At 42.2% G+C, this 72,089-nt stretch overlaps 1 protein-coding gene across 2 annotated transcripts; it reads left to right on the top strand.

The window, feature by feature from the left end:
• Positions 1-24,782: 24,782 nt before the first annotated feature.
• TNIP2 (TNFAIP3 interacting protein 2) lies at positions 24,783-32,945 on the top strand. 2 transcript variants are annotated; one of them, XM_051798291.1, is made up of 6 exons: positions 24,783-25,274; positions 27,394-27,699; positions 29,526-29,609; positions 30,131-30,412; positions 30,786-30,905; positions 31,402-32,945. In XM_051798291.1, exons 1-6 carry the CDS (start codon positions 24,828-24,830, stop codon positions 31,681-31,683), a joined length of 1,521 nt encoding a protein of 506 aa, XP_051654251.1. In that variant the 5' UTR covers positions 24,783-24,827; the 3' UTR covers positions 31,684-32,945. The 2 variants fall into 2 exon arrangements, with proteins under 2 accessions (XP_051654251.1, XP_051654252.1); XM_051798292.1 differs by having other exon boundaries at positions 24,784-24,896.
• The last annotated feature ends 39,144 nt before the right edge of the window (positions 32,946-72,089 follow it).

Consider the following 72,089-nt stretch of genomic DNA (forward strand, 5'->3'; position numbering starts at 1 on the left):
TCAGGACACCAATACAGATGAGAGAAGATTTATAAAACATTCTGTCCTAGGGAGTCAGTGCCATGTGAACATCAAAGAAACTCTTCTATGCTACTTCTCCATCCTGCTTTTAAACTAAATGCTAGAGAACATTGCTGCACATTACTTATGTTTCTCATATGAGTAATAAAGGAGTAATCACACAAATTTACAACATTACTAAAGCAATTATAGCTAAATTATAAGCAAAGTCTGTTTTATTAATGACTACGACTCAGAACAACTCCATCATCTCTTCTGCTGCGAGAGGAGCTTACAAAATCCAACAACTGAGTGCCCTGTAATCTGTCCATGAACTGATAAATCTTCAGACCTCAAAGGGGTCTCTGCTGCCATGCCCACACGATGGGGAAACCAAGTGCCCAACTCATCACTGAGACCTCTGGCTTGGGAAGGATGATCCCGAGTAACTGAATGGACAATACCGAGCAGAGCATCTCCCACCACATTGCAGATCTCACTGCCAAGCATATCCTGGGCTGCATCAAAAGAGGTGTGACCAGCAGGTCGAGGAAGGTGATTCTCTCCCTATGCTCTGTTCTCATGAGATCCCACCTGGAGGAATGTGTTCAGCTCTGGGGCCGCCAATATGAGAAGGACATGGACCTGCTGGAGCACATCCAGAGGAGGGATATGAAGATGCTCAAGAGGCTGAAGCACCCCTCCTAGGAAGACAGGCTGAGAGAGTTGGAGTTGTTCACCCTGGAGAAGAGAAGGCTCCAGGGAGACCTTGCAGCACCTTCCAGTACCTAAAGGGCAGTTTATGAGAAAGCTGTAGAGGGACTTTTGTCAAGGGTATATAGTGACAGGACAAGGGAGAATGGCTTTACACTAAAGTAGGGTAGTTTTAGATTAAATGTAAATAGAGGGAAGAAATTCTCCCCTATAAAGGTGGTGAGGCATAGGAACAGGTTGCCCAGAGAAGTTGTGGCTGACCCCTGCATGGAAGTGTTCAAGGCCAGGTTGGACAGGGCTTTGAGCAACCTGGTTTAGTGAATGGTGTCACATGGCAGGGATTTGGAACTATATGATCCTTAAGATCCCTACTAACCCATGACCTCATTACATAAAACAGATTATTGCTGCCCCACAGGTTCCCTGTCATGTGACTCAGAACTTTGCATTACAAGAACAAGCAACTCTTGGTGCTGGAAGAATTGTTTCACTTTGTTGAACTTCACATGGTATTTTCCTATCATGTTTTAGATTTATAAAACATGCATTTTTCATTTCAGTAAACACTTGCACTTCTTTGCTGGCTCAGATTCTAATCTTTTTACAAGCACCGAGGAGCACATTTTCACAACAAGCAATGCTTATAGGAAAAGATTGGTACAATGGGGCATAAAGAATTAAAAAGATTGTGAACTGTGCTCCGTGAACTTGTTGCTCTTCTGTCTCAGGAATTTCCTTGGCTTGCACCTGGCATGACATTTACTTGAATTACCTTATAATGAGAGAGGAGATGAGGCATTGAATAGCTGATTGACTCACAGCCAGTGAATCAGTAAAAGGTCAGCCTTATACCATACATAGGCAACATAAAATCTTCATCCTAACGTTAATGAAGTCAACATCAAAAGTCCCATGGACTTCAAAGTGTCAGGGAGGAGGCTTTTACTCATGAGATATCCAGCTCACCTAGTGGAAGACAACTCTGCCATCATCATTAATAACATAGGCTGCTTATAAAATAATTTTACTGCTAGTCTGGCTGTTGGCACTTTGGCCATGGAGCTGTATGTGGTGGAACATAACATGAGGCCCAAAAGGCCTCGGGATTCTGCAGAAGGAGCTAAAAAATGCCAAAGCAATGAAATAAATTTATCTACTGACTTTATTTCATACAGCAGCACATTAAAAAAAAAAAGAGCCTAAAAGGTTTGGAAAGAACACTGCATAACACGAATATTTTATTTCTTTAACCATTTTTTCATCTTTCTGCTGCTTCTGTAACATATTGCATGAATCTGTTTCAAATTTTACTTGCATCCCTCAGGCTAAATTGACTTGATCATTATTTACAAGAGAAGACATCTGTGCAGATTATTAAGCATGGCTGCAGGGGCTGAAATTGTTAATTAAAATATAGATGAGAAAAAGGAAACCACCAGCAATTACATCACCGTCTGTAGGAACCATAACTTCGTTCTCTTAGTGCTACGACCTGGGGATTTACGACTCTTATCAGAGGGTTAGGAAGCACTTAGGATGAAACAAAGATTAGCGTAACCTTCTTACCTGTTCTGCCATCAAACCAGCACTTATGGGGGAAAGTTTCCGTGAGTGTGATTAACCCGCTGCAAGAAACCTCCCAACCGACCCGGAACGCGCTTCTCGAGGCAATGGCACCACCTGCAGACTGCGCTTGGAGCAGCGGCGGGGCAGGGACGGAGCAGGGACGGAGCAAGAACGGAGCAGGGACGGAGCAGGGACGGAGCAAGGACGGAGCAGGGACGGAGCAGGGACGGAGCAAGGACGGAGCAAGGACGGAGCAGCGGCGGAGCAGGGACGGAGCCGGGACGGAGCAAGGACGGAGCAGGGACGGAGCCGCTCTCGCAGCACTCGGGTGGGCAGCCCTGGACCAGCGGGCTCCGTCAGGGCTGTCCATACCTCCTCTGTCCACCTCAGCCAGACCAAACATCCCCCACCCCCCATTTCTATGCCTTCCGGGATAATACTTGCCCCCTGCTTTCGGTTTTCTCACTCAGTTGTTTCCCAGCCCCTCCCACCCTGTCCCCGCTCCTCTCCATCCCGTTCATCCACTTTGGGACACTCTTTCCTTCCCACTGCCCCAGTTGCTCCCTGCACGGCCCCTCCAGGAAGCTGGAGGTGGGGGGTCACAGGGTACGAGCGCACTGCTCCCCACTGTGCTTTCTTGCACTTTTTATGGTGCTTCTCAAGGCGCCAAAAGGGTGAGAGCACCCCCTTCAGGGACACACCACTTCTCAGCTGAGCTAATAAAAAAATTAGTATTGTTTGCTGAACCAATAAATAGCAAATTGATGACTGATGGACATCTGTAGACTGGTGCCTGATAATCAGATTAAGTTAAATTAAATAACTACATTAAATACTCTCCATCCATGAGCTGGGTATGCCCACACTCAGGATAAAGCCTTTCTGTGTACAACATGAAAAATTGATTTTCTGCTCCAGAAGACTGCAAGAGGAGATCAAGCCTTGCTTTACCCATCTGGCTCCTAAGCCATCTTTTCCTACAGTTTTTATTCACCATGACAGTTTTTAAGGAATGGAAATGCTACTCTGTCTTTTCGAAAAGGTGTCTATCACAAGCTTTACTGGGATCAGGAGTGCACATTGTCTGTGAGTATCTGAGAGGGATGAGCTAAGGGGAATAAGTGAAACTTTGTGACTTTTTTCTACTTTTTTTGAGGAGACCCGTCTTTGAAGTTTTTTGATGTAGGGAATAAAACTGTTACCAAATTGATGTGATACCTTCCCTATACACCCCAGTTGCTGTCCTATTTTCTCCTCTCCTGGCAAGAGCAGGGCTGGCCTTAGCTCCCCTCTTCTTCCTCCAGCCCATGGATATTTCTTCCACCATTCCTTTAGGAAGAACTGAATGACACTTCTTTGGTTTCAGTTGTTTCCAAGATGCATCCTTGCTGTTAAATTAAAGAAGACCTTTATATATAAAGGCTCTGGAAGGAAAGGGGAAGATGTGGTCTGACTGTTTCTGTCGTGTCATTAATGTTAAAATAGAACAGGATGAGATGAAACAGTCACCAGCATCTGGACCTGTTGCCTGAGAAACCATTACCAGTTACCAGAAGAAAGGAATTCCTTGGAAACAACAACTTTGGAAACCAGAAGGAAGTTGTGCAACTGTCAGTGGCAAAGGCGGCAGTTCTAACACAGCAACAGGGTAAAGACGTGACCTGAGTAATAACAGCTCATCAAGATGTGTCTGGAACCCTTGTTACAGCCCCTGGTAACCAGTCAGGCCCTCCAGGCTGCAGACAGCCGAACTACATAACTACCAGGAATGCCATCACAGGGTATTTTTTCTTTTTATAGTGCTTAAAAATCCTTAAAGGGGATTAACAACCCTGTGAAGAGGGTAATTACTATTTTCTCTACTTGACAAACCAGGAAAATGAGATTTGGAAACTTTAACTGACATATGCAAAATACTCCATATTATGATTAAGAGATCAGAGCTCCTACCTTCGGGGTCAAGCTGATGAATTACTTTATGTAAATATTATGTAAATTGGATTATTTTAAAAGAAGGTTTAGAGTGAGTCTTGACTTCTAAATTTCCCTTCTGGTTCTGTCACTTGTCTATTTATCAAAATGCAAAAGTCATATGTAAACCAAGCCACACCTGCTTTACACTTATGATTGCAGCCTTTAATCTGCTGATGACTAGGAAGCTTTCCGAGTGCCTACAATGAAAATATTTAACAGCAAATATCATTGCCATTATATCTACTTTTCTATTTATATAGAAGTATGAGCATCAACAATTGGGAAGTTTACTCAGGAGTGACAAAGCAGAAGGAAATGGGCAAAGGGACTTTACAGAGTTTCTCATTCTATTGAGATGTGGTAAAGGGGAGATATAGTTCTGATTTTGCCTGGAAACAAAGCACATCCTATTCCCTATACCCATTGCACTACAAGATTTGAAGCTACATCATTGAACATTCTGTTCTATGAGCAGCAAGAATTTTGGTTACTACATGCAGGGGAGAAGATTCATGCTGCTCTGAACCCCATGACACTCACATGATAATATGGAGTTTCTATTTTCTTTTATTCTATATAAACTATAGACTATATGGACTACTCTAATATATTCCTGTATCCTATAAGACCACGAAAAACATCTGGCCTTTTGTAATTTGTTTTGTCATCTTTCTTAGAAGAACAAAATGAATTTTGATCCAACATATTCAGGACAGCTGTGTGATAAATTGCTGTCACATGGTTCTAATTCTGCATGCATAATCCAAACATCAACAGCTTCTTCACAGAGAGGCAGGAATTCTGTACTAGCCCAGTTTTTTGATCTGCTATGCAATGAATCAGGCTGATACAGTCTATCAACACCTGTACAGGTTATCTTTTGATGCAATGAAAAATGTACAGCCCGTACTTTTCCTGCTGTAGAGCTCCAGTATGGTCATACATCCTGTGACCTGAGACGGTCTACAGAAACTCCAGGCTCCGTTCACTTACATCACTGTCAGCCTGGTGAGGATTTGGGAAAGAAAAAGCATCCTTCAGGCAGGCCTGGGAAGAGTTGTGCATCTTCAGAGGCAAGGTGAAACTTGCCATGACGTGTGACTGGGATAAGCACAGCATGGGGGTTTGTTGCAGACCTGACACACAGAATCGCGTTAGCAGATGCCAAGATGAGTCCCAGGATTTTGCAGCGTTAGCAAATGATTACTGTAAAAGTAAACACTGGCTAACATGGGGCTCATGTATGCCTGTGAACTTTTGAACTAGGGCAGCAGGGTATTTCAGTATATCCACAGAAAGGACACACAGAATGATAAGCAAGGAACTATATATTCAGGGTGATTATTTCTCACCACTCAAACACCAAGGCAAGGGTAAAGAGACATTGTGTTCTAGGAAGTGGACACCATAAATTACTGCAAGGTTTGTGGTGATGACTTCTACGGCCACAGTCAGGGTGGGAAGCTCTACTGATGATTATGACTCATCAGGAACTGAAAATTTTTTACTGTGAGTTGGCTTAATGATAATGTAAAAGTAAATGTTCTGAAGACTGAGAAAGGCAATAAAAAGATTCTTGGTCTGAGGTGTGAGTCTCTGACTGTGATCAACATCTCAAGGAGGAATTCAAAGTGTTACAGACAAGGAATTCTTAGCAGAATAAAATGTTAAACATATTTTTGTAAATTTTTTTCTGCCCAGTAGGTAATCTGCAATGAAAATGTAAGAACTGAGGGCCTTCCAATACTTTTGGACAAATTTCCTACCCAAAGAGCCTCTAAATGCCATTACATTTCCCCTTTTCTAGGACAAAAGACATGAGCAGCTTTTAGGTGACACACATACTGGTGGGACAGAAACAGCTGGGGCTGCATGCCCTCCTCTTGCCAGAAATTTGGCTCTGCCTCATTTAGCATCAGCATCATTTATCAGTATCATAGCAGATCATCACTCCTCAGCAACAATACAGAGTTATAAGTAACTGAGTACCTTATCCATAGAGTTCCACTGGCAAGAAGTCCATGTGTCCACGCAGGAGCAGGTATCTCTCAGACAGAATATCTGGCACAGCTATCTACCTGAGGAGCATAGTTGTCCATGGTTACATGTGACTTGCAGTCAGAATGGCACAGGAAAATCCATTGAAAATGAGCTTATTCCTTTATCATAAAAAATTTAAACCTGCAAATAAGCAATAACAAACAATTAAAAGGTCTGTAATAATCTCACTGCAGAGAAGCTGAAATCAGCTGTGGGCTGAGATGCACTGTGGCTGGAAGAGCTCACACCCCACATTGGTGGTGTGAGCCAGGCAAGTGTGGGCACTCGCTGCACGTAGCTGTGGTGAAAGCTGAAGTCTCCATCCGGAGTGCCTGCACACACATATGGCCACCCTGTGAATTTTAGTTCTCAGAAAAGAATGTGGCATACTGATATCAACTCCTTTGTGGGAGTTAGTACAGTCAAAACAGAGCAAGGATTCAAACTTTGTCTAAACTGAGGCCTGCAATTCATCCTGACACAGAAATCAGCCCCAGGGTTGGTGTAGGCATTGTGGTATAAAAGTACCACTTGGCTAAAAGTACCACGTGGCTAAATTTCAGAAATTCAGATAGCATTGTATCAGCAACAGCATTATTGCCTTCTTTTGTGACTATCACTTGGTTCCACCTGGGCTCTTCACAGTGTGCTGGGAAAGCTGTACTTGCAAAGCATTCCTAATGGAGGCAAGCGGGCAACAGGGATTTCAATCACAGCCCTGTATCAGCAAGCACAACAGAATTCATTCTTAACATTGAAGCCATTACTGCTTCATTATTTATTATTTCAGCAAGAATATTGCAAATATTTAGACATTACAGAGCAGGCTATCATTCAGACAAAAAAAGACGTCCCTCCTAAAGCGCTAAATGAGTGTAAATTAATGACACTAATAAAAAAGCTTATTACAAAATATCATTGGGGATGAACACTAACGAAGCACAGAGGGTGAGCACGTTTGTTTAGTGATTTTTACTTTCCTGTTCTTTATTGCCCTCCCCCAAGAGGGGCCGCAGCGCCCGAAGCGCTGCTGGGCTCTGTCACCCGCTCCCGGATTGTCACTAGAGGGCGACGAAGGCTCCCAGACGAGGGCAGAGGTTCCCTGGAAAGCCTCGACTTCCACGGAACAATTTCTTTCCTTAAATCCTTAAATCCTGCGTTGTGAAATGGGCTCAGCCAGATCCCGCGGGGAAGCAGCGCTGTGGCAGCCCATAATAACTGGGAAGTTCGGTGGAACCTGCTGGCACCCTCCACCTCTCAGCACAGGACCTGCTGTGTGACCTCCCTTCCCCTCCAGTGCCAGCTGGCTTGCAGCAAGACAGATGAGCAAGGGGTATTATTCATTTATTACTATGTTATTATAATTTTTTTATATTCCAGTCAGGTCCCATGAAAGTGTGGGACTGGCAAGGAGAAGGAAAGAAAAGATCGTTGGCTGGTTATGGAATAAGGCTTTCAATAACAATTAATGCAGGCTAGATTAGAAGCACAGGAAATACCAGACTTGCCAGTTTTTCTGCGTTGATTTTCACACGCTTTCTGTTTTTCCAAATGCCACATTTATTACTTTTCCCCAAGACTCATAATGGAACGTAACATCACTACTGTGTTGTATGTGTGTGTATGTATATATATGCACATAAACATACATAAACACACACATATATACGTTATGTACACACATATGTATACACAATATGTATGTACACAAATATACGTACGTATCTGTAGTCTATACATACATATGTATGCTTATATGATGATGTATGTGTTTACATGAACTTCTAGTTCACAAAGTTGGCATTTTTCCCAGTAACTTTCTGCACAAGTGCGGGAAGAGAGAACTTGTTAACCAAAACAGGCTTATTCTAAAGCACCCTGCAGATGTTAATTTAATATATGGGCAGTTTAAGTAGAAAAGAAAATGTAGAAAAAAATTCTGTAAAAGTGCATTCAATGTTGAATAGTGACTGTTTAACTTCTAATTTAAAATCCTCCTCTGCTTTTATTTCCCCATTTCTTTATTCAGGGTTAACTAAAATGCAATTTAATCTGTCTAAACAATATCAGCACAAATACCAAGGCCTTTTAATTTACAAAAACCTTTACTTACAGAAAACATTAATTTTACCCTTGTGAGTAGCACAAACTGATTTCAAATGGGCCAAAAATACACAAATTGAAGCCTGTCTATAATTTCATTAGCCATGTTTTGTAGATTTATTTAAGAGGCAAAATCCCCCCTAGGCTGTGAAGAGGAAAACTTTTGAATGGGAGAAATAATTTTGGGGTTTTTTTCAGCAAACGTAATGATTAGACCAGTTCTTTCCACTAATTATTTCTCTTGGGTTTATGTTGTTTTAAAATAGTCTATTGTTATCTGATGTCAAATCAGTGAACTCCCAAGTTCAAACTATATAGCCTAAGAAGAAAGACATATGAGGCAGAAAGATCATGAGATGTCACTGCAGAGCTGGGTCTACAAAAATGTTCTACTGGTTAATAAACCAAATACTCTAACAACTAATAACCCCAAATTTAAGTCTGTCTGAATCCACCACTGCCTTCCATAGTCAGGGGAAGTTCCTAATTTTAAAGAGCATGTCATTACAGTTATGGTTTCATGAAGATGAACCTTGGACACTGAAGGTTGGGACCAAAACTGTGCCTTTAAATCAAATGAAACCTTCAATGTGTGGATGGTCCAGCTGAGGGACTCAGCTAATTGGGTAGGAATTCTTATCTTGTGAGGATAAATCCTCTCTGTTGAGTGTCCAAAGTAGCCCCCAGAAAACCACACTGCAGTACATGCAAAATGCAGATGGTGATGATAACAGGGCCCCTGTAAGCCAGGACAACTTGGACAAAGACTGAAACTTCTCTACAGATCAGGAAAGAAATGTGTGATATAATGTATCCAGGTTTCCAACACTGAATAACAGATAAATGCTGTGAAAAGGGAAGAGTCAAATTCTCCACTGTTTCCCTCTGCTACCATCCATTTCCATGACATCAAGCAAGGAAAGTAACAAAACAGCAAAAAATATGGAAAAGAACTGAATTACCTCTTCCGTGTCAATCTATTATTGCACAGGACATTTTATTAAAAATCTCACAGATGCCATTTAGAAATGAAGATGGTCAATGTCAATGCAGCTCTCTGCCAAAGTGTTCAGCATTGTACTGGAAGTGGGGAATGGCAACTGAGATCTATTTTAACAGCATCATTTCTCAGCTTCTCCCATAATCAGTTTGACTTCTCAGCAGTCAGAGGGACATTTTTTTCATTCTTTTAAAAAATAAATCAATATTAAATCTGAACGCACATCAACAGGTTTGGTACTATCATAATAATAGAAGGGCAGCGGCTGAGACCTAAAAATGAAAGAGTTCAGGACAGAAACAGAAACCTGAGCACTTGTAGGAAAGGACATCAGACTCACACTGCGAGTGTGAACTCAGATGAATGATAAACTCAGTTTCAATGGCCTTGCCATGGTAAGTTTAAGTTAGCTGGTTCTGAAGCAAGGGTCAGGCTTACTTGAAATGACATGAGAAAAAAAACCTGTGAGAGGAAGAACTGAATCTCTGGTATCAAGTTTGCCTCCTCTAGAACACAAGTTGGGAGTTTTTTTTCCTACACTGGCCACGGTAAATAGCATTACTAAAACCACAGTAGCTGTTACTGGTAGTACAGAAGGAAACCGAGAGGCAGCGTGTAAACTGCACCCTGCATGATGGGAAAACGATGACACAGGCGAAACTCATGAAAGAGTACATTCTCTCATTGATGTGAAAGCATTTATTTGCTTTGCGTTTTTGATTCACACTACCTTCTTTCTAGAGAAAAACATGTGGCAGTAGTACGGAAAAATGAGTGTGACGAGGTCAGAACTTGCTTATGAAACACAACCATGTATCCTTACAGTGAACAGGTATCAGAACAGATTTCATTTCCTCACGTTCTTTCTGACACTCACCCCCCAATTTATACCAATTAAATTTCTCTATTTGCACTCCTTTATGTACTAATAAATACATCTGGTTTTGCCCTGCTTATATTTTTTGTCTCTTAATTCCTCTTCATCCAAGGTGATGGATGGATATCACTAAAAGGGGACTAAGAATATTTACATACCTCTGCAAACTGTTCAAAAAGCAGATGAAGAGTCTAGGTAACATTACTACTGTTAAGGAATAGCAATTTGCAGTGTATTTTGACTGTGTCAGATAAACATTCTATTTTTTTAATTAGATGTAAATCAATAATTTGAGGAGATATTAATGATTAAGAAATATTGAACAAAATCTGCAACAGTTTCCTGGTAATTGGACCAGTTATGATGGATGTTTTACTTTATTCAAGATTTTAGAAAGGGCCCTGTTGAAGACATTTATTAATTAGGCTATAGGGATTTTTCTTCTTTTTTTCTGTATTGAATTAGAAAATTCTTGTGAGAGAGTGACTTCTACAAAGATGAGGCAAGTAAATTTATTACCTTGGGGTGACAAACTTGGTAAACTCACTGTGTGCACTTCCTTTTACTTCACTGAAAGCCAAACATGTCACAGTCCCCTATTCAGATCACAAAAGAACAGAGAAAAGGAACAACTGGTAATGGGAAAATGCTTATAAACCTTACTGTAAGACATGATTTGTATTACAGCTTTCATGCAGCTGTGTTATTATGATGTAATAAAGATGGAAATAACTTATGTTTTGAGAAGGATGTCAGTCAATAAAAATCTATAGATTACCAGAATCTGCTGGTTTCATTTCTTGAAGCCCTCTGAGAACTTTTTTCCCACAATGAACCACTAAAGAAATGCTCTTGTAAACATTAAAATCCTGTTGACTGAAACTAAACAGACCCCACAGAATTGCTTTCTTGTAACTAATCTACTTTGAAGATTTTTCACTGGTCATTTTTCTGTCAACCCCTACTTCCTGTAGGTTTTGGGTTGTTTTTCTTGGGCAGGGATTTTATTTGTTTGCTTGTTTTGTGTTTGGTTTTTTTTTTTAATGGAGAAACACAATTAGAAAGTGGAACTAATCACAATGTGACCTTTTTACCTTGGCTTCCAGCCATGTGGAGTTAGAACCTTGACCTATGGTGCCTGAGTAACACGTTAAGAGCACCTGGAGCCCTGACCTGCTAGCAAACTATCTAGGTATTATTAGAGTAAAAACTGAGAAAAAAATATTAACTAGAGGAGTAATTGCAGTTTCAGTTTCTCTCCAATGCAGTGACTCACAGGATTTCTGAAGAAAATGGGTGCAATCCAGAATCTTTTGGTAAGAAGACTGTTTCAAACAAGATTAGATAGTTATCAGCAGATTGAAAATACTCCCTTAGATCAAGTTGTGAGATACATGAAATAAACCCCACAGCCAAGTCTCAATAACCAAGTATCCATGGCTCCAGAGTCACCAAAAAATTCATTAGTACTCTCAACAAAGTGAGGGACTCAACTGAATATACAGATTGATTCCCTTTATAATCTAGATTTCTATAGTATGTTATATAAGTTATGTACTATATTTGCCAAGACTGTGCAGTATTTGCTCTGTGTGTGTGTCTACACAGGCACAGAAGTGTGTAATAACAATATATAAACAGCTCCTATGATATGTAATATAATTTCTATTTCTATACAACATTTCATAATACCAGGTAAACAAAGTTTTTACTCCAGAATTTTTATTTGAAAAGGTTTTTCCTTTTAAAAGCCTTGTAGCTAACTTTCAGGGGAAATAACACACTGAAGCAACGGGATCTTCTGTACCTTGCAACAACCCCAGCAGTCATGTTAGTGCCTATGAAAGATGCCTCAGATGGACATATAAAGGGAAATACAAATTAAGAACCTGTTTTCTCAAAGATCCCAAGTTACAGAAACATAGGACTGGCATCACCCTGGCAAAGGAATAAGAAATAGATGGACCGCCATGGCCCAAAGTTAACTGATCCCACAAAAAGGAATGAGGAAAAAAACAAAGGCTGAAAAAAATACTGAAACTCCTCCCCCAAATGCTGTAGGTATCTCCCCGCTTTTTTTTTTAACCTTGCTTTCTATTTGCTGTTCATTATGGGAAAGAAGTACTAGGTGTTCCAGCTTTACCACCCAGTGGTATTTTTCTGCAATCATCAGCTGCATCTGAGTAAGCAGAGCTATTTTTAAATCCCCAGCCACCTCACACAGTAAAGCAACCACATAACTGCAGAGTCATGCACAGCAAGGGGAATCACTCCTCTTAGTTTGCAGTGTCATACAAAGGGGAAAGGCAAACAAACTAAATCCCATACATTTTCATGAATGTGTGACTAAGTCTCAGTTTCAGAATCTGTCCTTACCCATAACAAAATATTCTCTGAAATTTTCCTGTAGTTACACTAACATGGTTAAGTCCAGGTTCTGTCAGATTTCTTTTGGTGGCAAGAAAATTTCAGAAAGTCACGAGTACAGCCATGACAGCCACTTTCCTGGCTGACACATCAAGGACCAACCTGGGGACCTCCAGAACAAGAAACGTGACAGTCCTGAGCACTGAACCCTGATAGCGTAAACTGCTGTGCTAACACTTCTGCTTTTTCTTTTTTGGCACATAGATTTAAATACTCGATGTGCTTTGTTAAACAAATATGTCTAGAAATGAAGTTCAGAACAATGCAAACTGAAAGAAACCAAATGCCTCATCCTACATCTCTAAGATGCCTCGTTTTCCCAGCAAGTGTCCAAGAATCAATGTACCTGGTTCATTAAATAGCCATTAAATAGCCTGACTGTTCTATGTAAATCAGCATGATACAAGATACTCAGCTAAATGTTAACATGACCCAGAGATTAGTATGTAAATTGAGTGTATCCTAGGAGAGATGTTCTTTACAGAGGTGTGCTGAGGGGGTCTGGTATCATTTATGCAAAGATCTGCACATGGCAGGATGTCACTGCATATATTCTGACCTCCCAATATAAGCTTACTGATGTTTGACAACAGCTTTTAGAATTTTAAGTGGAAACACTAGAAGAGCAACAGTGATAAATGCTGCTGAACCTTTCAGTTTGTACAGGCAAACCATTTTCAAGTGTGTGGCAAAATTTCAACTTTCACTTCTCCCAAACACAGTGCAGCACACAGACTTCAAACAGAAAACAACAGCAGGCATATGGCAAGTAAAATAACCCAAGCTTTTCTTGGGGAAAATAAAATAGAGTGAATGCCATAAGGTCCCTTCAGTTACTCTGTGCTATAAGCAGCAGCTCGGACACTGTGATAAGACAGTTCCTTACAAAGATCTGTGGATTTATTCCATTATGAAGTTTGTTTGCTCTTGCAGTCTGATCTCTGTTATCCAGTCTGCTTCTGTATTAGCATGCTCCTGGGAGCCTTTTGGGGATAAAATGACTACATCTTTAAGAGCATAGTTAGGGGACTATTTGCTCAGTGGTCAGACAACTTGCACCGGACTCTGATAAGGATTTTCCACTTTCAGTAGCCTCACAAGCAGCCTCCTGCGAAGGAGGAATGTGCTGAAAGGAGGAGTCATATGCCCAAAACCATGTGCCAGGGCACGTGCTGTGTGCCTCAGGCTATAAACTCAAAAATCTGGAGGATACAAAGCAGTACTGACATTATTCTGGACACCTTAAAAAAACAAACAATACCCCACCCTCAACACCTTAGGGCTGTAGCACAAGCTCTGAATCCAGTGTACCAGGATCCCTACAGTGCTGCTCAGGCAGGGACCAAGGCTGTTGGCCTGAGCTTAAAAGCAGCTGCAGGTTACATGTGCAATACTGCTTGAAATAAAGAAAGTTAAAAGCCCCTTGCATGAAAACTAGGGATATGAACCAAAGTCTGGCTGTGTATACGCAGTTTTTAAGCTGGATGCTGCATCATGCAGCCTGGGAAGCAGAGCAATCTGCCAGCCTGATTTCCCAGGCAAAAGATGTGTGAAGGGAGGCTATTCTCAACCCCTTCTGTTACGACCCTCATCACTACAAGCTTCCATAGTGTTGCTGGGTGGGGTTTCTCTGCTTCAGCAAAGGAGGAAATATATGGAAAAATAATCTTTTTGAACAGTTTGCTCCACAGAAATGGCAGGATGGCTTCTGCATATTAACCCACTACATCACACTTTGGATCACCACCAGCCAAGAGTACATATTTCACAGAATCATGGAATCATTTAGGTCGAAAAGGACCTTTAAGATCATCAAGTCCAACCATTAACCCATTGCTGCCAAGTCCACCACTAAACCATGTTCTTAAGTGTCACATCTTTTAAATACCTGCAGGGATGGTGACTCCATCACTGCCCCGGGCAGCCTCTTCCAAAGCTCGACAAACCTTTTGGTGAAGAAAGCTTTCCAAACATCCAATCTAAACCTGCCCTGGCACAACTTGCATCAAATACACGTGGGGCGGGTATTTCCCAGTTTGCCTCCATACCAGTTGCTACACGCACATGTCTTCCCATCTTATCTTCTGCAAGAATCAAATAACATCATATTACTTTCAAACAAGTGATGCACATGCCGGGAAAATGAAGTACGTCTCTCACACAAATCTGAAATGAAGAACCATAAATGGCAGAGATTAATTCAAATTACTCAGCGTCATCCTTCAGAAGTAACAGTAATAATACACTTTCGCCACTCCCCATCATATCGAGCACACTACACTTTGAGACAAGTATCGCTTCCCCATTCTGCCACATCTCATGATGTGTTTAGCTAAACCCATCCAGTCTATGAACAAGCCAAATGGGGAATAGTCACTGCAAAGCTGACACTTTCAGAGAGCTGGGGAGAATTATGGACACTATCCATTTCCACACATGGGGAAACCTGTGTACTCAAGGATAGGAGCAGAGGGATTTGGAGAGGTTGGCAGGACCCTTCTGCAACATCTCTCCTCATGGATCCTGAAGATTCCAAATTTCTTTGTAAGACTAAAACAATAGCATGGCAGACATGGACCAAATCACCACTAGGCTGACTCCTCTGGCAAGGCTCCTAGCACTTGTGCACTAGTGAGGAACAGCCCATGAAATTCCAGGCAGTCCCTGCAGCTCCATACTGAAACAGCAGCATGGTTTCACAAACTGCACAACGAGCAGGGACAGTGCTTCTCTGCCCCACGCAAAGGTATCTCTTCTTTCCAATTGGGTACCTGGAGGAGCATAAGACTCTAAAACTGCTCCCCACACAGAGTAGCCAGGAACCCCCTTTGATCCCCGTGGTTCTCAGACAATGCACAGGAGGGTCAGCTTCTCAATTCCATTTGCATCTGCCCAAGACTATCAGATCCCTCTTCTGCAATCCCATGTGTAGGCTGCTGCAGGAATAAATTCATAGTGATCACCCTAGGGATAACAGCACTTTGAATATCAGAGGAGTTACAGAAAAACCATTGACATGACAGGTATCATGGTTCCCTTGTGGCAAAACCATCCTGTACCTGTTGTGGAGATATGCTGGTACATTTTGAAGGCGCTGTTCTGGCAGATACTGGTCCCATTTGGCCTATATTGCTCTGCAGGAAATGTTCTTCTGAGAATTTTGCTGAGGTTGGATACATTATTAATAAAGATGGGAAACAGAGGGGTTGGAAAATATCTTTCAAGTGTAATGTTCTGGGATAGATTGACATTAATCCATGGGTGAACCTGGAAAGGGGACAAATTTTCTAACTATTCCAAACATAAATTTTGCTATTAGCAGCAGTCATTAACAAATTCTGATCCTATTGTTATGAGCCATTACATCTAGAAAATTGCCTATTCTTTTACAAAGTCTTTTCAGTATTTTTAGCTCAAGTATTTTGTGCTTCTTCAGCTCATAATCTTTTGATACTATAAGCAACTTTGAACAAATCTCTTGATATCTCACTGCTTTCAGGTCTCCTCATTCCAAAACAGAGAAAAAAAAGTTCCTTGCCTGCTTTCATTCTACTAAATGAAAATTGCAAGAGCCATGTAAATGTATCAAATATTGGTATCTTCCCCAACCTCTTTTTGGAATAACACTTCTTGTATGGGGTTTGGTCAGGATGGAGCTAATTTTCTTCCCAGCAGCCCCCATGGTGCTGTGTTTTAGATCTGAGACCAAAGCATTGCTGACAACAGGGCAGTGCTTTAGCAGTTGCTGAACTGTGCTTGCACAGCACCAAGGCCTTCTCTGCTTCTCACTCTGCCTCCAGGGAGCAGGCTGGGCATGGGCAGGAGGCTGAGAGAGGGCACAGACAGGACAGCTGACTCCAAATGTCCAAAGAGATTTTCTGTGCTATTCAACGTCATGGCCAGCAATAAAACCAGGGGTGGCTGGTGTGTTGAAATGAGTCATTACTCAGAGGCTGTCTGGCCATCAGGCTGCTGGTTGGAGGTGTTGAGCGATCACCTTTGTATCACTTGTTTGGTTTTCTTTTCTTTTCTCTGTTATTAAACTGTCCTTAGCTCAACACACAAGTTTTTCTTGCATAGCAAGAGCAGAGCAATGCCTCTTGCATTTGTGCCACTCCTCTGCTGTGGAGGGAAGGTGTGGATGGGGCAGGGCTCACCAGCCAGCTGGGGTCAACCCATCACACTCCTCTAGTACCTCTGAAAATAAATAATGCCCAAAGCACAGTTTTGTTCTCAACAGCCAATCAATCATTTGTCTACTCTCATTATCACTCAAGTGAACTCCTTCACTTCACTTCCTTTAAGCTTACAAGAAACCTATAATTTTGCCTACAGGAAAGAACCATGAACCAAGAGTCGGATTCATTATCTGGCAAATTCATAGCTTTTCTTTCATTCTGAGACACTTCCTGCATAGCTCACAGGAAATAAGAGATGGGGGAGATTATGTTTCATTTTTCAAAGCTGTTGGGTCGGCTAATGGCCATCACCATTTGACCACCAAACATACTACAAGAAGTTGTTTTATCTGTAAGTCACAGTACTGATGGTGCAAACGTGATACATAGAAGCAGTTTGTAGGGAGAGACAGACCAACTAAACCAAGGAAGTAGAGATGATCTCAAAAGATCTTTGTTTTTTTTTCCCCCAGCTATATCAGAGAATCCAGCAGGAATACTCTCCCTCTAAGCCCTACCTCTCTTGTAACAATATCTCAAAGTTTTTTAGAAGGTGTACTTTCAGTAAATACAAGATCATGACAATATTATAAATAGTTCTCAGAGAAACAGTAATATCTCCAAAGTCAGTTATATGAAAACTGTGACTTGAAGTTCAAAACCAGTGTTTCTGAAACCAGTCCTTTTAAAGGTGTCTGTGTATCTTATCTGCACACACTGGAACTGGAATATCACAATTATACTAAATATGACTTACTTAAGACTAGCCCCAAAATAAGGCAGTAGATTTGAATATTCCAGATAACATTTATTATTTTGTTTATGTAAGGCCTAATATGATTAAATTTCTCACATTGACTTCTAAGCATTTCAGTCATCAGCAGATAAATGTGTCAATTAATGGTCATAATGGGTCATTCTGTCAACCAGCTTGAAGTAAAAACTTTGAGATTTTGTCTTAAAATTAAGTAAGGATAAGCAAAGATTGAGTATAACCTTCATTCCATGAATCAAATACTGAATATTCTGCAGCCTTTTTGCCTTTAAACCATCTACAGCAATGTCACTGTTGTCAGCAGTGGAAGATTCAAACTGAGGTGCTGTAAGACTTACTCAAAGTCAAGCTGCAAAATCAAGGCAAGAGACACCAGAAATCAGTGTCAATCAGTTCTCAAACTCACTCCATTTAGATGGTGGCCTCTTTTTTTATTCAGTTAAATATATTAGTAGTTTTCATCAGAAACTTTAATGAAAACCATACATCTAGGATTCCCTGTGGTCCTTCTTCTACAGCTTAGGGCAAGAAGATAGTAAAGATTTTGCCAAACAGCCACCTGCACTAAAATGTACATTAAGCCAGCAACAATCATAACATATTGCGTAAATATAATATAATTAAATGGAGAAAAGATTTAATTTAGAGCTAAAAAGATCTATTCTTGTAGAAACAGGCATATTTCATTGTACCACAAGTGTAAGTTCCAGTGCCACATGGTAGCTCGTACAAATTCAGCCATGAAAAAAGCTGCAGTGGCTTTTTTTCAGGGTTATCACTTCCAAGAAATATGTTATTTTTTCTTATGGTTTCCTGATTTAATCTCCTACAATCCATACACATCTGCATGTTCACATCTGACTCACTTATTGGGCTAGGGCTGAACAGATACTGGTATGCAGACTCCTCAGAAATACTATTTTCCTTCTCCCATTAATTCTGTTTGACCGCAAAAAGTGTCAAAATGCTTGTCTGCTTCAAGTACAATCTATGACAGAGAAACATGCTTACCCTTCCTTATAAAAAAATACATTTGAACAAGAGATGAAGTTTTCAGCAGCTGGTATCCATATGGCATTAATTCTTCAGTCTACAAAAAACTACATTAATAACTTGAATTTAAAACTCTGCTGAAAACTGCTTTTCCCTGTCCTGCCAGGGCGATTGATGGATTTTTTGCTTTTTAGACAGAGTTCCAGTGGAACATTACCTCTTTCCTCTCAACTGAACACTAATCAGAATTTTGGGAAATGTTGTTATTTCTGTAGAAATGGCATGGATGTGAGGGAGACGAGTGAATGGTGGGGTAAGGACACTTCCACTTTCTTTTTCGAGTTACTTAATTCCTCCCAACATTTCTTCAACATTCTACTTCTTCTACTTCTGAGAACTATTTCACCATGTAGCGCCAAGGACACTCTAAGAAGTCTTTAATATTTCTTTTTCTAATTTAGGCAAAGAATTTCTACTCAACCACAATTTCTTTTGAGGTTTCCGATAGTCTTAGGAAATCACCTTTCTCAATCATCCTTTAAAACAAACATTTAAAATAAAACATATAAATCAGAAATGTATCTAACCAAACTCTAGTGGTCCATTTGCTCTCTAGGTCAGAAAAGCTAAAGATCAGAAATGTGTAAACTGATTTTTTTCTAGTTAGAATGAGTAGTCTGGATGAGAGACACCATGGACACTGCTTTAGGAAGCTTAATTACACAACAGTAATATATCAAACAAATCCACAAACAATTTGGTTTGTTTCCAGTCTTGCAAGTGAATGCCTAGCATTTAGTCATGCTTAATAATTTTACTTTTCCCACTCAAATTAGTCATACTTCTTAATTTCATTTTCCCCCCTCAAATTACTTTAAAACTGCCTGGTCTTTGAGGAAAGATGAATAACAGCAACCAGAAAGCTCAGAGTACTTTATATTAACCAAAGCAGAAAATCCAATCAATATATATTGAAACCCAAAAAAATCAGTAATATGGATCATATGTTGAGCATTAGGGGAGTTTTTCCTACAACCCAGAATACGATTTGTCTGCAGCATTTCAAAACATCAGATTTAGGAAAAAAATGTTCTATGACATCTACAAGCCAGCATATCCTACACTGCTCACCAGGAATAAATAGAGAAAATAATGAATAAATAGAGAAAATAATAAATAAATAAATAAATAAACAAATAATGGGTAAAACTCAAAGTTTTATACAGTACAAGCTCATAGAACTTGCCTCTTAGTAGGAGCAGTGGCTGTCTAAGCCTGTGAGTATGGAAATGGCCTCAAGCAGTTGGTAACTTATGTTCAACAAAGAGAGGGCTTTGTACATTCCTGTAAATAGAATCACAGCTCAAAAATCAGTGACATCAAGACAGACTTTCCTAAAGGACTGAGCACACTGCTTGAACTTCTCGGATCAAGAGGCAGCAATAGCAACTGAAATGAATTCCAGTTTGCAAGGTCAGACCCTGTGAATTGGTACTATTGTGCCACAGGCAAACAGAAGAGAAACTGCAAAAAGTAAGGATATCCATGAGAAACTAAAGCAGGGCCTGAAATGGCTGAACACACGGAGGGGATATATAAGTACCTGTGAGCCTGCACAGAAAGGTGAACTGCAGCAAAGATCCAAAGTGCTGAGGAGAAACAAGGCATAACAGAAACCTGTTGCCTGGACATACAGACACGAATGGGTCAAGAGACTTGTGAGAGATCCATACAAGCACATATCCAGCTTATCTACCAGCATCTATAAGGATGAGACTGAATCACCTTAGGCCATATAAATGTGAAAGCACCAATTCTTAGGGAAAAGCACAAGGACTGCTTTGGAGCTGACCAATGTCATGGCTCTTCATTTCAGTTATTTCAGCCTTACTGTGATTAAGAACACGGGTCCTGGGAATCTGCCTTATGCATCAGATTTGGTATTGACATCCTCCAAAGTTCAAACTGTACCCAAAAAATAAAAAGTGTGGAAAAACTTACATTAGAAATAAATAAAGCCCAGTCTATTTCCCCTAACTACACTAAATATTTTCATGTGTATAAACAGAAAACAAGACTAAAAAAGGAATGTTGTGATCCAAGTCAGAGCCCCCATATGAGAGATGGCTGCATACGTAAGTCATAGCCATGAGTTCATCGAGTTTTGGGAATCCTGAAAGCCCTCCAGCTAACCTCTCACTGAGTTTGTCATTCCAACTGTAGAACACGCAGAACATTGCATCACCAGAACATCCAACAGGATAATATAGGTAAAGGATGTTTAGCCCTTCCCATGTAAGAAGTGTAAACACACCTGCAGCTCGTAATTATTGTTAATCTATGAGTCACAGAAGCATCAACACTCATTGCTCTGCAGGAAAATCAGATTTTTGGACACACGTTGAGCTCTCAGGCAGATATCTCACGTAGCAGTGAGTATATCAGATTATTTCATTACATATTATTTTTTTCCCTTTTGCACTGCACAATCAACAGCAAAGGAAATGTGAACTGTTATTGCTTTTTTCAGCCTACAGCAGCCAGAGGATCACTCACTACTTTGTAATCAGTTCTGCTTAGGTAAAAGAGCTCAAAGACATGTAACACTTCATAAGTGTCATTATGTCATGACTTTCTCTCCAGGACAACTAGTGGTGACAAGACCACAGGGTAAACCACAGCTTGATTGGTTGAACATCTGGAGTTCATAAGTAAAAAATATAGTTTCTTACAAATTGAGCAGATGTCACTATTTAGAAAATGACAGACCCCCCCACTATGTTGTACAGCCTTGTTCCACAGAGAATTACACTTTTAGATATAAAGACTCACAATTTGCACTAATGTTACAGAGATAGAACTACTACATTCAGAGGAATTATTCTTTTGAGCTCTACAAATAACTCATGCTTTAAAATGAGATTTTAAATATATCTACATCTATGCACACTTACCTAATCTAACTAGACTGTTCACCATTCTTCCTTCCTGGTTTCCTAAGATCTGCTTCACCTCCTTTTTGTTTCTAGGCAATATCTAAACACTTTCGTTCATGTACTGTATGACGTGACTCACACATTATAATAAGTTGTGACGTGCATAGAATTACTTATTCAAAACCACTTTGTTAAGATTCCTTTAACAAAATATTAGGTTAAATTTTTCCCACTTAAGTTTAATATCCTGTTACATCCTATACTGAGAAAGAGTTTAAGTGAACTTCACCTTGTATTTCATGTTGAGACCAGTAGGGTACAGAAAACAAACTTTTTTTTCTTATATGAAGTCATGCAGAGCATACCCGTTGTTTATGCAGTTATTTGCTGACCAGAATTACTGTACTTAATAAGCCTTCATGATTGTCCAAAAGGAAAAAAAAAAAAGAAAAGCACCCACAGGCCTGCTGTTTATCAGCAAACTGGGCGAACAGCACACGAGAGGCAATCCAGGAAAAGCCAGGTACACTACGAAACATGTCTTAAGATGTGACTCATTCTTTGGCACCAGCTTCTTTTACTGAATTCCCAGGAATTCCTCCGCATTTCAGAACTGACAAAAGGAAACAGTCATCTATGGGCATTCCCGAGGACATACGGGATCAGTCTCTTACTCAAGACTTACGCAGGTCAAATTTCCCTGAAGTCAGCGGTGTTTTCCTCAGGGGACTGCTGGTTTTATCCAAAGCACTATTCATGCCAAGTTTTCAGTACTCGGATGCAAAGCTTGATTTTAATACACTGATACAATGCTACAAAGGTAACTGTATTATACAGGCTTCTGTTTGGTAGCTCACTGAATTCCGTGATGCTCGGTGTAAGGATATCGCTGCCCCAGCTGCAAGCACGGGACTGCAGAGTTTACTTGTAGTTTGCTATCTGGATTGGCAGGAAATCAAATGTTTCTCCATTTACAGGGCTTCATCATGCGTTTCTACAAAATATTTTGACAGTCAGCAAAAGCAATCTTGCTCCAGATTTTTCACTTAGCTCTGACTGTAAGACAATAATGAAAATGTAACACTACAGTTTTTTTCCCTTTTCCTACTACTGTACATGAAAACTGTAAAGTGCAGGTATTTTAAAGCAGGAACTTTACTTTCTTCACAGCAAAATCAGTGTCTTAAGGTTGTAGAATATAACTCTGAACAAGTAAAAAGTCAAAAATTGTATTGCCTCAACTCCCACACAGATTTTTCACTGTCCTTAATCATGGGTTATTTACACTATTTATTAGATGAAATGGCAGATATGCCAGAGACCTGTACCACAGACAAGAGTTTTACCCTTTTCTGCCATACAGGATCTTCTATGCACATAAAATTCAGTTATATTTTCAGGAATAGCTAAGCTAATGGACTATTTTGAATCTATTACTTGTAATATTTTGGATAACTTTCTAGCATAATTAAGATGACAAAATTGTGACTTTCCACCTCAAAAAAGCTTAATTGAATCACAGAATAATTCAGGTTGGGAGGAACCTCAGGAGGTCTGTTGCCCTAACTCCCGCTCAAAGCATTTCCAATGTTTGATTACCCTTAAAAGTTTTCCCTGTACTTAATTGCAACTTATCTCATTTGAATCTGCACCCATGGTCTTCATGAAAGGCTGAAATATTCTGTCTTGTATTTCATGTGCACCAGTACCATGAGACTTTTGCTCCATCACCAGCGCAACTGTCTCAACTCTGAAATTTACCTTCTCCTTTCTTCACATTCCCATTCCTGTAAATTCTTCCACACAAATTTTTCATTGCTGTATCTTTTTACCCTGACACCTGCTAACACAGGTGGCTACTCTCTATCACATCAACTAAAGTCTTCTCTTTTTGCCCCCTCTACCAGTTGCATGTGGTGATTTTCACTTGTTCTCTATTGGACAGTTGGGCTTCTTGGTCCAGAAACATCTCCTGTGGTTGTGCTGAACCTTGTGCAATAAGGCTGTGTGCACACACAGAGCTCCATGTTGTACACATTCTTATGCACACGCATACATATGCATACAATTAATATTATTACAAGCAATAACCAAATGTAATCTAGGCTTTGTTTTCATGCTAGTTTAAGGCTTTTTCCTGCCATGCTGTTCCACCAGAATAGTAACAGGGACATAACTAAACCAATCCAAAATATACTCTCAGTCCAGCTTACTGTATTCCCCATCCTCCTATGAGAAACACCACACCAGCGTGACCTCTTTAACAGCAACATCATTGATTAACAAGTTCTGTCTCTACACTACCAATAAAAAAAGTTATTCCCTGCAGGGACAGCCAGTGGGCACCTGTTTGTTCAGTGTCAGGGAGTTGGTTTTGGTCTCATTAGCTCATCCTGAGCATGTAAACACTAGCTAATGACATGAATTTTGATGTCCAGAAGATTTTGATCTCTTCGAGGCCTTTCCTAAGAAAGATGCTCCTCCAAACCTGCACAGGCACGCGGCTTTTGAGGAGAGATGTGTTGCTCTGGGTCCGGAGCCAGCCCCCCGCCACCGGTGCAGGTACAACACACACAGAGCATTTCCCGGGCGTTTTTTCTCCCGCTGCTGCCTCAGGATCCGGCGGCAGGGCCAGGGTGGGATGCAGGTGCTCCATCCCGGCCGGTCCCGGGAGGCGGAGCGGGGCGAGGGGCCCTGCCCGGGGCCGCCGCCGGCGGGGAAAGTCCCGGCCCGAGCCGGGAATTCCCGCAGCGGCGCCGGGAGGACGCCGCGCTCCGGGGCTTTCGCAAGGCGGAGCCGGCCCCGTCCTCCAGCTCCCCGAGGGACCCTCGCCCCGCCGGGACCCCCCGCTTCCCCTCCGCGGCCCCGCTCCCCGCCCAACGCCCCTCGTGCCGCCGCCTCCCCTCATTCCCCCCTCAGCCCGGACTTCCCCCGTCCCCTCGGAGCCTCCCGCTCGCCCCGGGGCTCCTCCCTCGCCCCCGGGTTTCTCCCCCCGCCCCCACTGCCTGTTCTCCCGTTCGGCCCTGCCGGGGTTCCCCGCCTGACGCTGCCCCCGGGGCCGAATCCCGGGCTGGCGGCCGGGGAAAGGGCTCCGTGCCCGCCCGGGGCTCTCCCGGGGGCGGAGCGGCCCCGCCCCGCCCCGGCCCGGCCGAGCCCTTAAAGGGGAGCGGCCGCGCCTCCTGCGGCGGGGAAGGCGGAAGAGCGGAGAAGCTGCTGGCAGGGCCCTGCTCTGCTTCGGGATTTTATGCACCTGTCCGCGTTACTGCTCGCCCTGGAGAAGGAGGAGAAGGGACCTGTCCCGGCCATGTGCTCGGTAAGCGAGGGCGGCAGCACAGACCCCTTCGTGGCCCGCTTCAGGCAGGTGGAGGAGACGCTGGAGAAGCTGCACCGGGAGAACAGGAGCCTGAAGAACAAAGTGCCTCGGTACAACGCGCTCTGCACCCTGTACCACGAGTCCGCGCAGCAGCTGAAGCACCTCCAGCTGCAGCTGGCGGCCAAGGAGGCGACGATCCGGGAGCTGCGGGGCAGCCTGGCCCGGCAGCCGCAGCCCCCGGCGCCGGGAGAGGCGGCGGCGGGCGCGGAGCCGGCCCGCTCGCTGGTGGAGAGCCTGCTGGAGCAGCTGGGACAGGCCCGGGAACAGCTCCGGGACAGCGAGCGGCTCTCGGCGCGGAGGGTGGAAGCGCTGAGCCAGGTAAAGCTTTGGAGCGCAGGGAGGGGCTCCGCGGGAGCGGCATCGCCGCGGGGCTCTCTAGAAAGCGAGGGGTTTAAGCGCAGCAGCGGTGGTGCGGAGCGCGGGATGCGGGGATTCTGCTCCCACACTGCCCGCTCGGGTGATGGGAACAGCTGGGGGCGCGCAAGGGACGCGCCCGGCGCGGCTCAGGAGCACAGACACACGGGGAGTGTTCGCACCCTCGCCTAGCGATGCTGGTGCCTTTTACAGGACTTGCTCCAAAGCAACTCAGCCCTCTGTATCCGACAGTGGCTTCTATTTAGCATTAAGTTCAAAAACGTAAAATCCTAAAACAAAGACTTAGCGTGGCGTTATAAATCTTCATGCAACTGTTTTCATAAGGAAAAAAAGAAAAATAGTAAAAAACCCCGCCTGAATTTGGAATTCCATATTACTTATAGAAGACTACTTACTGAAAGTTATTATCAGATGCAACAGTTTTCTAAGATGATGCCACCAGTTTTTCTATTAAAGTGTAGTTTGTTTTTTTTCTTAAAGTGCTCTTATATATTGACATAAAGGCAGCATTTTTAAACTTGGAGAAGTATCGTCTGACAAGTTTGGATTGTGAGAAAATAGATAGGGAATCAGTATCTTTTTTGACAGAAAAAAAGTCTCCAAACTGAATCCCTCCCATCCACCACAAGTGCTGTTTTGGTTACTGTCATTAAGACTTTCCTGTGTCCAGCCTGAAATACTCAAAAGAATTTTAAAGCATTTGTTTCCAGATGAAGCTGCATGAAGTAATTTCCAAACTGAGAAACAGTACTCAAAATGGAAACGAGTATTTTTGTCATAAGCACTCTCTTGACCTAATGCTTATACAAAACATTTTCCATATATGACACTCACCTAAAATACATTTTAAAAACTTCATGCTTGGAAATTTGTTATAAGAGATGATCTTATTGACACTTTGCAGACAGATGACAAACCCGTGGTATCTGAACATATTTTGAAGGCTGATGCTGAATATCTTTAGCATTTAGCATGGGGCTAAAGAATTTAAATGTCAGTAATAAGAACAAGTGCTATTTCTCTGTGTTAGATGTTAAGATTTATTTCTTGAAAGAATAAAATTTTATGCCCAATCAGAACACTGAAATAACTGACACTGAAAATAATAACTGGAATGGTAGAGTCAAGTTTGTAGCTGTCTCACGGTCTGTGCTGGCATCCAGGGCATCCTTGGTTCTGGAGGAGCAGTGCTGCTGAGGTTTCTGTTACCAGCATCTGCTACTTCTTGAGGGTATAGAGTACAAGTTTTTTGACAAAGTCAGGACTGGTGTATTTCAGGTGCATGGAACCACAGGTGGTTTGCCCCAGTCAGCAAGCAAACCTCTTCCTTCTCAAAACACCTGCAGAGGTGTTACCTTAATGCAGTGTGGATGCAGAGCTTCCAAACCAACAAGAATGTGCAGCAACAAGACACAGGGTTGTTTCCTAAGGGTGTGTCAGACCCCCTCACCTACCTTGGAGAGTCAGCTATGGCCAAACTAGAGCCATTGCTGCCCCACAGATTTTGTTTGCTTGCCCTTACCTTACTGTTCCCACCCTTTCTTAGGTGGGGAAAGTTGCCCTGTGTGCTACCTCTGCTTTATCCTTGTGACAGTGCCAGGCAGTGAATGCACTGCATTGGGTTTTGATAAGATGACTTTACAGTTCCATTTTTTTTTTTTGAGGAAAATCTCTACTATCTGGTAATTTAGAGTGCAAGACCTGTAAGCATTTCTCAGTCTCCATAGTTACTCCTTTTAAAATACTTTGTTTCTTGTAAGTTCCATCTTCAATTTGTTGCTAAATTCATAAATATTTCCTGAATTTTGCAGCTTGTTCCTCCATTCTACAGACTAGAAAGTACTCGTATAGTTGCCCAAGAAGATTTTGACTGTGTGATCTGTCAGTTCCAAGGTCCTGTAATTATATAGAGATGAACTGGATTTTTTTTTAGTTTTTAGGTACTTTGCAGTGAGTATAGGAGCAATATGGAATAACTGCAACAGGGAATTCAGTCTTAGACGTATTTTGGCTTTTGAGTTTACTTTGCTTTTAAGTAACTTCCCCTCCCCCTTCTGTTTAGGAAGTACAGAAGTTGAATCAGCAGCTAGAGGAGAAAAATGGAGAGATACAGCAGATGATAAATCAACCTCCATATGAAAAGGAGAGAGAAATCTTACGACTGCAGAAGACCTTGGCAGAGAAGGAGAAGGCTCAAGCCACCAGTGATGTTTTGTGCCGTTCACTCACCGATGAGACTCACCAACTTCAACGCAAATTAGCATCCACAGCAGAAATGTGTCAACATCTGGCTAAGTGTCTAGAAGAGAAGCAAAGAAAAGAGAAGAGGAATTCAGATGACCAAATGCCTACTGAAAGATCTAATCAGGTATTCTTATAGCTACTACTAAGTGTCTTTAAAGTCCTATTAGCTTCTGCGGTGTTAATTACAATATGATAGTTGTAACTGAGGAACAGTGAGGTACATCCCTTTGAACAATTTCATGTAGGGTGTAAAGACTACCCTGGCAAGCTCTAAATAATTCCAAGTACCAAAAGTTTAGGATGGAAGCAGCTATCACTTTAACTTTGGCTACTTCATCTCATCATTGGATGCTTTTTTGGGGGAGAAGAACTTGAGAGGTTCCTTCGACCTCAGCAATTCCACAACTACAATTCTTCTCTCCATATATAGGAGACAGTACCTTTCTTATACCACCCTGTGCTTCTGTGCAGCACTAGATGGTGCTGTGTTTTTGAAGGTGATCTCTCCTGATTACCTATTTAAGCATCAAAATCACAAAACAAAGTAGAGATATTTCAAAGTAGTATTTATATTAAGAACTCTAGAGCACGTGGTTTTCTTAGATCAGGATTTGGCTTTGCACATGTAGTACAGACCTACAGAAAGTTGGTTAGGGAAGAATGAGTCAAGGTGTCTTACCTTTTTTTGGGTTTTTTTTTGGCTCTGGGATTCCCCCTGGCATCCCACTGCAAGGCCATGTTTCTCCCCAGGAGAGATGTTTAGAAAAAATGCTTCACAATAGGACAGTGGCAGAAACACTACTGTGGAGAACCAACACCTGGATTTTGGTGTACTTTGCTAATGGCTCTCTGGCTTTGCCACATCATCACCTCAGCTGAAGCTTTTCAGCGTAGGGTAGAGGCAGATCCCGTTGTTCTGTTGCTCCAGAAGTCCTGATGGCTTAGAGTCTTTAGGTAATTCATTATAACACCACAGGGAAATAACATTAGCAGTGCTGCCTCAAATAACTGGTCAGAGTATTAAGTAGGGTGCTACAGCCAGTTCTCACAGAAAAGAATAATTCTGTCTCATGCTCTTTCTCCTCTGTGTTGGTACTGCTTTTTTTCACATGACCACTTATCTGTGCTGACGTGCTCAAGTCTACTCTGTAAAACTTCCCAGCAGTGTTTCCAAAGAAAACTTAATCATGTTAAAGTTACCTGTAAGAAATAGTTAGAGGTTGAGTAGATACAAGAAAAAAGGACTTTGTAAAGGACTCGAAACATTTGGTATTTTTGAGGAAAATTTACACGTATTTTACATGTAATTGATAGACAGGAAACTTGATTGACTTTGATATATGTAATAAGTAGCTAACCTTGTACAGCGGGGACTTCCCTGTTGAAGAGGAGAAATTTCAGATGCCACTACTAGCTGATTCTAGGGAATTTTGCACAAAAGTGTTCTATATTACTCATGTACACCGGGGTTTTTTTAAGCAGATGTCACAACTATAAAAAAGAGGTATCATTTTAGTCAATTATTTAGCAAGCAGGGTTTTTTCCCCTCAGTAATTTCTTCCTAGTACTGGCCAAAATTGACAGTAATAACAAAGCAAGATGAAGGCATATCTCTGCCTTTGTCATGCATTCTGCCCCTCCAGACAAGTGGTTTTCCAAGGAGTTTTTGTAACCTGCTAAGCTCTGTTGTCACCAGGTCTATTTAAAAGCAGTACCAAGTGGTAAAAACCTTAGTACAGTTTTCCTTTACTTATTAATAATAAAAGGTGTAGGCTATACTATTAATATTTAGAAACACACTATATAGAAATAAATAGATCATTATTTCATTGATAGCAAATAGTTTTAGAGGAATTTAAAGAAAAAGGTTACTTCCAGTTTAACAGCATAGCCAAATAGCATCTGGGATTTTTATGTCCAAGTAACACTTACCTTATCTGCAAATTACAGGTTTTAGACAATGAAACTTCACTTCAAGCTCTTATCTGCAACCTACAAGATGAAAACAGGATGTTAAAACAAAAAGTGGCTCACGTGAGTACTTTCATTTTGTTTAAGAGTTGATCAATTATTTTGAATTACAGTAAACTTGGGACAAGGCCTGGTTAATCTAATTAAATGTAAGGCAATTCTTCTTAGTCCTTTCAACATAGTTTTTGTTCCCTTAGCCAAGAACAACTTCTTACATTACTTTTAACGTATTGGGGTTTTGTTGTTAAAAATACAGTGCAGAAGATTTTCGTGTTCCTTCCATGCATCAGTATTGCACTCCAGGAGAACAGCACTAGGACCAGGGTGACCACCAACCCCTCCATTCCACATTATTTAACACTGTCCCTTTGGACTGGGAGAGGGGAAAGGCTGCCTGTGGAGAGTCTGCTCTACAGCGTGGTAACTCCTGCTCTCCTGCACAGTGGTTTATCCCCACTCAGTGGTCGGGTCAGCATGTTAGATTATCTTTTAGAGAATTTTGGTCCTGCACATAAAGACAGTTTGTGAAAGCTTGGAAGTTTTTGTCTTCCTGTTCTTCATGTGTCTCCTGGTTAAACTTTCAGGTGGAAGATCTGAATGCAAAATGGCAGAAATACGATGCGAGTAGGGATGAGTATGTGAAGCGACTCCACGTGCAGCTGAAAGAGATGAAGACACAACTGGAGCAGCAGCACGGCCTGACTTCAGCACAAACTAATTCTGACCTGATGCACAAGGAGATATTCCGGCTAAACAAGCTGCTGGAAGAAAAAATGAATGAATGCATAAAAACAAAGAGAGAACTAGAAGACATGAAGAAGGCTAGTGAAGGAGATAATGAGCGCATCCAAATGCTGGAGCAACAGGTCATTAAATTTCTTTTTCCTAGAAGTAGGAATTCCTAGTTTCTTCCCAGACCACTGAAATTCAAGGGGGAAAAATCAATTTATTTTTTGGACATTTGCTACTTGTCTTTCCACATTTGGCTATACAGACACTTAACAACACGGATTTAAAGGAAACTTGCTACTTAAAACAACTGCATGTGGTTCTGCTGGCCTTAATACAAAATATGAAAGACTGTAAAAGAAATACAAGTACCTGTGAAGTACAGATATGATAGAGAAGATAATGTTGAGATTCTGGGAATAAGTAACAAAGGAATCACAGCCTCAGCTTTTCAGTCTCATCCACAAATGCTCTAACTTAACAAATATTAACATAATAATTCTTTTTCAGGTCCTCGTTTATAAAGACGATTTCACATCTGAGAGATCAGACAGAGAACGAGCACAGAGCAAAATACAAGAACTTCAGGCAGAAGTTGCATGTTTGCAACACCAGCTAGCAAGAAGACAGGTAAGAAAGCAGCATGCTACTTTTTCAACTAAAGCATGTCAACAGTATTCTAGATTAAAATATACTTTTAAATGTATTTTTAAAAAATTTTAGTACTTCTAAAACCATTTCAGCTCAGTGCAGCTGTCAAAAACTTACATTATTTCATAGTCAGTTCTAATAGATGCTTCCCAGTACAGATGTAATATCCCTTTCCAGTCTATTTTCCTTCCTATTTTTGGATCAACATAGTAAGGGTGAATTCTTGGAATGAAGAGGACAGCTGTGACTCTTGTAACAGTGGCATTTCTAAAGTAGCATGCTGGCTGTGTTCTGATATTTCTACAAACCTTCTTTATAACTATATTAACAACACTGCAAAACCTGATGAATAATTTATTTACAAATATCTGATAAATACTTGAGCAGTGTTTCAGATAAAGGTTGATAAAATATCACCTGTTAAAGAATATCTTTTTACTGCATCATTTTCAAGAGCTCTTCTTTCTCTTTCTAGGACTCAAGAGACACAAGTAGTCATTTCAGAGTTCACGCTGGTAAACAGAATCACCTGTACCTACAGACGAATGTGGAACATCTACAGGGCAGCAGCCCAGGCCAAACAGGCACGAGAAGAACACCCTCACAGTCTGAACAAGCTTCTCCTCCTGCGGACAATGGAAACTCGGGCTCCGAAGGCAGGGCACAGGGTGAACTCAGATGCCCTCATTGCATGAGGTTTTTCAGGGATGAACTCAGTGATGAATTCCTCAAGCACGTTGCTGAATGTTGTCAGTGACCGCGGGATATGAGGGGGTGTAAGTCAATCACTACTTTATAGACATAAAACTTGGCTCTATACATATCTCCTACAGTCCTAAACAGGAGTAATTCAAATGGAGAGCTCTTGGGAATTAGGAGAATGAACAATATCTACCTCTTGCTTAATTTCACCTTCTCTTGGACTGTATGAAAGGCCTCAAGAGAAAGCAAAGTGTTTTTCTGAAAAATTATTTTTGACAGCTACAAAGAAGAAGAAGGCAAGCATAATGCAAATTCTACTACAACTAAACTGAAACCTACGGTGGTAGTTCAGCTTCAGAGTGCAGCTTGACTTGTATTTGGGTCTAATTCTCTACCGCAGTCTGACAGCTCGTGAAAAAAGTTACTGAACTTGAAATTTTCCTCTTCTTTCAAAAATGCAGGCTGAAGAACAGGGAGGAACATTTTGACAAAAGATAGGAAAAATCTTACTGTGCTTTATCTGGATTAAAAGCGAAAGTATTTTCTGGTCTATTGATGCTGAACTTTCAGACATATCATCTGAAAATCCTTGTGTTTAACTGAAATCAGAAGAGAAAAAAAAACCATTAAAGGGCTGGTTATTGACTAAAACTAGCCTGTCTTTTTGCACAGAGACAAGGTACAGGGATATTTATATTTTCTGTGCCATAAGTAACTATTTTACAGATTTGTAAATGTGTATTTGTGTAATTATTGATTATATTCCTATTTTACCTAAGGATTATTTTTATAATAAAAGTGATCATGCAGTTTCTTTACTACATTAGTAAGGGGGTTGAAAATCTCCCTTTCAGTGTAAGTATTTAAATGTGAAATAGTCCCAGTGGCTATACTAAGGGCTAATTAAATGTCACTGCTTCAGATATGACTTATTTCATTACTTCAGTGATAACCAGCTTCTCAGACTATTTTCAAATACGTTGAAAAAAAAATCACTCACCTCTGAGCAGAAGAATGACCTTTCAGAGGCAAAGGAACACGTTTAATGCCCTACCTTGCCACACATCTATGACTGTGCCAACGCTGCCTTAAATTTCTTCTTGTCTGCACTGGAGAGAACTTCAACAAATAGCAGGGGACTGCTTTGAGAAGAAGTATCTGAAATTAAAGTTTACAGACCTATGAGCACCACAGTTTTTCCCAGCCTTGGCTCCAGGTGTTTCTCACTGTGCAAGAGTTGGGGTTAAGGATGGGATACAAAGTAAAGGCCTGCTGCAACCATGACACTTCATAATTAAAGAAAACAGTCCTGTCTTCTGCTTTGCTTTGTTCCCTGTTCTACACTTTAAGAGCATTGTGGGTATTTTTCTGAATATTTCCTTTTCAGGATCCAGTTGCAGCCCTAAAGGAAGACAGTGGTTTATGCCACTGTTGCCTTAGGTGGGATAATACCAAAAAAGATGGCTGGGCCATTGCACTTGCATGCTGCATGCAATGGTTATTATTAATCTAATCTACAACTGCTTGCAAATCTGTAATTGATTACTAGCTTGTTTTAACCAACACATGTGCAAACATGCATAAATTTTTATTTTTTCCTTTTTTTAGTGACCATTTTTACATTGCCTTTTAAGGTCCTAAGAGATCAGATGCAGCCCACAGAATATAAGCTGAGAAACATGATTAAACTTCCTGTGGCATAAACTAATTTTACTTTTTCTGACTGGTCTCATTAAACAAGCCTGGTTTACAGCTTCAGTATACATCAATATGATATTGCCAGTGATTGATACAGCAGAATAGGGACTTGATTTTTTTATTGATTCAGCCCATAAGGTAGTTAAAAACCAAAATCAACAGTAAAGCAAGTTAAATCTTGGCAGTGTCTGTTTTTAATTGCAGAGATGATGACTGCTTTAATATACATCAGAAGCTCAAGTCTCCTATAGGTTTCCACTCATGTTAATCCCTGCGGGTAGAGTTGGACAGACTGACCTACAACTCTTAGAAATAGATGCAAGAATTAGAGACAAGAATCTGCAGTACAAAGAAAATAATAGTACATATTTTTTTTGATTTAAGTTCTGTGAATTAGTCCCCAGTCAAAGCAGAGGTTATTTTCATACTAATCCTGGGAAGGGAGGGCACTTCAGTGCTGGGAAACTGGATATACCAACAGCAAGGACAACACTGGACCAACAAACACAAACAAGTGAAGTTATAGATCAAGCACAGATTACAGCTACCACCTAAAGCAATAAATGCTGCAATAAATGATGACTGGAATTTGAGTACCTGGGGCAAAAATCTAGGACAGATCTGTTGGTTTTCTGTACAAAATTATCTCCCTTCAGAGCTGTTTTACTTTATCATTTTCTACTGAGGGTTTTTTTTTCTTTCTGGCTGGTAAAAAGCCTTAACTATTTCTTTCTTGTTTTGGCTTAACCAAGAAAACAGTTACACTGTGAAGAACTACCACTGTCTAACATGCAAATGTTTGCTTCAGATGATAGGGCATAAACTATTGCTCCTAAGAAAAGTTGTCTGTTATGCAGTGCTTTGACTTTTATGCCAAATTGCCTGGTAGATCTCTTGAAGAAACACTAGAAAGTCTTTACTTGCCCCCTCCTCACCAGGCAAAGCACACACACCAAGGCATTCCCAGCAACTGCCACCATGACCTACATTCACAAATCATATTCTTCAACTTTCACACTAGAATGCATAAAACCTGTCAGCTCCACTGCCCCAACACTGAAATGAAAGCAGCCATGAGTTTCCAGCATTTTTGAACCCTTCAAATTAAGGAAAGCTCCTTCTGGCCTCACACTGGTATTCTCTGCCTGTTGGATGGTCACCCAAGTAGTGCGTCTTTCTTGGTCAAATGGTAAGAACAACCCAACTTCTTTCCTAAAAGAAAGCAATAAAGGCACGGTGAGTAAGAAAGTAACTGCATACAGTGAAAGGAACTTCAGCAGCATAAACTTTGTGAACTTTCATTATCCATTTTTACTACACTGGTTCACAGAAACACACATCATCTGTAAAACTGCAGAGACACGTCCTCACACAAGAGACTTCTGAAATTATACAGAAAAGCTATATGACCAAATGGGACTCGGTTCCTTATTTGCTGTATCAGTAACAGAAGGCATCCAAGAGAAATGAACCCTGTTTTCAGGGAAAGTTAATGCCCACTTAGGCTTCCATGAATCTCTCATTCAGGTGACCAATGCCTGTACTGCCGAGGCATGCCAGTGCTAGAAAACTGACAGAGGTCCAGGACTGCAAGGCCAGGGAGGCTGAGAGCAGGCAAGATAACTGTCTCTTCTGGGACCTGTAGGAATATGGCTTAGCATATTAAGAGCTGCCAAGATGGCTTTGTCCAATTACCTTCACGATTAGTCCATCCCTTCCCCTAAAATTTCTCCTTCAGTAAATGACCTTCTCTCAGTTTTGCTCTACAAATCAACTTGAGTTGAGGCCCAGGGCAACTCAGAGCTCCTGAGCAGCTGTCTCACCTCACCAGCAATGAGGTTTTCAGACTGCATAACCTCCAGTTGCTGGTCCTCATTTCTCATGTACCTAATTAGAATGTATTTTGCTCGGGATTTTAAAGTAAATGCTGTTTACTAATAACCATGCTGGTTGTCATGCAGAAGTAGGCCCGTAGCACACAATCACGACAGCAGCTGTAGGCAACACTGACTCACTTAGAAAACTTAACTTAGAAAACACAACCACAAAAAGCCTCAGACGTTGGTCTCTACCCCAAAAGCCCAAGGGAGAAAAGATCAACAATAGTGCTGTATCCTGCAGCATGGGCAGCACCGAGCCTAAAAAGCTTCTCAAATAACCTGCAGCTTCTAAGGCAATGTCTGCTTCCCCCTCCAATGATTTAGGACATCACGTCTTTTAAAACAAGCTTTAAGTGATGCTTAAAGATTAAGTGCTCACTAATAATAAAACTGACTACAAGAATAAAATTTATTCAAGAAGCAGATACCAATGCTCTATGATTTTTTTAAAACTTCCATTTCCTGTGGCTTTGCTGCATGTGTATATATAGAAAGCAAGGGAAATTCCAAACAAGATGCCACACCATTATACTCAGAACAGCAGTGCTTCTCATTCTAAAAAAGGGAAGTCTCAAATGCTTTTTCTACAAAATCTATGTGAATTCAAAGTATGCTGTAGTAATATTTCATAGTACCATGCTCCAGTAGCTATCAGCTGGGGGGAGGGGGCATTTCAGCTTAAAACCTAAAGCATAAGAAATACTTCTGAAGCACCAGGTCAGCCCAGCAGGACCTCAGCAGAGGAATGGGCTATCAGGTTAAGCACTCCTGCCTTCTCACCTGATGCCTCAAATCCCTTGCTAAGGACAAAGCACAGCCCACCACCCTCACTGAAGTGTTCCCTGCCACAGGCTGTCCTAGCTAGGGCGTCAGGGCTCCAGCAAGGTCAAGTGGGGATGTAGAAGGTGCTGCAGTAACTGCTTACTGAGGGGGTCCTGAAAGGCACCAACCATCCCCAGTGGCAGAGCACTTGTGTCTCCATTCCCACTGCTGCTCAGTGTGTTCTTCCTGTTTCTCATTAGTACATCCACTTTTTCCTCCTCTTTTTACACTTGCTGGCATCACAGTATGTGATGGATGTACGGTGTCCATAGTGGCTGACAGACTCCCTCAGGAGCTTGAGGTATTTCCATGGCACATGGAGCTCTGGTGTGGACAGCACTGAACCAGATGGTGGGTTACAAGACAGCTTATTTCAAATGGTTTTTTTTGGTGCCTTCTAGAAGTGTGTGCTTAACCACACTTGTTGCCTCACCACATTTACCCGGGGCCAGCTCTCCAGCACATCTTCTGGAGACCTGGCTGATTGCTGGGTTGAGCACCAGTGAGCAGGGCAGGTGCCTGCTCGTGCTGACCCCCACCTCCTTGGTGTCACAGCAACTCACCTTGTCTGAGGCTTTCACCCTCTAATTTCTAAAGGAGTGGGAGGGAGGAAAGAGCAGCGGGACCTTCCTCCCCCATCCTGCACTCACCAAATCTCTTTGTCAAATCTGTCTTCATACAAAAAGCATTTGAAGTGTTTTTTAAATCATAATAGGTAGGCACCTTAGTTACATACAAATATTACAGGCCATTTATACACAAGGGATGTGTTACCAGGCAGCCTGGCATGTGCCCCACCAGCTCTTTGGCCAGCACTGGCACACTGCTGAGCTGTTCAGCTTCATGCAGCCAGACTTCCTCCAGCCACGTCCCAAACCTCCCCTGCACAGCCCAAAATGTCACAATTGAATGAAACAATGGGTTTCTCAGCTCCATGTCCTTCTCCACAGCAGTCTGGACTTGGGTGATACCTGGGGTTACCTCCTCTGCCAAGATGAGAGCCTACACCATGGGAACAGTGCCTTGATGGCACAGAGGCACAAGCCTGTCCTCTCCCTCCCTCTCTCTGGGCTGTGCCAGCTGTAGTTTCAACGAGCCAGCCACCTGCTGTGCCCTGAGCAGGGAGGAGAGCCACGGGCACACGGACCAGCTCTGGGAGCAGCCCCACTGTGACAAAGCCCTCGTTTTTTTCCTGCCCAATGCAAAGCAGGAAGCAGGTCTCAGACCCTGCTACAACAAGGCAGGGTCTCTATCTCTCTGGGGACACACAAGTGGGGAGGTGAGAGACACTCAGATCTCCTTTGACTATGCAATCCCAGCTCACACAAGAGGGAAAAGGAACAAAGAAAGGAGCTCACCCACAGAAGAATCAGTCCTCATTCTGAGCATCACCACCACCATCTCAGGGAAGTTCAGGCATGCACAGAGGCATGCAAAGGTCCACAGACATTTGAGAAAAAAATATCACCTACCAAGAGAAAGGGGGACCTGGTGGGATGTGAAGTGCTTCATGACCCGCAGGTGAGCACAGTCTAATAGAGCATCCTACTCCTCCTTCCCACCACCTGAACTTGCCCTCAGCAACGCAGATCTAATTCAGTGGTTCTCAGCTCCTCTGCTGACCTCAGCATTGAGCACCTGCTCCACTTCCTGCAAGGCCTGTTCTTACCTCCCCAGGAGGAAGGACAGAGCTTTCCCAAGTGCCATCCTCAAAGACAGCTGGCAGATGGGAACCAGACACCTCTGGAGGAAAAGGGATCTTCCTTTGATCCTGGCCTCTGCCCTCCACCAAAACCAGTCCAAATTTGAGCCCGAAACCGGGTTGATTCTTACCAGCAGATACGCCTGTCCCCCATGAGACAAACATACTCCATTTTAGGAAATTGGCCCTTGAGCACTGACTCTGGCCAGAGCCACTGAGCAAGGCCCAAAACAGACCTGTTGTAGTGTCCTGAGAAAACAAAAGCTAGAGCAGTTCCCATCCTTAGTGGTATCCAAGACTCATTCAAGCACTTGGCAAGAGCCCACCCCTGCCCCTCACATATCACAACGGGACAAAGCAAAGAGCCAGAAGAGCAACAGCAGCACAGAGGTGTGAGTGGGGCAGAAGTCCACCAGGAGCCTGCATCTTCCAGAGGCCTCCTTACTCTCAACAGGGCAGGACCCCTAAACCACACGGTGTTTCCCTGGCAGTTTAGTGATGCACTGAAACAGCACCTGTTACACACGTCTGGTGGGCACAAGAGGGGATGTGTTCTTCAGGAAGGCAACTTTCCCCCTCTTTGGGTATCTCAGTGCAGGCCCATCCGGGCACAGAAGTGGGGAAGGTCTCCACTGCAGGGACAGCTCTCCAGAAATACATGAACCCTACTAAGAGGGACAAACTGTCCCTGTAGTTAGGATTGAACAGATGTCAACTGTGAATGTGCATAAGAAGATTCTTAGAATGAGGGACACATCCCCTGTCATACTCTGGAGCAGAGAAGTGACGGAAGTCTGTTTGTCTGTCCCTTGCTGCTGCACAACACAGATGAGGGGCATCACACCCAATGCAACTGCTGGGAGAGAGCATGAGGTCTAAATGTTGTTAAAACTTACATCTATCCATGGCAGGAGTGGAAAGCTATAAAAGCCTTTTTATTTACTGCAGTTAAAAAATTCATTGAGGTCCACAGTGACCTATTCTAATACTCTTAATTGCTCTTAAAACAAGTCTCCCGGTTACCAGTCAGTATTTATTTGTCTGGGATGCTCTCTGATGGGTGAGCATGTTGAGAGGGGAAGACATGAGAGTGTCCAGAGCACGTGAAGATCCTCCAGTTCTCCAGAACAGTGCCTACAACCTGCAGGAAGAGCAAGTGAAATCCAAACTAACCTCATCACTACCGAGCCATGTCCTGGGAGCAGCTTTTAAACAGGAAGCTGAAGCTCATGGTTCCAGTTATTGCAAGGTCAGACCTAAAATTATTGCAAGGTCAGACCTAAAATTAGTGATGAAAAGTAACCCTCTGATGAGAAGTGGAAGGAATATACATGAAGGTACATGGCATCACCAGAGGCTGAACAAGGAATGGGGGGGTTTGCAGAGAATCTCAAACTTGGGTGTAGCAGGCAATAGGCATGCATGTGCAGGTACACCCACTTCTTGTGCTGAGAAGGGATTTCAGCCTTTATTAGAGGGTGAAAGATGCAAAATAAGCTCCGACTCAGAGTTGGCACCTCTTGTTTTTCAATAAAGCAGAATTTTGACAACATCTTCATGACAATAAAATAGTTTTAAAACACAAGTAATCTCTTTTAATAAGACTGAGGAGGACAGGCCCTCTCTCTTTCCTGAGCAGTTCACTTAGTGATCATCAGAGCCCACTTTTGTCCTATTCCAATCCCAGTCAAACACAAAAATAGTTTTTGGGGTGTTCACCATCAGTTCACTGTCACCCAGAGCTCCTGACACCGGCCACCCCAGATGAGAGCCTCTAAACACCAAGCTTGTCCCCACAAGCACCAGCAGCAATTGCCTTTCTTACTTCTTCAAGTACCCTTTGTATTATAGAGATGAGTGGTCACCAAAAGGCATTTCAACTCCAGTGGTCACACCATCACTTTCCTCTGTGGCACCTGGAAGGTTTCACACCTTTTCAGGGCCAGTCTGGTTGCAAGAGAGATATTCCAAAATAAACAGGGCACAGGTGGTGCCCTGGTGGTTTGCTTGGCCCAACAGGGAGGAGGGGGGGGTGTCTCTGGAATTTGTTTGAGAGAAACACCAAGGCAAAGATGTAGACTAGACCAGGGCGTTTTAGAGACTAAAGTCTGTGGCCAAGACTAGGACCCAGCGTGGGGTGCAGGCAGGCTTTCCCCTCCTACACAAGATCTATCCTTTGATAACCAGGTATGGAATCCCCTAAACACTCTGCATAGTGACAGCTCCTAGGGACAGTGGAAAAAATTGATGAGCACAACCACCTTGTCACTGCCACCCAAAGAAATAGGTGAAAACTTACTCTGTGAACTGTTTTGAGGCTTTGTTTTGTTGCACCTACACACACCAGTTGCATGGCCCCACACCCCCTCCTTCAAAATGTCACAGTCTTCAACTCTAACAACAACCACTGAGGGGGAAATATAGTGTGTGCTGGCCAGGGTAACTCCTATGCTGTGGGGACAGCACTGGTCTGGCCTTTCCCCTCCACTCAGGGTTTGTGCCCACCTTGTTGTGAGTTTCCTCCTGATGGCATCTCCTTTGACAGACAGTGGGCAAATACGAATTTTTACCTCTGTGGTTTCCAGGTGACTCTCTCAGGGAAAGTTTACTGGAGCTTTAGTCTTCCTGAAATGGCAGCAAGACTGAATAACCACTTCCTCTTAGCACAGCCGAGGAACCTCAAATGTGCAGTGTTGCAATACAGTGTGAGGACACTCTCCCTCCTGCCTCTGCCGTGCTCCCTTGCGTGCATTAATATCACTTGTTACACACACACTGGGCAGTAACAAGGTTGGGAAATACTTGAGCAGCAAAAGCCACTCTGACAGCCTCGAAAGGGAGGCCAATGCTACCTTTTACTCTTCCCTGCAGTCAGCTTGTGCCTTTTTGCTCCCAGCAGCTGTAAACAAACTATATGTGGCAGTCACCAAAATCTATACCTGCACCTCTTTTATAGTCTGGACAACTGAAGCATTTTGAGCCAAGGCCCAGAAGTACTGCATGTACTTGCAAGCTCTTCTGTTTTGCTGCAATAATGCAAAAACTAACAGTGATAACAGACAGCAACTTGCAACAGATTTTCACAAAACTCATCTCTTAGGTTGCTTCTGTAACCAGAGGGGCACAGAATGTCCCCATCATCCACAGAAATGGACCCCAACGTCTATAATAAGAATCTGGGCTTGTGCACCTCTTCAGCAGTTTTTCTGAGCTCAGTATTTGAGCAGCTTGTCTACAAGCTGGGGTTAGTGTTGCCATAAGGCTTAATATTAAAACGGCTCATGTTTGACTGGACTTTAGAAGTCAAATTCCAGTCTCCTCTATGCAGCTTTCCACTGAAGCAAGGCAGATGGCTGTGACTTATTTAAGCACTGTGCTTCTTGGCACTGTACACAACACACAGGGGCAACCCTGATGTGTTTCTGGAGATGGTGCTAACAGAGACCAGAACAAGCTTTGTGCAAATAATGCAACTGTTTTGACCCCATTCCAATGAGACAACCCTGTGATTTCATGTGGAAAGCCCTGGGCTGGGTATGCAAGGAATCTCAGCCTCAGGTCACCTGTACAGTCACTTTGCATTGTCACAGGCTACAGCCTCCATTGGGGCTCTTCTTTCCATAGTTTTCCACATAATTTAACTGTTTATTCTCCTTGTGGCTGACAAAGAATGAGCAAGCAGGCAGGCCTGGTTCTACACCTGAGTTGTCTCAGCTATTTTTTGCCAGGACCATCAAGTTGCCCCCACCTTCTTCTTTTGGCAGTCACAGATTTGATGTGCCCAGGCTGAAGAGGCTGCTCTGGGTCCTGATGTACCGCTGTAGTTTAAGGCTGTGCTCACATTTGGAGGTAACATACTTAAATAATTACAATGATCATGCAACATTTTAAGTGCACTAAATAAATAACAAAACACAACCCCCCACCACCTTTCAAAGCTATATTGGCTAAAAATCCCAGTTACAGAACAAAGAGCAAGTCTCCAGTACACCCAACCCCATGCCACTACTTGTTGTCCACAAAGAGTCTGTGGTTAAAAACCGTGCCTTACTCAATATATCAGCACATCATTAACACCTCTTTTCCAGCAGGCATGGTTTGAATAGTGAAAGCTCAGCCACAAACGCCTGTAGTAGCAACACAACCTGCAACAACTGTTGAAGTCTTCAGTGCACTAAACCAGTACAACCTGTAGCTACACATTTGTACCAGTGCAATTACCTCAGCTCCTGGTGCAATGGCTCATGAGTCAAGATGAATCTGATTTACACAAGAGGCTGACAGTCAAGGCAGGTTATGAACTCAGAAATCAGAACAAGCAGTGCAGAATCCTTCACATTTGGAAAGCCAGAACCTCAAGTAACATCTGTGGACTACAGGTTCAGAAAATGTCACTTTGTGTTTGTGCATCTGGAGTTTGGAATTTCCACTCCAGCTCTTTGCAAGTGAGAGGTCAAACAGGGAAAAGGACAACATAAACACAACAAAAGGCTACAAAAGCTCATGGATTTGGAAGCCAGGACTGACCATAAAGGAAGGGACTTTTAGGAAATAAACAGCAGAATAGCTTTTAAGCATGCTTTAAATCAATAATGGAAAATTCTGCATGCATGTAAGGGTACTTCACAGAAAAAGGACACAGGCATGGAGCCAGTACCTAAAGGAAACACAGAAAGAAACTTACTGGAAACTTCTGAATGAAGATAGCAGGTCTAGGCATGAATTATTTGCCTAAGCCAAATTTATGACTGTCCCAATCAATGGAAAGTTTGCAAAAATCATAGAACAGTTGAGCTTGGGAAGAGGAAGGTCTGAAGATCACCTAGTCCAACCTCCCCCACTCAAAGCAGGGTCAGCTAGAGCAGGTTGTCTGGGGCTGTGGTCAGTCAGGTTTTGACCACCTCCAAGGATGAAGAGTCCACAACCTCTCCATGCAACCTGCTCCTGGTTCAATCACCCTCACAGTAGAAAAGTTTTTGCTTATGTTTAAATGGAATTTCATATTTCAACTTGGGCCCACTGCTTCTTGCCCTGCAATAGGCACCACTGAGAAAAGTCTGGATCCATCTTCTGTACTGCCCCCCGATCAGGTATTTATATGCATTGGGAAGATCCCCCTGAGCCTTCTCTTTTACATGTTGGGCAGTCCCAGCTCTCACCTCTCCTTGTCTGATGGATGCTCCAAGACCTGAATCATCCTTGTGGTCCTTTGCTGGGCTCTCTTCAATACATCCATGTCTGTCTCATACTGGGGAGTCCAGAGCCAGACTCCACCAGATGTGTCTCACCAGTGCTGAGCAGAGGGGAACAATCACCTCCCTCGACCTATTGGTAATGCTCTGCCCAGTGGCTGCCACCTTTAGCATGAGGGACACACTGATGGCTCATGTTCAATGTGTCTACCAAGACCCCCACGTTTACCTGAGCTTGAACTGTTTGATACCAGTCAAGACAATACAGACTCATTTCTCCCTTTCTCCTGCCTCTCCCCCGACTCAAATCCTGAGAGGGATTTTATGTATTTATTCATTAACTATCACATTCAAAGTATCTACAAGTGAATAAATACCCTCACTGAGGTACAGAAGAGACACCTAAAATCTCAGCTAAAACACTAAACAAAGACAGTTATCTCAGGAACCAGTGTTGAGTATTCAGAACAACAGCTTATTTAGCATGGATTTTAAAACAAGCACTTCTTGAAGTGTTTATAAGAAAGACAACACAGTGCATTGTTGGCAGGGATGGAGGGTGAAGAGGAAGGAAATAAACTTTCCACTTTATTTTGGCAGACTCTTGAAATTCCTCAATTCAGATGCACAGGCTTGTTTTGAAAACTTGGCTAACAAAAAGAAAGCAAGAGAGCTTTGAAAATCTGGGAGGTCTAACGCAGGAACCCATTTTATAACTAGGTCCTCCATAGCTAAAATCCCACTGGTATGGTTTCACCACACACACATTAGCCCCTCTCCATCACCTGGTTGGATATTGCTCAGTTATCCCTTCTCTCCTGACTTCACGGCCCATGACATCTGTATTTTTTTGCAGCTTGAGCAGGTTTTATGGTAAGCCTGGGGTACAGCAACTGTTGTTTTGTTATGTCTGATTTCCTAATGGCTCAGTTAGATGAGATTTCTACAGCTCTTTCTTTGTAGCTGCTCTCATTTTGTGAAGACTGAATCACATCGGACCATGTGCAAACTAGCGCGTGATAGCACAGAAATCCCTCACGCTTACTGCCAGTGCCTGTAGCATTCCCTCCTCTGTCTTACAACACTGATGCTGCTCCCTTGCTCACACAGGTGAGGCAACAGTAGCATTGACTAAAACCAAACAATCATTTTGGAAACTCTCCAGTGAGTCGGTGAGTGCATCACAAATGTGACCTGCAACCTGTGTGCTTTCCCAGGCTGCATGAGGGTCACCCTGAGAAGCTGGTTTACATCTACTGAAGAACTGGAGCAAGGCTAAGCACAGAACACTTCCACTGTTTTCTAAGCCAGGATCTGAATTGCTGGTACTTAAAGTGAAGAAAAGGGCAGTACTCACTGCTGACATGACTGAATTTCTGATTTTAATATGACTGACTCTGTATATAATTACACCGAACTTCAGCATGTCCTTCTGAAACTCTTCTGTGTGCATACAGTATTTAGGGCCCTGATATTAAACTGAAAGAGGAAAATGGAAGTTGGACTCTGACCAAGAGAAAAGGACTGAAATTAATAAAAGAGCAGAGTTCCTGCTGTCCTTACCAAAGTCAGCTGTAACAGAGCAGAAAACACAACAAACACAAGTGATAACAAGAGAGCATGAACTTAAATTAGGGATTTATGAGATACATTACGTTTTTCAAAGTAACTGGGTTGCTGCTAATCATCAAAAAGTTTATAATAAAAATATTAGTTGAATTTTTTGAATTCCCAGAGAGATTCAATCTTGTTTTGAAAGTCATGAATAAAACTCCAGAAGTCCAGAAGGGACAAACATCTTAAAAATGAAACCAAACTAACCTCCTTTCAAAAGAACAAGCAGATGATTTTTTAGGTACCTGACAGCAAGGAGGTGATTTATGCTTGAAAAATTCATGTTGGCTGCTACTCATGGTCAAATTGCAGACTGTTTCCTCCTTTTTCAGGGTAACAACAGCTCTTGTGGACAGAAGAAAAACAACAGATATTGTGAAAGAGTTTCAACGCCTTTTTCACATGACATTTTAGTAAATAAACTCTGAAAAACATTATCTTCGAGGGCGAAAAACTGGTCTATGAGAAAGTACCAGCAAGGCTCCTCAAAGATTGGTCCTGAACCTAACAATGAGATATTTTCATTACTGCTTGGGGGATGGACAGAGAAAATGTACTAAATACACGTGCAGACCCCAAATGAAAATAAGGTGCCAGTGCACAGATGAAAGGAATCAGAATGGCTCTGGCAAACAGATGTTTTGGGAAATGCTGGAAATTCACAGCAAGTACAAATGTGAAGTTTGAGGACAAAAAACTGCACAAATATGTGTCAAGGAATCACTTAAGGGTCAATTCCTCAAAAAGAATCGGAGGCTGGATTGAGCCACAGGCTGCTACCAATAAGCCAGACACAAAGGAGCAGAGGATAAAGAGAAGAGGTGTCAGATGGATGTGAAGAAATCTCTCTGCTCCACATGGGGTTAACAAAGCACAGCTGAAGTACTGCACTGTGCTTTGGAAATTGTGTATCAAGAAAAACATGGGGGAAAAATAACAATAATAAAAAAATTGGACAGCAAGCCATAGGACTTCAACAAAATATTATAAAATACAACAGAACATAAGATTGAGGGAAGTCCAGCTACATCCTTGTAAAAAGCAAGGAAACCATGCAGCCTGCCTCCAGTCTTTCCAGTACAGCAAATTGCATTAGTTTCCCCCACTGGAAAATTCCAACCAGTGTTCACTTGGTTCCTACCCTGTTTTCCTTCCAGTGCACTGTGCATTTCCCTTCTACAAGGAGCCTTTGCAGCCTGTGGAGCCTGCTGCAGCTCTCTGCCAGCTGGCAGCCCTGCCCCACTCTGCAGGAGCATCTCCAGGCATTTATAGGGATGGAACAATCCCTCTCTCCACAGGGAGGGCCACATGAGGAACTGGAGACCATATGAATGAGCATTTGCCTTCTGCCATGCTGCCCTTCTCAGACATGATGTGCATCATGCAGTACTTCTGCAACAAACCAAAGACAAACAACAAAGTGCACCACTTGCCATGGCCACTCACTATATTGGCTGCAAAGAATCTCCAAAATACACGTATGAATATAACAGAAGAGTGTATCTTTGATTAAATCATGTGCATGTATACATCTACATCTGGTGGTGGGGCAGGAATCCTTCCTGCTGCAGGGCAGTGCTCTAAGAGACACCTTGTTCAGAGATGCCTCTTCCATTCTGTCCTGATAAAGTTTTTCCACTACACATGCAAATCCTGACAGGGGCTCAGACAGACTGTCTGAAAGGAGACCTGAACCTGACTCTCCTGACCTGCAGATGGGCCCACTCTTCACCCTGGCCTTCTGGTTCACACAAGCTCTTTCTTTCTGCACCTCCCCTGGAAGAGTCAATAGTTCAACTGAGGTTAAGTTTCAATAAAAGTTTTGGTTCTGCTAAGTTTGCTTTCTCCAAAACCAAAGCCAGCTTTTCAAAACCTCCCAAGTATCTCCAGGCCTTGTATTTTCAATTCTTTCAAGCATCTCATCCCATTTTCACTGATTCCTCAAATACTGCACTTTGGAAATCACTTGGTTGCATGTTCTGCCATGTCTGGGAGCTGCATCCTCCAATCCAAGGACAAAAAAAACCAGACAAAAATTTTGCATTCCCACTATACTAGTCAGGACTAGAAAAATCATAAAAGCCATGAGATTTTGTTCTTCCAGCTTCCAAAAGCCTTCAGCTACACAGATCCAAGTTTTGCTTTCATGAAGCTGCATGTTTACAAGAAGCTGAAACCCCTTTGCCAGCTTTTCTGTTCCTTTTCGTGCCCACCTCTTCCCTTCTTTTCCCTTCCAGGCTTAACCTTTTGTTCTTTTTTCTTGGCTCCTGCAAAGCCTTTCCACCAACCACCACCACTTTAGGGATGTCTGACATAGGGGCTCCCATTGTATAGGTAGGGATTGTGTCATTTGATCCTTGACACAGTGGTAAAGGAGTCACCTCAGTATATTTAATCTGGGTTGGGCTTTAATCAGCACCACTGACTAATGCCAAACAATTGGAACTAGGAAGGGAAAAAGAAAAAAAAAAGTACACTCCCTATGCCACCCCCCCATCTGTAACAAAAAAAAGCCCATCCCTGATCCCAGTGAACAAAGTTCATGGATTTTTAATGCCTGGATCCAATTCCTCAGGCTCCTTTTCCCAGATACCAGCCTCAAAGCAGGGGGGCAGTCCTCTTGATAGCAGAGACTCGTAGTGGTTAAAGCTCCTACTGCTGCCTTAAAACACAGCTGAGACTGGAGTGACAATACCCAAGTGTGACTTCAAGAACCTCCACTGCCAGGGACTGCTCAGCAGCTCCAGCCAAGCAGCTCCAGCAGAGCAGTGATGGGGTTCAACCGCCCACAGTGTGGGTGAAATGGGTCAGCACGTGGTGGATGTGGAAAGATTTGCAGCAGCAGAGTGTAGGCCAGGTTTGGAGCTTCCCAGTAACCCTGGCTCATCAGATTTGGTGTTGCTGTAAGAATGCCCAGCATTGCTGCAAAAATGACAGTATAGAAAGGCCCTAAATTTATGGACAAAAAGATGATGAGCAGAAGGGCTGATGTGGAAGAAAGGCTGAGAAAGCAATCCTGTCTTTGGCAGCGCTGGTGAGAACTGTACATCTGGTTTCACCTCCTGCTTCCCTGCAATGTTCCCCTGCACAGGTGGAGGGTGGCTGTGGGAGCAGGGAACAGATAGGGTGCTGTGGACACACTCCTACAGCTGCTTCCCAGCTAAGGGGAGTACCTCTGGCTGCAGCCAGGTGCTCTGGCTTTGTAAGTAGAAGTACCAAGTACCCAAAACCAGGATACATCTGCCACAGGGCTGTCTCTTCTGCTAGAAAAGAGAACACTTGGGAGGGTTGAGAAAAATAAATTAAAGGGGCTGGGGATGAAAATAAAAGGCAGAAAAACCGAGGGCATTTTGTCTTGGGACAATGAGAGGAATGCCAGGCAAAATCTTCCAGGAAAAGAATAAAAATCAAGCGAAACAGAAGAAAACACAATGGCATATTTAACACTGGCTTTGCATGGCAGACCAAATACCAAATGACTTCAAGCAGAGACACAGTAGAGGAGCTGAAAGGTAATAGAGTCCTCCAGAAATAGAAGTTCAACACCAGACTGAGGTATGATGTCATCTTTGATGTTATTTCAGGACAAGAGTTTAAAGAAACTAAAACCTTAGACAAAACAGCTATCCCTCCACCTCAGATTGGTCTGAAATAGTATTCCATCCTTTTCCACATAATAAATGCTGCCTGTACCATCTCTCTGGGACAGCCAAAATTGGCTTGTGGTAAGGCTGAAAAATAAGTTAAATTTTCCCTCCAATTTTTCCAAAAAGAAAAAGATCTACTGTTTCAGAATAAGACTAGTGCTTCAGAACTCATTAAGTTTCTTTTAAAAATTCATTAAAAACTTCAAGAATTATTTGAAATTTTCTTATAATTTTCTTATAATATCATCTTCTGGACCTTTCTTGAACAACTACCTTTCTTAGCATATATTTGGACATTTCAGTACACTTGAAAAGAGACCTGATGCCGAATTCCCTGATTTCCATGGGATCAATGATGTATCAGCATAGATCATTGACATTTAAAGCTGCTTTATGCTTCTACATTCCCAAGAAACCCAAAGTAGTTCAAACTAGTAAAGCCAATGACAAAACTCTTCAACTGCAAAAAACACACTTAAGGAATGGAAAGTGCTAATTTTGGGAAGGATTTTGAAATCAAATTCCTTGCATGCAGCATAGATTAGACTGTCAGGATCAGCTTCCTGTTTTCTTCTCAGCTCCTCTTCTTAAAAGAATTTTGCTTTTGTAATCCTGGGAATTATTGATATTCTGAAGCACAGCTTGTGTGTTTTCCTTTGGGATCAGAAAAGAAACCAAAACAATTTAAGGGAAGATATTCCTTTCCATTTCTTAGAGTCGTGTCATTTGGAAGGGGAGAGAAGAATAGAAGGAAACAGGTGTGGAACTTGGAGAGGACCAACAACTATAACTTATAACAATATAAAACCATCCTCTCCCTCTCCAGCAAAGTCACCTTTTGTAAAAATCACAAATCCATGTCTTAACTGATACGTATTGGCACACCACTCCACACAAAGTCTGACCTGGTGCTTATAGGCAGAGTACCTTTTGTGAGTCATTCAGGAAACATTATGTCCTTGGCCCTACCAAGGTTATTTTAAAGTTCCCTGAACATACCAGGGCAGGGATCAGGTGCCACAATCAAGACAAAAAGAAACTGGGAATTGGAGAGTTTAACCAAAGACATTGTGCTAACTTATAAATCCATTTCTCGTCACCACTGTACAGTCTGGGTCACCTCCTAATAAATTATATACAGACAATATACAGAATACATAAAAAGGAACCAAACAGACATACAGAAAGGCTTTCACACAAGGAAAGATTAACTGAGCTCAAACTTTTTACGTAGGAAGATAGATGACTGATGGGTGGGGTTTATCAAATCAGGAGTGAGCAACGTGGTGAATGGAGGATTAGTACTTGTTGGTTTTCATAATGCAGGGATTCAGTGTAAAGTGAGGAAAAAGCCCCAAACAAACCCAAACCACAACGTTATTTCATTAAAAAAAAGCATAATCAGATTTAGGAATTCACTGCCATGGGATGTTTTAGATGGCAAAAGGATAAATGGGTTCAAAAATGATCAGATGAACTGAAAGAAGAAATGTCTGTTGGCTTTTAAGCACAAGTGTGGATGACAGCATCTGGCTCAGGAAGTCCCTAAACCACTAGCTGACAAAAGTCAACAGGGAATCCTCAGGGAAATAAGATTAGAAGAACCAATGTACAGTCATCACTGTATTAATCATCACTGGCCTCTGTCAGAGGCTGCCCCCAGACTCTTTATCAGGGACTGCAATTTTCATATCCTTGTACTGGCACACACAGAAAGGTAACAAAGCTCTGTACCTCTTCTTGCTTCTGGGAGATTCCTACAGAAAGTCTGTCGTGGCCTGAGGGTTTGTATAATTGTTTTTAGTCCTACTCATTCTAGCTGTATCTGGGAAACTGATAAGAAATCAGATTAGTAGATAAAGGGAATTCATTTTGATGACTGTAAATTATCTGCCAGTGCACATGTAACACCACTACAACATAACTACCTGAAGGACATGCTGAAATTATGTGGTGTAATGCTCTTCTGGATCCAGACATCTCTTAACTTATTTCTGTAAAACACACCAAAAAGAGCTAATCCAACTGAAAGGACAGACATGCCTATGGTACAAACCAAGCAAAAATAGTTGGTTTCTGGCCATTCATTTACCTTGCCTTCTTTCTTTAAAATCCCTCAAAGAATTCTATCATTTATTAGAAACAACTCAAAACCTGAAAAATCACCAGCTAGATTTTCTTTATTTGCAGGCCACCTTTAGCTAGTCTGTTCAGCAGAAGAAATCATTTTAGTTTTTGCCATTAAGTAAGAGTGGTCTTTGGCAATGTTAGCATAAAGTAAGGAGTCCAAAAACTCTAGTTTCCTATTGCTGCTTCTAAAAGGGACCTCTTTGAGGAATTAATTTTGATAGCCTTACTATAAACACATCATTTGGTGAGGGTACTTGGAAATAGAGCCCTTTACAAGAAGAACACCTTGAGTACAGTCTGATTATCATAGAATAATTTGGTTGAAAGGGACCTTAAAGACCATCTAAGTTCCCCTGTCATGGACCTTCCACTAGACCAGTTGCTCAGAGCCCCATCCAACCTGGCCTTGAACACTGCCAGGGATGGCACATCCACCACTTCTCTGGGCAATTATGATCTTGATATCTCTAACAAAAGAAGAGCTCTTAAAGATATCTTTGGCACAACACATCCCTCTCCACCCACCCAACAGAGCTGTTAGAAAGTGTCTGAATAGACCAAGGGAACCCAAACTTGAAATTTTTGGTATGGTCCCCACATCCTCCACCCTCAGGATTTTTTCTCTGAATGCCCACTGAATAACCTGGAGGAAGACACACATATTGTGGCTTCCCATCTCTGCAGCTAAGTGAAATTCCCTTTGGTTAACCACCTGTTAGCTGTATAACATGGCATTTTGCTTCAGGGTGAGCCTTAACCAAAAGGCGCAGAGATGGCGCCGCTGTGTCACCTTCACAAAACTCCACCGCTGGAGATTCACACTTCTGAAAATCCAGCGACTTTGCATCTGTTTGCTCGAGAACAGGAGCGGCTTCCTGCAGTTCTCTGAACGTGCCCTCACTTGGCCCCACCAATTCTACCCGGGTACTTTTGAGTGTGCCACGCCGGAGGACAGAAGGGTCACTTCCTCGTGGGGCTCACCGAAATTCCCTGATTTCGTCAGGCACAGCGGCTGCCGCAGCCGAGCACAAGGCACAGGAAGCAGAGAAGCGCAGCTTGCTAACGACAGCCAGAGGACAGCGCGGCTGCCTGGGAAATCACAACAAACACTTTAATTCATTCCAACAAGTTTTGCAAGCAGCCGTGCACGTGCGTGCACGTAGAACACACAGATTTATCACGAAACCTGGGGGTGACAGCTACAAACCGGCACAGCTACAAACTTCTCCTATAACACTGTGGTTTTAAACTCTTCATGTCACAAAAACTTGCTGAAATAGGGAGCTCTCACCATAGCTTAACTTTTATTTGACCATGGGTTTTCAAACCATCCCGGGAATGAAACTGCAGCACTAGAATCCCATTATTCACTTCAATACCATAATACCTCCATGTTGCTTTAAAGCAGGACATACATTACATCTTTATTAAATACGTTACAAAAATCCTTCTAGAAATTAGAAGAATTGCTTCAGGTGATGTATCTCAGTGTTGACTTTGAGAAACTACCAATAAGATCAAGAACTGAAATACTGATATTTGGGCTGAGGACACCTAAAGGTTGTTTGTTTGTGGGTTTTTTAATTTAAACAACTTTAAACACATCTGCATAGCACATCAGGAGAGCAGGAGGGAGTCTTGAGATGTTCATCTTTAAAAAGCATACTACAATCCACAGGAAGCTCATGCAGAAATGTCAACTGCTTGTGTTATTACCCCACTACCTATTGCTGAGTAGCTCTGCTCATGTCTGCTCAGAGAGATCAGAAGCAAAATCACAGCAGCATTAGTGGGAACTATAAACACAGGGGGTCATATACAGCTCTTCATTTCTGGAAGATAAAGTCCACCTCTGGAAGTACTCCAAAGAGCATCTCTAAACACACCAGGCAACACTGCAGGGGCAGTTTCGTTTATTCAGAGAGCTAACCCAGCCCCCTCTGATTATACAGGAGAAGGAGAGGATTTCCCATATTTCCTGGACAGGAACATGGAACGTCACTCAAATCTGCTCCCAAGATAGGAGTGTTGACGTTCAAAATAAAATCCCTGCATGTTAAAAGCTGTTACAAAACCATCAACATCCAAGTAACCCCAAAGGGCTGGCGTCACTCCGTACAACCAAGAGGACCCAGAAGCAATGTGGAAATTCCATCCTTAAGTCATCAACTGCGACATCCTCTGGCAGTTTTCATCATTGGTACCTCATGTCAAAAAAGAAAAAAAAAATCTTTCATCTCACAGTGTGGCCTCTTTTATGGCTTGTTACTTGAACTGTTATGTGTACAGGTTTTTTCTGGTTCAGCATGCAGCCAGAGGGCCAGGAGGGTTTTTTTTTTCACTTTTAAGCAGATTTTTAAATTCTTCTGGGTTTTCCCCCCAGTCTCCCCATAAGCGACTGAACAATGTACCTGCAGTCAGAGCTGCCATGTTCCAGACACTGTCTTGCAGTCGTGTGGCCAGTGTGCCCCACCACACAGCCACGGGAAATGTGTCACCTCTCCTCAACAGGTTCCTCGTGCTGCCTGCTCTGTGACCAGGGACTGCTTGCTGAAAAATGCAGGACCACATACAGAAGAGGTATGAACCATGAACAGGATCCAGATCATCTGAGATCATGTTCAGACCATCCCTCTGAGCCCCAGAGACAGAGGTGTGAAGGCTTTAGAGATGCAGGACAGCGTTGAGGCATTGCATGAACAAAAGACAGACCACAGCTGCTACATTCACTACACCAAATCCCCCTCCTCTCACACAAATCTCTTCTTTCTCCTACCTCAGGATGCTTCTCTTAGTTTCAAACTGTTTCCTTTTTTGCTCTGGCATGAGCCACCAGTACAGATAGATGTACACAGTAACAATCATCAATTCAGCAAAAACCCAAGAGGAAGGATAAGGGAAAGAAAAATAGGAAAGAACATGTTCTCTCTCTTTACATGTATCACTGCACTTAGGCTTCTTTGCTCCACGAGTGTTAAATCCAGTTGTTTCGGTCCTTTTCCTTACAAGCAGAAGAGAGAATAAGACTGGAGCTTGTAGAAGACAGTGACTGATAACTGGTGGAGACCAGAGAGCAGATATGAGATAAAGGTGAGCTCCCACCTGCTGCCATGGTGACACAAGGGAGAGGGGAGGTTGAAGTCACTGTGTAGAGAACATCCATCTCAAAATGTGCTCCAAGCCCTCACAGAGCGAGCCTGGAAAGCATCCTCCAGGTCAGCAAGGTCTGTCCATGGACTCATGGCTTACTACTGCTCATCACTGCCCTTGGAAGGCAAACTAAGCCACTGCCCCACTCAAAATTCCACCTGTGACAAGCACCAGCAGAGCATCTGTAGGAAAGACCATGCAACACCCACACAGCTTCTTTCCCATCTCCTGGAATGAGAGGAAAGAAGTTGTGCTTCAAGGAAGCTATGGAGAAACAAAAGAACAGACAATGGAGGAGGGGAAACAAACCCCTCCATGGAAATGTAATTTATTAAGCACGTTAGAAAAAATGTAGTATAGTGACCAGACCTAAAGAGATTATAGGAAAGGTATTATTTATTATAGGAAATAAATACTAATTTTAAAAGGGTAGAAAAAGTAATTTCTTATGTGGTTAACACAATAAGCAGAATTTGGCATTCCACTGACTTGTTACAGATTTTGAGAATAAAGGAGAGGGTATCATTACTTCAGAAAATGAACTGTGAAAGACAGATAAATCAGAGGAAAGCTGGAAAATTCAGATAAAGTTGAGAATTCTGAGAAGACCAAATGAATTCAAAAGTGGCAGCACAGGAAGAAAGCCTTCCAATGGACGAGCTGGAGTGTCACACAAACCCAGTTTCTGAAAATCTCGTTACCAGAAAAAGTTGTGTTACTGTTCCATGAGGATGTTGTAATTTCTGTGCAAATATACCTGAATGTGAGAGAGAAAAAAAGGAACAGCTTCAGATGCTTGTTAACTTCTGGAGAAGTCAGGGTTGAGCTTTTCAACACAAATTCTAAGTTTCAGTTCTGACTTGGTGCTAACTTACTACGGTACCTCTTTGGGGTTTTGTTCAAATGAGTCCTTGTAGCACGAAAGGGAGCTAGTGAGTGACTATCATCCTTTAACAGCCTGAAAAGTGAATACAACACAACTTGTGTTTGCTAAGGGACAGGGAAAAGATAGAATTTTGTTCCTCCTGGTCCCATGGAGAGTTACCACTTAACAGCAGTGCCAAATGCCTTTTTGTTAAAAAGTAGTATTTAAAATGAAATAGTTCAATCAAATATGAAACCCACCATTATTGAGAAGGATATTTTCAGTGATCTCTCATTTGTGCTCAGCACATTACTAGCCAATATAACAGCATTACCTAAAGTCAGAAGCACCATGTTAAAAGAATGCCCAACAGGCAGCATTGCCTTTCAGCAGAAAAAAACCCATCCAACCATAAAGGCTTGTGGAGGACAAAGATGAATAGAGAATATAACTATGGATACCAGGCACACTCTCAAACCAGTTTATCACTAGAGTAAGTGAAGGAATCCTTGATTCTGTACTGACGTTAGGTGAGCTTACATCTTCAGCAAAAATAAAAAGCCATCAGGCATGGCAAAGAAAAGGATAACAGTAGCCAACAAACTGGCAACTCCAAAAAGTTACCAGCCGGTGTCTGGATTTTTGTCCGCTTGAGTCAAACCCTGGCACGGTCGACATGTGACCTCATCAGCACACACACGCCCTGAAAAAGAACTCAGGCTCTTTTGAGGTTCACTGTGATGAAGGTAGAAGCAGTACCTCTTCTCACCCCAGAAAAAACACCCACCTCAAACCATAAGAGGAATTGATATGAGCCTAATGAGCATTTGCCTTTTGAGGGAGAGACAGTGGAACATCTTGGGATTTCCTACCTAGCGTGTGCATTCCCATTGCGGAGCACTGACATTCTTAGGGCTGTGAAACTGTGCCACCTATGTGATCTTTCAGATGGCTTTGGGGAGGGGGGTATGTGATAATTCTGTTGCTGTGGTTTGGTTAAGGATGGTTTCCTGTGAGGCTGAGCCTTCAGCATTTAAGTTTCAAAAGAGAGGAGGAGAAAAAAAAGAAAGCCAAAAAACTGACAAGCAAGTTAGACGCAAGCTTGGACTCTCCAGGAAACCACATAACCCCTCTGAAGAGTGCATAAAGTGCTGTTCCTGTGCCTCAGTCATCTTTTAAGGAGACAAGAATGGAGGAGGAAGGGCTATAGAAGAGAGCTGAGCATGAAACCAGAGCTGAACACACGCTGAATGAACACAGGCACAAAGGAAAGAACGACTGGGGAATGCCAAACCCTACTGAAGCCAACAGGAACTCCACCAGCAGCTTCGTGGAGCTGGGGTTGTGCACAAGGATGAAAATCTTTCTAGACAGGAACAAAGACAGACACCAACTGTCAGCATGGGAGCCATGCACGGGAATGCCCCTGTTGAGATGAGCAAGCGACCCATGAATGGTGCGCTGGAATTACCAGGCTGGCTTGAGGGACTGCAGGATTAGGCCATCACAACCAGATCGTGGTTGAGGGATGCTGTTATTTTAAGCAGGTCTTCTGCATAGCAGGGAAGATAAATGAGATGTGGAAATTGCTAGTGGGTTACCAGTTTGTGCCTCATTAGCTGTACTAGCCGTCACCACAAGGGTTTGGAATCCTCGTGGTCAAGAGCAGAGGTGAGCCTCAACCCTGCCTGTAGCAGAGGTGCTCTGTGTCTGCTCTGGCTCAAAAGCTGTCATTGAGAAACACATACCCTGAAGATGTATCTGCCTCATTTGGTTTCCACACTTAAAACTGGGCAGCATTTCAAGAAAAGATCAGCTAGAAGAGAGAAAGCATTTATATCTGACTAATGGCTCTTAAATGACCATGAACTGACCTTCACCTCTGCTTGTGCCTCATGATTCAAATTCATTTTCTAGCAGTGAAAAAACACAGAATGCTGCATTCATTAGGCTGAACTCCAGTTTTACATTACACTTCACTGCTGAAAACCACAGGCACCTAAACAAGCTTCAAATGATGATTGTTCTGCTAACAATTAGAGCAGAATCCAACCCTAAAAACTGAGATATCATTTGGTTGAAAGACAAAATATTTAAGTGAGAAAAGCTCACTTAAATGTTAAAATCAAAATATTAAGTGCAAAAGTCCTCTGTAGCAGGTGACAGATCTATGCTGTAAGAAATTATGTAGAGAGCTCTCTTCAGCCTAATTAAAATATTACCTAACATGTTTTGAACATTATATGCTTTCAGTCAAGTGACTGTAGTTTCAAATAGATTCACATTTTGAATTGCATGAAGTTTTTTTTAAAACTTGTATTTGCAACTGTATTAATGGTAGCAAAGCCAAGTTTGCCTTTCAAAAAAACTTTTGTTCCAAGTGAAACCATAAAGTTATGGGGAAAAGAAGGAAAAGTACCTTTTTTTTCCTCATAACAGGAAAACCCTTCTTAAGACTAATATTAGCCCATACTAACACAGACACCACTAACTTGATGCATGAGAAACTTCTGTATTTCACTACTGGTACAAAATTATTTAGTCTGTATTTAAACAGGTCTCTGGTTTGACACAAAGAGGAACCCATTGATAAGGGAGGGATGCTCCATGCTCTGACAGTGACTTTACTGTAATGCTTTCAGCAAGTCATTTAACTCCACAGTTTACCCTCCTGCTGACCTTATGAATGTCATGCATGCCCTCAGCATCAATGTGTATATGAAAAGTGCAATCTAAGGAAAAAATAATCTTATGCAACCACTTCTTTTTTGGTACTTGTTTACTAGCATGAACTACACTGAAAGTAGTGTAGTTAGGGGTGCAAGTATAAGCACACTTCAACTTAAGAAATTACTCTCTCCAGCAAAGCATCAGTCCAGCTCTTTCACATCCATGCTATGGCTGCATATTTATAATTATATCCTCACCAGGAGACTCCTGCTTCACTGGAGGTGTAAGTGGACCTAGCTGGGGTCAAGACTGCTGCAGCGAAGGAGACATTGGTACAGTAGGCATTCTTTATATGGAGGCATGCTGCAAGAAATAAGAAATACTAAGAAAAATCCTTCCTCCTTTGCTGTGATTCCCTAACCTTTATCTCCTGAAATACAATCGCTCTGCATACAAGAAATACAAGAGCACAGGTATATTGTGCCTGCAGCAAAGACGCCGTCTGGGTTTGCCTTTAGCCTCCCGCTGTGGCTCAGGTCTACTTTCCATGGCACAGATATGCTGTCTGGCAGCTGTGATCCCTTGGCCCCTGAAGGGGTGTCACAAGACAGGACAAAGCAGCAGCACACCGAGAAGTAAAGCCCTTCCTCTGTGCTCCTCTGCAGAGCCCGGTGTGCCAGGTGGGAGTGGAGGTACGAGCTACAGGATGTACAGACAATGCACTGGGGGCTCAGAGTGCAGGGTAGCTTGGGGGGTGAAGTTGGATTGGCAGTGGAGAGGGATAAAGCTTAACTTAGCAGTGGGTGTGGAAGGGTAAATGTTCCCCAAACTGAATGGAGCCAGAGAGCTTGCTTTGACAGACCTCAGTATTTAAAGTTACTTTGGACCACATACCCTGTTACTGCAATATAGTCCCCATTAATGTACACTATGACTTGTCAGATTACGTTTTAAGCAGTCTACAAGTGGGAAGAAGCCAGAAGTTTAATAAAATAGATGAAAAGTCATTACTCAAAGAAGAGGAAAGGAAACAATGGTTTGCATGTAAACCCTCAGTGCCCATACAGAACATGGGACAAACAGACAAGAACAGAACACTCATTACACCACAGATCAGAAAATGAATTTACCCAAAGCACTGCTCTGTTAATCTTTAACAACAGAAACAAGAAAAACGTAACTATGATTTTATCAAAACATCATACATATCCTCAGATAAATGGTATTCTGAGGAAGTTACAGTAACATTCTTGTACTGTCAAAGCACGTGAAAAGTTTTACTCCTTCTTGAAAAGGATTCCACTAATAACAAGCTGTTTCCATCTTCACATCTGCCTAGTGACAGGCTACATGCAGTAAAATGACACAGCAAGGCACTCCATCCCAAGCTTTCACAGCTGCCCCCAGTCTCTGATCTGCTTTACTGCAATGTTTTCACCACAACCAAGTCTCGCAAGACACGCTCTGCTGGCAGGTACAGTAAAGGAGAGAATAAAGCTGAGCAATCTGTTCACAGCAGCTGTATAGCCCAGGGACACAGCACAGCTACAAGAAAGAGTCTCTCAAACTACATACAGTAACACCTCCTCAAAGAGAAGTAACCAAGATACCTCAGCCATTGAGCACATTGTAACTTCCACAGCTACGGAGAAGTGCTCAGGGGAAGTGTGCACTGAGCTCCTAGCAATTGTTCTAGGATAGTTCCTCTTCAGATAGTCAGCTTAGGAGCTATTACAGCCTGGGTGGAATTCACCTGAAGAACCCTGGATATGACAAAAAAATTACTTCTAATCATCAATGGCTGCACACATCTGAGTAAGATGAGGATGTGGGAGAAGGGAACCACAATCTTCCAGCTTCTGAGAAGAGGAGGAGCAAGTTCAGGACCAATGCCAGCTAATTCTGCTCCCTTACACTGGATAGAGGAAGAAAATGTTTTTTCTTCATTGTTCCTCATTGGGGACTAAATCTCAAATCCACTGTGGGACAGTCAGAGTCCCCCCTATAGAAAAACACTAAAAAAAAGCAAAATGTGCTTGAAGAAGGCTGAAGAGAAGTTACCACAAAGACAGAACAGATGCATGTGTTTGTGCAAGTGCATTAAGTAGGTGAAAGAATGTATTAAAGTAAATCATCTGGAATTTAGCATGTTTGGAAACTGTCAAAGAGTGACCAATCCCTAAGAGGTAGACCAGCATCATTCTATAGGTACACAAACTGCCCCATGTCATAGAAGTTGCCTATGAAAGAGGCAGATTAGAAATGCTTGTATCTCCTACTGTGTAATCACTCACTTGGTCCCCAAGGGGTTATGAAAGGCTTTTTCACAGGATTAACAGTACCCAGGAGTGACATTTCTGACATTTCCTACACAAGCGAAGCAGCTTCTTTGCTTCACAAAAAGATTAATGTTGTGACACCAGAACTCGTTCCATGGAAAAGGAAAATTAGGGAACATCTTGAAGCCAGTGCCCCAAATCTCTTCCCAAGACTCTCCCTCTCCCCATCCTCAAGGTGTATCACACTGGGCATCTCTGAAGGGCCTGTACACAAAAAAATGCTGCAAAGCAGAAGAAAAGTCCATGTGCAGGCACAAAGCAGTGATATCTTTAGGAGTAGAGATTTGGTGGGATAATTTACATGACTGCAGTCCTGGGATGGATGGATGGATGACGAGTCTCCAGGATGGAAAACAGAGAAGGAAGGAGAGCTTAGGGCTGTGTTCTCTGCAAAGAAGCAACCTGAGCGTGCAGAGCTCTGCAAAGCAATAGGTGACAGTCTGATCAAAAGCTTAAGGGTCAGGATGAGAGAGGAGACCAACGAGCGCTACAGCGTGACAGCAGCCTGCTACAGGCCACCAAAACCAAGAGAAAGTTGATGAAATCAGCTGTCACCAGCTGGGAGGAGCCTTTTGTTTACAGGCCCTGTTTCTCTCAGTGACAGGACAAGTGGACAGAACCTCACGCTGTGCCAGCGCAGGCTCAGGTTGGACATCAGGAAGAATTTCTTCACTGACAGGGTGGTTATGCATTGAAATAGGTTGCCCAGGAAAGTGGCAGAGTCACCATCCCTGAAGTGTTCAAGAAGCAGCTGGATATGGTACTTAATGCTATGGTTTAGTTGACATGGTAGTGTTTGGTCAAAGGCTGAACTCGATCTTGGAGGTCTTTATTCTAATCTTAATGATTCTATGATGCTCTCTGGCGGTTTTCACCATGCCAATATGTACCTGGGAGGGGAACAAGGAAGAGTGTAAGTAATCTAAAAGAGACAACTTTTTGATAAAAGTGATAGGTAAGTCAATTAGGAAAAGCCCCCTGGGTCAATCTGCTGCTCAGTAACAAAGATGAACCAGTTACAGCTGTGAAAGTTGATCACAGTCTTGGCTGCAGCAATCACAAGAGGGTGATATAAAGATCCTGAAAGAGGTGAGGTAGGCAGGGAGTGGAATAGAGATCTTGCACTTCAGAAGAGCAGTTCTACGCCTGGTCAGGGAACTGGCAGGCAGGATCCCATCGGAGGCTAGGGGACCTAGGAGGCTGGTTGATCTCCATCTCAACTCTCCAACCACCACTCAAAGCAGAACAGACTGCTCTGATGTGCAGGAAGTCAAGCAAACGTGGCAGGGGGCCAGCTCTGCCCAAGGGGGAATTCCTGACTGAGCTCAAACACTAAAAGGAAGTGGGGACAGGCTAGTTAGGAGGAATATGGAGACAACGCCTGAGCACAAATGAGGGCAGGAAAGTAAAAGTTTGGCAGGTGTTGAAACATGGAAGGGGTGCAGAAGACAATTTCAGCAGCAAGGACAACGGGAACAAAAAACCACCAAGGTCTTGGCTGGGAAACTGCCCACAGATGTCCCTGAAGGTATCAGCAGAGTCTGTGCAAGTGAAACATGACCCAGAGTACAGAAAAAGTGGATTAGGGGCCACTTAACATCATGAAAGGCAGCAGGAGGCTGGACTAGATGACCTGCAAAGGTCCCTTCTAACCTGAATTAGTCTTGATTAAAATTCTCAGAGATCACCATCAACTCTTTTGCTGTCTAAAGAAAAAGCAAGGTTGAAGTGTCATCTCAGTCTGTCATTTTAACCACAGCTGTGCCAAAGCTAAAAAAAGCTGCTGTATTTGAAGACAGAAGACATAACAATGCATACCTGAAATGGTGATTTTAATTTCACTAACGGTTCTTATCCATATACACTGTCAGATGCTGACATCTCTAGTTATGTTTTCATACACCAATATCTCAGGTGAGAACATGATGGGGCCAAACACAGTGCTGCCCTCTGAACCATATCAGACAAGCTGTTAACATCATTGCTTCCCCCCATTACCACTGACATCAGAGATTTGGTAGCTGAGGTTTAATTCTATATTACTCTAATAAAAAGTCCCCAAGCCCTTACACCATGTCCATTGCTACAGCTGTAAATTCATTTAAAATGGAAAAGGCAATAGCAACTTCTATGTGGAAGCCACATTATCCTGCTGTTTGTATTTGCTAACTTCTCCAGGAGTATCTGAGCTTCCTTTAAGTCTGGTCTGTAGGATGCAATTGCCAACAAATTATGAAATATTTCCCAGAGGTCATCAGTATGCTGCTGCATTGTCAAGTGGTGGTATTTTGATGTAATGTCAAAGCAAGCATTAGAGCAAAATAGGGTGGAAAAAACCCCTTCAGGGCCACCTTCCAGTGGAGCACAGTAATAACCAATTTGAAGGAAAAATACAGACAGGTATACTAGCTCTGCAAAGAGAACAAACCAGACAAATATTAGGAAAATAAGTAAAACATGAGTATCATCAGTTCTCTCTAAAAGTCTCTTCAGTGAACCAATAGCCAGGTGACTTCTTTTACATGTTCCAAATTCATTGTCATCTTGCAAACACAGAAAGCCAGAGTTTTAATTATTATTTTTAAATAAAGCAAAGTCAAGCATGAAGGCAAGGATGCTGCAACAATCAAACAGCAACTACACTCTTAGTTCCTGTGCTACAGCAGGAGGGAGCTGAGCTGTAACAGCCTGTGCCTTCAGACAACTGAAGCTTCTGAAGTTCAAGCCTTTTCAGACCTTTCTTAGAAGCTGAAACATTCTCAGCTGAGTACATGCACTCATAGATGCTTTGCTTTAATGAACTGAAAGTGTCAACTTCCCATTGGTGCGTCAGATGGACTTTTTCTCAAGCAGTGGAAACAATTGTCTAGGCAGCACTTGCGTGGGGCTGCAGACACCACTGAGCTGCTAAAGTACCTTTTATAATAAATTTGAAACTATGAGGAGAGACCATTCATTCTTCACCTCTGAATCAGGAAGTCCACTCATTCAAGCAATCACCAGCTCCTGCAGCAAAACACATAACATTCACACCACCACCACCACTCCTCCTCCAAACATTAACTCACAAAAAGCCACTCAGAGGATTCCGCAAGCCCACCAGGAAAAGCAGCGGGGGCTTTTTGAGATTTAGTTTATGGTAGTCTAAAGTCAATAGCTAATTTCAGATAGGGAAAGTCCACTGGCATTTGTTTATTATTTCCTTAATGTCACTTACACAAACTGAGTAGGTTATAAAGGGAAAGGCCTGAGACAACCATGATGCAGCCAAAATGAAACAAGGCTCCTCATCAACAAAACCATCTTGAGACAGCATTAACAAACATATCCCATTGCATGCCAGGTTTATACACTACTCCATCACAAACAAACACTACTGTTGCAATGCTGGCATCATTATTGTCACGTAGTGGAAAAACCTGCCACAAGAACATGATCTCTACCAGGCTGATGTAAACCAGGCACTTCACAATGGCAGTGCTGTTTCACTTTGGAATTCTTGAAATGCATGGGTTTATACCCACTCCTTCCCCAGAACTTGCTTAGGAGCCATGAGCATAAGCTTTCTGTCTCAACCGGTAAAAACGGAGACATGAAAGATGAGCCTAAATGCTAGAAAGTAAATGAACAATAATAACAAATAGAAGGTTAATTTATTGCAACAAATAAATCAATGAACAGATTGCCCAGAGATGCTTCTGTCCTAGAAGATTTTCAGGGCCAAACCAAATGAAGACTGGAGTAACCTGACCTCATCTCAAAGCTGACCATGCTTAGAGCAGGAGGTTGAACTGGAGAATTTCCTAAGTCCCTTCTGACCTGAATTATTCTGTTTTAGATTCCTGCTATGCAGCATTCCTGGGTTCAGCCTGTAGGTAAAGAGACTATGAATCTCTTCAAGCCTGGCAATACAGATATGTTCACATGCAGGTTTCAGAACTAAAACTACCCTTGCAGGCTTTCTAGCCTTATGGCATTGAAGTGAGAAAGTCATTAACCCTCCAGCCCAATAAAATGGAACCATGATCATCTATTGCCAGGTGGTGCAGCAGCTTTGAGAGCACATCAGAGAGCTGGGCAACAGCCCTTGAAACAGCACAGGGAGCATGGCTAGAGAGCATCTAGAAGAATGCCTAGGTTGTAATGTGTGCCAGACTTCACTACCCTGACAGATTTCAGGGCTCACTAGAAACCACAATCACTGTGAAATTCACAGCCCACACTTCATGTCTGTTATTGGGCTGTATCAGCACAGCAGGCAGGGTGGCAGGGCAGCGGCATCTTGCAACAGGCATGGCCTCAGCCTGTCTCCTTGAAGTGTCTAACTAGACTGAGTCACACAGAATCAAGTTCAAAATTTGAAAGGGAAGCCCAAACCCCTGCAAAATGCCTGTTTCCTGATCACTGGTTGCCAGCCCTCTGCTGGGTGCAGACTTTCCCCGACTGCCACCTTGTGTCTTCCGAAAGCACCGCCAGTGGGGCAGGATGCTGCATCAGGACTTCTCCCTAGAGTTATCAGTCTTCACTGCTAAACTGAAAGTAATTTTCTTGACTAACACAGGGAGAAGTGCAATTAAAATTTCAGCCAAACTCTTAGAATGAAATCTCTGTTTGTCATCTGTTTTTCTTATGAGTTCCTGGCTAGCAGCACCTCTGGCTAATTGCCTTAATGAATCAGATGAAACTCGCCTTGGTGCCCCACTGGTTGTACCATTTATTTTGACAAGAATACTATCAAATTACATATGTATATTTATTGTTACATGAAAATCCACTTTATTTTTCCCACCTGGAGAGTGCAGTTGCCAAGTTCTGCTTAAAAAAACTCATCTGTCCTTTGAGGTATGCCCAAACATACCTCACCCATGGGATACTGGGGACAAAGAACTGGAAATTATTTAAAATTTGGGTAAGATTTGAGACATTCCTGATTCCTAAACATGAAAAAAACATCTAGTGTTGGCAACAGAAAACAGCAGGGGAAGATAACAGTGAACATAAAAAGGAAGCTCAGTTGGTCACGAAGCACAAACTTCTGTACTTGCCACACCACTCTCACTTACAGGCAGAGCTTTTCCTTCCCTGGGTGGCTTCTGTAACAAGGGATGGGCAGAATGCCACTATAAAAGGGAGCAGGACTGTTTCAGCAACTCATCCTAGAGGAAAAACAGGACATAACTTCCACAGTCTGATAGGAAAAGATCCACAGATATTATTTTTGTGTTTCTAACCGGTGAAATTCAGATCTACTATGTTTTAAAAGTTGGATTTCCAATGTAGCCAAGCTTCTGCCTTGGTTACACAGACCAAAGACAAACCAAGGCAGCTGGGTGAACATTACCCTGGAAAGACACTTCAATCTCCTAGGTTCAACTTTGGGTCTCATCACCATTAAAAAAGTTACACCTTTTGCAATTCTGGCAAACTCCACCGTGGCTGAAGCACAGCAACTGACATGACTGATAATCTTCTGCAGAGATAAAGGCAACTGTTAAGTGATCAAAAAGCATCCCACACTCCTTACAGAAATCTAGCATCTACTATCTTGTCCTGTTGGTTAAAGGAAAGATTATTTTTTCAACTGAAAACCGTGACACAGGAAAACATTTTTCTTTTTTTAAGACAAAGTGTCAAATTTTATAGTGAATTCTCATTAAACAGCTTTAAGAGGGCAACTTTTCATTCTATCAGAATAAAGTTACCCCACCAGCTCAAGATGCTTAAACATACTTGGCCAAGCTCTTTGCATATACCTGGTCTCCTTCCTCTGTGTTTGCACAGCAGATCATTTCAGCTCCCTCTACACTCCTCATCAGGAAATGGCACAGAGTAGCTGAATTAGCTGAACCCATTGGAAACTATCTCACTCCTATGCAAATAAGTACATCTGCTATGAGACAAGGATCCTCACTCAATGCAAAACCTGTTACCGCTGATGAAAGCTCTCAGTTTCTTTCTATTAGCAAAAGTAAGGTGAACAAAGTAAGTCATGTGCTTTCCTGGAAATTCATTTCTAGTGGGCAGAAACCATTGCCATTCTACACAGTTGGAGACCATTGCTGGAGATCACTTCACACCATAGCTGAGCTACATGAACTACCTTTAGTTTCTTAAGCATTAAACATGTAAGCCAGATGATTCACTCCCTCATACATCAGATGGTGGCACTGCACCAGTAGCCAGTCCACGCAATACTGATTTCAAAATGCAACCTACACCATTTAATGTTCCCAACACCTCACTTACTAGTTTCTGCTAAATTTCTGCATGACATCTTTCACATGAAAATTCTCCCCATAGGCCTATTCCATGATCTAAAGACAGAGCACCCTTCAGGGGTATAAAAGAAGTATTTAATATCAACTGTCATCTTTTAGAAGTACAAAAGTGATACTTGGTTTTAGGGTCACTTCATGATTCCTATTTCCACCAGGAAATGTGGTCATGTGTGATGGAAAACAGCAACAACATTAACCTGATATGCTGATATGATAAGACAAAAGACTGATTTACTAAAGCCAGGAGCAAGAAGTGAGATCAGTCACAGAAAACTGAACACTAAAGGTCTGGACTGCAGTTTGGCCACAACTGGGAGGTACATGCTTCCTGATTTATGAGAATTTACCAAAAGAAGTATCACCAGGAAACGGACAGCTCCTATCCATCCCAGTGACTGCCTCTTCCAGCACAGGACATGCTGTTACTGTGGCAGCAAATGAACTAAGAAAGAAAGACCAGATCCCTCCTCCTTCTCTCATCCAATGCTGTTTAGAGAACAAGCAGGAGTTCTGTTCTCAGTGATACAACTGTCCGCACATGGTAAGAAATGCTACAGCATGAGGAATGCATGGAACAGTTTTACTGAACAAATTAAGCCCCAAAGTATTAATTCGGAAGTTCTGCTCTCAAAAAGCCTCAGGAGAACATCACTGCTTACACAACCCAACTGCTCCTCAGGTACTACCTGGGAACCTCAGCCACAAGGTCTGCATGAGCAAGAAGGTGATGTGATGGTCTGGGAGGTGGTGTGGGTAAACAGACAAGGAAGAGAACATTTAGTGCAAAAATCACCACAAAGCAAGAGTGTAATGCTTCACAGTGCTTCTCCTCTTCTTTATCCACTGACAGTTCTTGTCTAAATCCTCATGACATAGGACAGGTTTGTAGTTCAGCCACAGACTTAGGTCTCTGGATGTCAGGGTTCAGTTTCCAGCTCCATTTCAGACTTGCACTGTAGCTCTGGGGCAAAGCTGCTTTATCTCTGTGCTGATGCTTCTGTAAAATGGAGTCAAGCTGTAGATGCCCCATGTCTTTCTTGTCTCATCTATTCCAGTTGTACATCAATGTGGGATACCAGTGTCATCTTGGAAACATCTTTACCACTGTTGAGATACTCATCAATAATCCTCCTAGAAAAGACCAATTCTCAGTGCACTGATGAGCTACTGAGTTGCATGAACAATAAATCAGAAATACTGTCAGCTGGTTAAGGCAAAAACCATTTAAGAAAGTAATTAAATCAGAATTAAAAGTAATTAAAAGAAAGTAACACATTTCCAAAGAGTCAAAGACACAAAACCTTGTATTAAAATTTATAACAATCTTTTTTACATGGTTTACAAATCAAGTGGAAATGAAAAAAGGAATTGCTGAAGACTCTAGGATGAAGAAAAAGAGATTTTTTTTTTAAACTACTTCAAAATAGCTATTTTTTCTCCTTCTTCATTTACCCTCAACTACCTAATTTCAGCTATCATACAAGATGTAACACCTGAAGTTGTGCAGAGCCCAGCACTTGCTCAGCATGGTTGTGAAATTGCATATCTTGTAACGTTTAAACCTATGAAATGTTACCACAACACACACACACACAAAAATATTAAAGAGGAAGTAGGTCATCTCCTTGCAACGTTTAAGCCTTACATAGTTAAAACATTACCTTTAAGACCAATACCATTTTAGATCATTATACATTAAAACAGGGCATTCATATTTACACATGTGAATAAAGTAGCACGCTTGTTTTTCATACTTATGCTGCATTATCTCCTGCAATCTAATACACAGAATGCCTTCCAGGCTATACCCAAAAAGAAATAGGTTTGTGGTGGTGTTTTTTTTTTTCCTCCCAGTCATTTCAAAACACTATCACTTCCACAATTTCTCAACCAGCTGTGCTGTTTCCTCATTGGGCGACTTTTGTTTGGGTGATTCTGTACTACGGCAAGAACATTCAAGATTGCTTAAGCTTCCAACAGCTAAACATGAAGTGTCAATTGACATCAAAACCAAATCCAAAGTACAGATGATAATCTCCCAGTGTAAATATATGAGGCATTGGTTTTATTTTTTTATTTAAAGAAGCTGTGCAATAAACAAAGTCAGCCAGCCAGCCTGGAGACTTCGATCTGCAACTTTGTGTTTGGGTTCCAGCTGTTTTTAATAAATGCTTGGCTCACAACATTAGGCCACGTCATGCCGATACACTGCTGGAAGAGAAAAGGGAACTGGTAGCAGGTCCTGCCAGAGCTTATCTGTCCTACACCACATCATTTAAAGGACTCTAACCCAAGGAGAAACATACCTTTCTATGGAAGTGCCTTCAACATTTTAAGACTTCTCTTCCATGTTTATTCTACTTGCATGCATCATGCAGATTATCACGTCCTAGTTCAAGGCACTGCCAAAATCTACGTCTCTGCCAGTGCCTAATCCATCCAAGCCCCTGACTCCTACGCCTAAGATGTTCCAAGGCATGTAGAGATGACAATCCTGTTGCACAAGTGTAGATTAGCGTCCAAAAAGGCATCTGCATGAAGAAAGAGAAAACCAATCAGGCTATACTGGTTAACACTGACACAAACAAGACACAAAGTTCAGACTACATGAGAACATGCCAACTCTCTCCAGTAACTCAGCTGTGGCCAGTCTGGACTGACCAACTGCTAAGATGGGCTAAAAATGGATTTCAGAAGAGCTGTTACAATAATGATCACAATTGGTGGTCTCTGAATGAACTTAAATGAAGAAGTATCTTGCAAGAGAGTATCAGTCCTGATGTGGCAAGATGACTCTTTCTCACACTGCATAATCACTACAGTGACCTGCTTAATTCTTGCATTTCCACTTACCTCATTATCTAGCATTATGTCCCCAGCTGTAGCTCAGCAGCAAATTTAACAAACACCTGAAACCCCTTATGACTTTACATATGCATTTACATAACTGCTTCACCAGTGCTCAACCACCAATTACGCTTTCGTACCATTTAAAAAAGCAGCACATCATAGTATAGAGAAGCTGAGTGATGTACTTACAACTTTCTCTGACTGGCTGTTAATGAACTATCTTGCTACATGTTAAACAAAAGCTCTCAATAGGAATAAGAAGTATCATGTAGCAGACTTAAATTAAGCCTTTTACCTTACCATTCTCTTCTTATGCCTTCAGTTTATCCTCACCGATATTAAACCAGCTCCTCCCAGAGCTACACTTGAATACTGCAGGCAGACCCAGAATTTTTTACTATTATGTTATTTTAATAAAAGAAACCCCAAACAGTCAATACACAATTTCATGCCTCTTGACTCAAGGAGCAATAACTCACGATACAGAAAGAACTGGATTTTCTGCAAGACCGCCTTTGAAAGCTTCTCCACCTGGTGAAATACTAAATATGACCAATGTAAATGACAAAAAAGGCTCAGAGGCAGCTGGGGAGAATGAATCAATGAAACAATTTCACTTTAGACCACAAAATGGCTTGGGCAAGTGACATGCACCACAGCTACATTACTGAAAAGGTTCATTAATTCTTCAAATGGACTTTTCAAACATGCACTCTGAGTCTAAGAAGGAAAGAGACATCACCTTTTAAAGCTTTCAAGACAGATTGATGGCACAGAGAGGAATAAGTAGAAGCCCCCATAGGATAAATGGTAGCAAACGGCACTTTCATTACTCTCTTCAAATGGAAAAGTTTTGTTACTTGCTGACTAGAAGACAAAGACTTTACCTGCAGACTGTTACGGACAGTAAGAGTACACCCAGTTAAGAAATCTCAGAAGTGACCTTGCATGAAAGGATAAAGGCAACAGTATTGTTGCCACGTTAGGTCCTGGTGTACCAGGGCACTCTCCCCATCCCACTTTCTACAGTTCTAGCAATCACACCTTTCACAGTCAGCAAGGCTACACAATTGTGCTTCTCCTTCTAGCCTTGAGATTTCACTCACTAGAGCAAAGAGCTCACAGCCTGATATAAACAACATCCTTAAGTGAAGAGTCTGATGTAATGTCACTTAAAACTTGTCTTTCCCTGTCATTCTGTTAAGATTGTCCCGAGAGGACTTCTCTTGCAAACTGGTTACATCTAATTTGACCTAAATTCATAGGAAACAAACCAGACAAAAAAACCAACCAACCAACAAAAAACCAACAAAACCAAAACCAAACAAACAAAAAAACCCAACACCTCAATTTAACTGCCCTTAGCAATACTGTAGAATTCACTTAGTGGTAAAGCAAAAGTTAGACAAAAAACTTATACAAGGTCTTGAAGACAGACTGTATTAGACAAGGTATGTATGGTCAACTATCTGACTTCAAGTGACTTGATTCCTGTTTTTTTCCCCTTTTGGAAGAAGAGGGCTTTGCTGACTATATATTTCCAGTTGATACAGAACCACTCTCCCATGAGCTGACACAGATGAGGGGACTGAAGCATGAAGTCTGTTGAAGGAACACTTAAGTGATCTGATGAATTCTGCATTGCAGCTTTTCTACTCCAAACCCCTGGATTCAAATCTTGTATTTCAATCACAAGCAAAACAACCTCACACAAACAACATCGTGTTTCTTGCATGCAACTCCCCTGCTCCCCCTAAACCAGCACAAACCACTGTAGTAACAACTTGATTTGCGTCAACAGGCAGTTTAAGGGAAACCAGGATTGGAAAACAAGTCCAGACATCTTGCCCTCAGAAAAATCAAACTTGTGTAGGCTGGCTGAATGACATCATGTGGAATGCACACTACTTTATGCAATATGAGTGACAATCATTTGTGAGTGCATGAGTAGACAGATTTTTATTTATTCTTCCACTTAACACTACGTGTCTCTCTTCACGGTGCCTGCCTGCTGCCTCCTCTCTTCATCGATGGCAAGCTGGACATCAAGTATTATTTACAGCAAAAACATTACCTTGTCACATGTTCCTTGCCAGTTAATGAATCTGAAATTGTCAGCTTATGGGTATTACACCATTGTCAAAGAGATGTTCATTTTACTTTTCTGTACAGCTTCCACAAAAACATGGTGAAGAAAATGGAGGTTAAGAGTTGACACGAAATTCCTGAATGCTCGTTACTGGCATAGGTTCTTCTTTGGGCAAATTCTAGAAAAGAACTGTCCAGTAGATCCCTCTTGACACTTTGCACCTATGCAGATCTGTGGACTACTGTACTTCTGAAGCACAGACATCCTGGAAGGAAAATTTAGGTTAAACACATATCCAGACTACACATCCTCTGCTCTCCTTGCAACTCTGCCTGAGGAGCCACAAACAACACAATAAAACTATGTATTTCTGGTGAAAAAGAATGTTAAAGGCTATGGACCTGGGACTGAAGTGTAAAAACACACTTCAAGCCATTCTAAAATGAGACATTCAAACTAGTAGAAAGTTTTAAAAAATCTTAGATAAAAACTTATCAGAGAAGGCACAATCAATACATACCTTCTTCCCTTTTGGTCTTTCATGGAGATAGGAATTGGACACCATCTACTTTAAAACCCCATTTGTACCTATCATGTCTATAAGCAAACCACTAAAAACCCAAAAGCAGTCAGAGAAAAACACAGGTTTACCTGGCATGTTTTTCAACAGTAGATCCAGAATGCATCAACAGGTTTCTTTCATATCCCTTAAGCACCGAGCTGGGAGAGGCCCAACTGCACAGCTAAAAGCATCAGCAAAGCTGACACTGAATACCCAGACCTGTGAAGAACAGAAACAAGGTCCAAAGGGTTGAATTGTTACTTCTTCATTCAGTGGGGAAAACAGAAGAGAAAAACATCTTCCTTTCAGCGTCAGTTCACTTACATCACCTGTTTGCAGCAGCAGTATAAAATACAACATTTTTATGATTATTTAACATTTTCAGTTAATGACGAATAGGGTAACAGCAGATAGACAAGTTGTTGGCCATTAGGAAGGCACTTAAAAAAACTGGAATTTTTTTGAAAGCCCGTTCTGATGGACAGGAAGAGGAAAAGAGACATCACAAATCAACACTTCGGTGACTTTAGTTCACAGAATTCCCCTATCGAAGGTTTCAGTCTTCAGATTTCCTGGAGGTTTAGAGAGAAAGAGCCAAAGACAACAAAGATACTGCACACCTAATCCTGCTGAGATGTATGTTACAACAGAGCAAGCAGAGATTTTTTTTTTTTCTTTTTTTAGAACAGCTTCTGCAATTGCAAGTTGCACACCTTCATTTGTACTGGAAAATGTGTGAAATTTTGACTATTAAGTGTAAACATTTATTCCAGGAACCATCAATTTCTCTATTATGATACAACAGAATCTATACTAAAGCAAAGGTAAACTAATCTTTCTCTGAAACAGAAGGCAACTTGCAAAGCGTTTTTGAACAGCAGCAAGCACACCACACGCCCACACACTCAGCAGTCACTATGTGAATTAATTTTTAACACATCAATCTTCTTCTCAGGCTATGGTGAGATCTGTG

Source organism: Manacus candei, unplaced genomic scaffold (genome assembly GCF_025592945.1).
Source record: "Manacus candei isolate 608988 ecotype Guabito, Panama unplaced genomic scaffold, ASM2559294v1 h1tg000048l, whole genome shotgun sequence".
Taxonomy (NCBI): domain Eukaryota; kingdom Metazoa; phylum Chordata; class Aves; order Passeriformes; family Pipridae; genus Manacus; species Manacus candei.

Bases quoted from the DNA above. Each gene is read 5' to 3' on its own strand.
- TNIP2 (XM_051798291.1), top strand. From the start codon at position 24,828: ATGCACCTGTCCGCGTTACTGCTCGCCCTGGAGAAGGAGGAGAAGGGA. The intron at 27,700-29,525 runs GTATTCTTATAG...TGCAAATTACAG, and splicing joins CTACTGAAAGATCTAATCAG to GTTTTAGACAATGAAACTTC. The intron at 29,610-30,130 runs GTGAGTACTTTC...TTAAACTTTCAG, and splicing joins TAAAACAAAAAGTGGCTCAC to GTGGAAGATCTGAATGCAAA.